At 43.3% G+C, this 72,089-nt stretch overlaps 1 protein-coding gene across 1 annotated transcript; it reads left to right on the top strand.

Moving 5' to 3' along the window:
* Positions 1-45,233: 45,233 nt before the first annotated feature.
* Positions 45,234-69,708, top strand: HELLS (helicase, lymphoid specific). The gene is made up of 22 exons (XM_088476025.1): positions 45,234-45,403; positions 48,072-48,169; positions 48,790-48,912; positions 49,404-49,463; positions 51,658-51,694; positions 51,851-51,912; positions 52,040-52,081; positions 52,167-52,388; positions 52,630-52,812; positions 58,457-58,600; positions 58,696-58,892; positions 60,002-60,098; positions 60,249-60,410; positions 60,484-60,629; positions 60,719-60,857; positions 61,753-61,836; positions 62,602-62,721; positions 62,963-63,079; positions 64,738-64,897; positions 67,497-67,593; positions 68,603-68,679; positions 69,332-69,708. Exons 1-22 carry the CDS (start codon positions 45,370-45,372, stop codon positions 69,418-69,420), a joined length of 2,490 nt encoding a protein of 829 aa, XP_088332151.1. The 5' UTR covers positions 45,234-45,369; the 3' UTR covers positions 69,421-69,708.
* The last annotated feature ends 2,381 nt before the right edge of the window (positions 69,709-72,089 follow it).

Below are 72,089 nucleotides of genomic sequence, written 5' to 3'. Positions count from 1 at the left end.
CAGTGCCCCTGATTAGTGTAGATATCGCTTCCTCATACAGTAGTATGGAGAGAGCATTTCACAGAAGGGGTCACCGTGGAGAAATCTCAGATCTGTCCAGCAGTGCCCCTGATTAGTGTAGATATCACTTCCTCATACAGTAGTATGGAGAGAGCGATTCACAGAAGGGGTCACCGTGGAGAAATCTGAGATCTGTCCAGCAGTGCCCCTGATTAGTGTAGATATCACTTCCTCATACAGTAGTATGGAGAGAGCGATTCACAGAAGGGGTCACCGTGTAGAAATCTGAGCTCTCTCCAGCAGTGCCCCTGATTAGTGTATATATCGCTTCCTCATACAGTAGTATGGAGAGAGCGATTCACAGAAGGAGTCACCGTGGAGAAATCTGAGATCTGTCCAGCAGTGCCCCTGATTAGTGTATATATTGCTTCCTCATACAGTAGTATGGAGAGAGCGATTCACAGAAGCATGGAAAGCTCAGCGTGCACAGACTAGTGAAGGGAAAAAAATGAACAGACCCGGAAAAAAAAAGAGAAGACTGGAGCTCGGCACCGGTATTTACCGCATTGCTTCTCCAAACAGATCAGGGTAAATTAATTTCTATTTATAAAGGCTATAGATCGAATCGAACTTATGCGATCTATAGTGATAACAAACAATTCTGTACCGCAGATCTACATGAATAGATCCCTAAGTTTTGACGTGACATGCAAAAGGGCCACGTAAAGTTGTCCATTAGAAAACAGTGTCCATATTCCGTGTCTATCCCTGTGCTTTATTTATTGTCAGACCAAAGCAGACTCTTATCGGGAATTGGAAGCAAAGAAAGCGCTCTGACGTCCACTTTTTCATGGACTTGCTTCACTAAAATCGTCACTGCTTCGCTCCCTTTTATCATACATTAATGTTTCGTACACCTAAACCTTCCTCGACAAATGCTCTATAGAATAGTAAAAAAGTGCATCAAAATCCAAGTGGTTCTCGAGATTAGTCCAAAAAGACAGACAGACAGACACATACCAGGGACTTTATTTTATACTATGTATAGCTACAGTAACAATTCATGTTAGGAGGATAATTCAATAAAAAAATAAATGATGAAAAAGTGGTGCCACTGAATGTGAATACCATAACCATATAATTTATATGATGATAATAAAGCAGCCTGTGACCTCATAAACAGATATATGATGAAGAATAAATGTTCTGTTAAATTTCGTTCACAATGGAGTAATCACTCATTTCAACAAGAGTAAATAGATAAATACCAGTCAGAAGGTCCAGTTATTGTTGGTATGTAAATGGACCAATTCCACCTGCAGTGTGCACATCCGTGTAAGTCTGTTATGCCCACCCAATCACTTTCTTCGGGGCCGGTGAAAGGGTCACATAGAGAGGAGTGCAAATTCTCTGACAGCGGGTGGTCATGCAGGTATCTGCTAGGCGGTGTATCTACTGGCAGGCTGCCTGTAGTGACCAATGTACTGTATGTACTGCTATAACGGAGTGTTGAGGCTGGAGATGGTTTAAAACCACTGGGAACACTTATCCTGTAGCCGCAGGTAGTACGATTCAGAGACGGCTGGTAATGCAGCCGCAGTCGCTCTTGTAATACCGGTTAGGGGAATATGCAAATGCTAATCTCAGTTTTCCTTTTGTGCGGGACAGTGCAATGGAGTGTACGAGCAGTGAGATGCCCACAGGCGCGTGGTCTGTGCATTTGTGATGTAAATTGTATACACTTCAACATTGGACGCACCATCGACATTTGCGTTACCATAAGGTCTACTCTAGCTAATCTTCTCTAATCCAACTAAACATGGCCACTATAGCATTGGATTTGCAATAGGGAATGCAGCAGCATTACCAGACACGCTTGTGACACTTTCACTGGTTCTAAAAATATGAGGAACAAAACAAGTAGGGGTCCCCTGTATTTTCAGAACCAGCACCGGGCTCCACTAGCAGGGGGGTAATGCCACAGCCAGGGGACACACTTGCCGGGGTTTCCCGGCCAAAGCATTCTCTATAGCTAGCCAGCCCAGGCCGAGGATTCTGGGGGAAGTGGGGACCCCCCCAATAAAAGGGTCCCTCCTCTCCAGGGCACCCAAGGCCAGGGCTGAAGCCCAGAACTATCCCAGGCACCCCTGGGCTGTGGGTGCCGAGTAGATAGTCCATTATTAAGTATAATATTGTCTTTTACCGGTGGAACTACAGGTCCCAGCAAGCCTCCCCCGCATGCTGGTATTTGGAGAACCACAAGCACCAGCAGGCGGGGCATTAAGGGCCTGCTGGTACCTATATCACCCCTGTAAAAGAAATAGTAAAATAAAATATATATAACACCGAATGTTTTAATAATTTTGCTGCACCTTCACCTGGGAAGTGGCGGCCTTTAAGCTCTTTTTCATGGCCAACTCCTCCACCAGGACTTCCACGGAATCTTCATCTGGAAGGCAGCAGCCTTTAAGCTCTTTTTCATGGCCTCCGGCCATCCAGGACTTTCCTGGCGAATATAAAAAATGGCGCCGCAATGCCGTTTTTGAAATAGGAAGCCGAGCTCTGAAAGGTAAGACATGTCCTGCTGCTGCCTCCCGCGCCACCACCGTCATGCCCTCCGACCACGCTTTCTGCCGCTATTCCCGCCGCAGTTGCGAACGGTGCAGGATCCCACCGGATCCCGCACCGCCGCCATGCTGATGGTGTGTTGGGCTGTCGGGACCGGAGATTGGTCGCCAGCTCCGGTCTCTGCAGCCTACACAGTACAACATTGGTTGCCTGGTCAGGTCTCCTAGTTTTTAAGCATGTTTAAAAACCAGGGGGTAAATTTACTAAAGTTCGATTTGAGATTCAGTTTTATGAATCTCTTAAATCTGAAATTGGACAGCAAAATCAATTAGCAAATCTCAAATTTTCTAAGATTGCATACGATTTTCAAATAGAATTTGATCTTGTTTCATTTTAAGAAGAGATCTAATGTTCGATTTTGCATGTTCATGTACAAATCAAACACCAAATCCCACTCCAAAACGAACTTCAAATCCCCAAATGAATAGACCTGCCTCATGCTTTAATTTTCAACATGAGCAATTCTATTTGACACAGATGCATGCATACATCAGTGAGATGCATGCATGTATCTTAGTGTGAACAGCTTGCTAAGTGTTAATTTCTAAAAAAAACATTATGTTGGGTCCCCCCCTAAAAGCACAACTAGCCCCGGACTACTGGTATACATAGCCACTCCTGGTTGTTTAAATACAGGGGAAAAATTGCGTTGGGTTCCCCTGTACTTAGCGCAACCTGCACCAGGCTCTGAGCCAGTCCTGGAATTGCAGGTTAAAAATGCGTAGGGTTCCCCTGTAATTTCCATAACCAGCACCGGACCCTTTCTAGCGGGGGGAAGGGGGTAATGCCACAGCCAGGGAAACCCTATCACCGAGTACCCTGGTTAAAACATCACCCCTGACCACTAGTCAGCCCTGGGTGGGGATCCCTGGGGAGTAGGGGACCCCCCCAATAATGGGGTCCCCCTCTCCAGGGCACCCCAGGCCTAGGCTTATAGGCACCCCTGGACGGTGGGTGCCGGGTTGATAGTGTAAAATGTGTGTACAAATAGAAGTGTAATCATTGTCTTAACCAGTAGAACAGCAGGTCCCAGCAAGCCTCCCCTGCATGCTAGTACTTGGAGAACCCAAGTGCTGGTGATGAAGCTCTTCTATTAATTTGGGAATATGCAGTTCGATTTTAAGTTTGTTTCACTTTCGGTTTCAAAATCGAATGTGAGTAAATGAAGGGATCCTATATTCTTCTATGGGAAAACATTGATGTTTTTCAGAAATTTGATTTTGAATGAAATTAATTTTTCTGTTCGATTTGATATTCGACTTGGGCTTTAGTAAATCCCCTCTTTAGTAAATCGAACCAAATTGAATGGCAAATGGAACAGAAAACAAAATCAAACCTTTGTAAATATACCCCAGGGAGACCCGATAGGCGACCAGGATCTGATCTGCAGCTCTGTCGGTGGCGGGTACACACTTGTCCAATGTCGGGCAGACCCGTCGGTCGGGAGTCACATCTCCCGAAGATTGGACAAGTGTGTACTCAGCTTAAAGGGTAATCAAATTGGAAGCTAGCATTGTGAGATGAAAAATAGTGTGTAAATTACACACTGTTTAGCCATGTACTGAATGCCAACCTTATACTGTCTTGGTAGACCATGGGCAGGTGTTTGTCCATAAACTGTAATGCACACTGGGCCTGATTCAGATATGTACTCTAATACAAATGCAACTGTGATCCCATACGCAGCGCTGTGCGAAAATATGCTAATGCGTGCGGCCACCTGGAAATTTATTAAGACGTCCACTAGCGGCAAATCCAAGCAAGTGCGTACAAACACGCAGTGGTGGTCGCAGATTCTTATACAAGTGACCAGCTGAGTAATCTAATGAACGTGCAGAAAGGCAGCTGGCACCATATTTTCTGCGTACAGGATCGCAGATGTAGGCAGATACACGTCCCGAAAACTGCCATGTCCTCCTTCTGTCAATCACTTGTGAATAAATTCTCACTACAACCGTAGTCATATTTTGATCGCAATTCAGTTGCCGCTTGTGTGTATTGCATCTAAAGACGCAATGCAAGTTGGCCGATAATCGCTCAACTGCATAAATATCGTCATTGGGTTTGCTTACATATCCACCAATGGGTGAGGAGTTAGAAAATGGGTATAATAAATTCACTATAGATAGGAAATTCTTTTTATCATAAGCATTGGGGGCACAAACATTACAAAATGTATACTGGAAACTAAGGATTTTAGTAACAAGAACGACCTGCTGGACAATCTAGTGTACAGCCTCCAGCAGAAGCCCCCTACATGTCAGAATGGTAACACCTTGGAATTTGGAGTTATAGGATCCAAAATCAACTACTTATCAGCATGGAAAGTTTGAGATGCTCAGAAGCAGTCAAATGAATCCAGGGGCGTATTAAGAGAGGAGGTGGCCCGTGTGCAGTCTCCGTCCGATGGTTGGCTGTGGGGTGACTGAGCACACACCACTGCATAGCAGAGCAGCGGGTGTGCAGCAGGAAAATAGATCTCGCGCACATGCGCGCGCCATCTATTCTCAGTGTAGGAGGAGCCTGGGGACAGCCCAGCATCTCCGAGAGATGCTAGTGCACGACACTACAGTGACGTGGATGGGGGTGCAGCGAGACTCCGCCCCATTTGCGATTGCTAGATGACATCACATCACTGGATTGATGTCGGAAGCCTGGCAACACGGGCTTCCGATGTCCATTCCTAGCACTGAGAGCAGCAGTAAACGTCTACTGCGCATGCACAGGTCACCGGGGAAATGGCGCGGCAGCCATTCTCCCGGCGATTTCCCTACTGCGCATGCGCAAAATGCCAGGAAAATGGCTACAGCAGCCACTTTTGAGGTATTTTGTTCAGCGCTGATACCGCCGATGCGGGACTCCAGAGAGGCAAGTATTAAAAATATGGGTCACGGAGTACGGTGTGGGCCCCTCTACGTCTCTTGAAGAAAGGTGACATCAGCACTGAATTTAATTATGAGATCATTTTGCACTGCTTTGCAGGACAATTAATACCCTGGGCATTCCTGGTGCAAGTTTTCAGAGTTCTCTTATGTAGGGAACTTCAGAGTTGTCTTATGTTAATTAAAACTAAGATAGGGAGGCTCTCAAGAGAACACTACATTCCACCGGCCAGAGCATTAATCAAGAAATAACACATATAAATCAGGGCCTGATTCACTACTGATCGCAACTGCGATTGCAATAGCGATTAGGCAGGCAGTTCAACTGCGATAGTATGCTAATCCATTGCAATCACTATGCCGTCGCAGCACTACATAAGGACGCCCACTTTACCTCACACACATCCGTAATGTTTAGCAAGACTGCAAAACCATCAGTACAACAGAGTACCATTGCAGCCTCACACACTTGCACAAGCTCTGACCTTACTCAGAAATTGCTAATTTCGTCGCACGCTTTGAGTCCTCAAGCTGCACACGCCATCGCAGTGGATAATTTATGTATGCCCCTGCAACGGCATTCTAACGCACTGGCACGCCTGCGTTTCGCCGACCCCCCCCCTCCCCGTCACCTCCCACAAACTGCACTTTCTGTCAATCACTCTGCGATGGGTCTGCGTAATCACTGCAGCGGCCGGTTCGAGCACGCATAGTGCGCAACAATCAGCCGATTACGTGCGCAGTTGCGATCGGTGAGTCAGGCCCTCAGTCCACTTCTGCAGAGCAGATGTACTGTAAAGTGGACGGGAGGGGAAAAATGCATGAGGAACAGTAATTTTAAGTACAGGGGATTTAACTGAAAGATATGATTGACAAGGTGCACACTAATCACACTAACACTGATAGTGATACTGTGTGTGCCTGTTCATCCCCCAAAGCCTCCTAGTACACACACTGGGCCTGATTCATTACAGATCGCTATTGCGATCGCAGCTACGTAATCTCACGCAGGTCTACTGCGAAAATATGCCAATGAATGCCGTCGCACTGCTAGCATAGACGCCCACTGCCTCCTGCTACCGCTATCTCACATCCGTAATACCGTGCAGTCCTGCATATACATCAGAAACATCAAGTACCATTGGCCCCTCACGCACAATTACAGCAGCCCTGACCTTCCTTAGAAATCACTAACCTTATTGCACGCAGTAAGTACTCAAGCTGTGTATGCGTCGCAGTGCCTAATTTAGGCACGTCCATGTAACGGCATTCAAACGGATAGGTATGCCTGCGTTTCTCCAACCACTCCCCCAAACGCTGACTACTTGTCACTCACTCTGCGATGGCTTACCGTGCTCTGTGTAATCGTAGTGTAGTCTTCAAGCACGCGTCCTGCGATGCATAAGCAGTACGCACCGATCGGCCAACTGCGTATGCTGTTGTAGTTGTGATCCATAATAAATCAGACCCACTGCTCTATGAGACGGTAAGCAACAGGGGTGGTGTTAAGAACCTTGCCTTCCAGTGCTGGGGCTGAAGTTCCATCATTGTTGATGGATAACCATTGCTAACCACAAATCAGCACGTGGTAATGAGCAGGATGCTGCCTGGACACTCCAATGTGTTTAGAACACAGTCTGAGCTAGGTATGGGCATTTGTGGTTTATCACCGATGGCAGAGATCTAATGGTTCTCTACCTTCGATGGCAGAGAGCACAGCAATGCTTTTTTCCACCCCTGACTCCAGGGGGTAAATTTACTAAGAATCGAGTTTGCGTGAGTTTAAACTAGCCGTGATTCGCATGAACTCGCTCGAGTTTTTCCCGACTGATTACGTTAATTTACTAAGATGCGAGTTTTGTGTTTTCGAGTTTGTCGATGGAGAATGGATTCGAGTTGTTTTTTTTAAGAAACTCACATGAGCCCAAAACTCGTGTGCAAATCTTCCTTGTTTTTAAATACACGTGCGAGTCAAAATAGTTTGCCAAACCAAAGTGAGTTTTTAAAACTCACGTGAAAATGCATGCGGTTTCATCCCAAAGTACTCTGATTGGTGGAATCAGTCACATGTCAAATACACACTGGCCAAGCATATAAAAACGCCCCAAACAGACACACCTTTGAGTCTTTTGGAAGGAGTTTACAGAGGTACGGTGAGGAGTGTGAGGAGTGTTGTGGTGGATTTAGGTGCATTTCAATTTGATTGTTGATTGGTGTGTGGCAGTTGCTTTGTGGTTATTTGTTGTCTTGTAAGGTATTTGTATTTGTTGTTTTTCAGTCTCCATTGTCTTTTTTTGGGGGTCCTGTCAGTGTTTTCTGTGCGTGTTTGTGTGTGGCGTGTGTGAGGGTAGTAGGAGAGGAGGTTTGTGTTTGTTAGTTGTTTTCTTTTTCTGTATTCTGGGTTTCTCGGCATGCTGGCCGGCAGGTAATACCTGTGAGGATGCTATGGCGAGGAGCTTCTGGCGGTGGCGCTGGTGTCTGGCGGGGTGCATTGGCTGCTCGTAGTCCTGTGCGGGCATACTGTTACTCTGATCTGGTTAGGCCTGGTGGTGTTTCCGTTCCGTTCTGGCATGGGCGCCGCCATCTTGCCTCCGGACATGTGACCTAGTTGCCCTATCCTGGTGTGTCACATGCTCTCTCTAGCCTGTCACAGTGCGGCACTGGGTATTTAAGGGAATGCAGAGCTTCCTTTCATTGCCAATGCAATGTGTTTCTCAGCGAGAGCTGAGAGAGAGTTCCTGTGCTTGTTCACCTGTCTGTTGGGATCATTACCTAGCCTGCTTCACCCTGCCTGTTGCAGCCCGCTGGATTCTCCTGCCTCCTCCATTACCTCTCCCTTGCCTGAGTACCTGTGTCAGCTGTTACCCTGCACCTTGCCTCCACTTGCATTCCTCTGGACATTATTTTCTTCAGCCTGCACTTTCATTTCAGTCTCACAAACCCTGGAATACTGGACTGCCTTCTGTTATCACTACTTGGACATTTTCCCATTGCCTCACTACAGTTCCCAAGTGCACTTTAGTGCTATACCTGGACTTTTGTTTTGCCACATTTATGTCTGTTAAGCTACTCATTAAAAACTCCACATTTATTTTTAAAGCTGCTTCAGTGTCTGCCCCTATTACCACTCCGGGCCCACAACAAAACCAGAATCTCACAGGGAGGTGTTTGGGATTATGGGCCTGATTCAGAGCCGGATGCTATTTGCTCTCGCTCGTTCAGAAAATAGGGGTGGCTATTCAAATGAACCGTTCGCTCTTTGCGGTCTGTTCACGCCTCTATGTCTGAACGAGCGAACAAAACTTGCGGTCGTTTTTTGAAAAAATACGCCCCCTGGCCGCTCGCATCCTACATCATGTCTGCTATTTATTAGATTAATCGAGTACATCGACCAGGGCATGAACTGCTCGCTATTCTTGTGGTTGGTTTTTGCTACCACAATTTTGCGAGCAGTTCTGGCTATAAAATAACCCAGTGACGTGGTCAATGACGCTGCTGTATTAATTATGCACACCCATAAAACGCCCGTTTTGACCTTTAAGCACGCCTGCGTTCTGATCTCCACTTCCCGTTTTCAAGCACCTTCCCCTGTTACCACCCACATACGCCTCATTCTGTCACTCAAAATAGCAGGCATTCGCTATTTTGCGAGCACACGATTTTCGGCCGCACTGACTGGTTCGCGCATGCGTATTACGATCCGTACGCATGCGCAGTTGGGCAAACATCGCTCGGAGCGAACGAGCGGCCGCTTACGAGCGGCTCTGAATCAGGCCCTATGTCCAGGCCAGAGGATAGGCAGGGAGAGAGTGAGGTGGAGGTGTTTGCTGCTCAAGCAGCCAGAGAGAGTAGTTCAGGCAGCAGTGATGAGGTGCCCAGGCAGAGGGGCAAGACCAAGACAGGGCGCAATGTAAAGTTTACGTTGGAGGAAAACATGGCCCTAGCTCAGGAAGTAATTAAACACCACCACCTGCTGTTTGGCCGTAAGGGGTGTCCTAGGGGTGGTTAATATGCATCCCTACAGCTCTTCTGGAACTACATATACCAGCATGCCATGCTACAATGTTGGAATGCCCTCATATGTTATCTGTTGTAGACCATGCTGGGTTGTGTAGTGCCACTGCAGCAGTTTTTTTTTTTAAAGTTAATTAATTGTGTTATTTTATGCGTACTGTTTTTTTCTTTTTTTTCCCGTCCAATATTTTTTTTTTTTGTGTGTTTTTTTTTTTTTTTTTTTTTTTTTTTGGGGGGGGGGGTTAAAGTGCACAATTTAGACTCGTCTTGTCATTTCACTTTTTAACTTCGAACAACACATTAAATCAGGGTTAATTTGCTAATCACGCTACACTTTATTTTTGTACACTTCACACCCCACTATGGCTTATTCTTATTTTGTTTGTCCAACATGTTAAAGTAGGTGTCTCACATGACTTCATTTTGAGTATGATCACCTACCTGCTCAATTATTACTCATATATTGAAATGTGTGCTCTATAGACTAATGTAAAGGTTCAGTGCTTGGTATGTGTTTATTTTTGTGTATGCTACTTAAATAATGTGGCTAATGTAAATGTTTTCCAACATACAATACAATTTTTAAAATACGTTTTTTGGCAACACTCAACAATACTAATGTACATTTGCCAAAAAAAAATTGTTTGAAAATGTATCAAAACAAAAAACTTTTAAAAATATGTTGTTTCAGCGAATTACTAAATCAGAGTGCATAAAAAAATACCAAACACAAAGTTTATTATCCTAATCAATTCATTTTTAAACAGGCAAAAAAACAGCAGCTAAAAAACGTTTAGGTAAGCCGGTAAATCAGAGCACAAAGTGCAGTACAAAAATAACAGGTAAAAAAACATAACTGCAATTCATTCAGGCACATCCAGATAACAGCAAACCCCAGCAGGAAGAAGGCTACGTAGCCAAGTGCGGGTCCCGGACACTTATACTGCAGGTAAATAATGTCTAACATTGCTGCCTCTGCTTTCACCATTTAGAAGTACCAATGTCAAATTTGAATTGTTTGTCATTAAGCTCAAGCCATCACGGACCAAAAGACACTGCAGACAACTTCAAGTTTTGGATTTGGCAGATGAAGGTAATTAAATTGAAACATTAATCGTCTACCTACAGACAAGATGTAAAAAGTTAAGATCAATGTTTGGTGGGGGGGGTTTTCAGGACCCTCCTTGCCTTCCACACAAATTTCACCCTCATCACACCTACAGCAAGGCACAGATCCAATAATGTCCTCTCTGAATCTGACTACTGGTCCGGGCAGTGGCGGATCCAGGAGGGGGCGATTGGAGCGATCGCCACCCCTAGCGTCCTTGCCTGTCTGCTCAGGCTATGGGACTCGGGAGTAACTGAAAACTCCCCCAGACACTGCGCAGCATCAGCTAGGCACGATCACAACTACGGCAGTGCTGAGGAGTGAGGACTGATGGGCTCCGCTCCTCCCCCTCCTGCTCCTGGCACAATGAATACATAGCACTCCTAATGCCAGAGCAGCAGCAATGTCAGAAGAGCAGCAGCATGACAGCAGCTCCTCCTTCCGCCCTGCCCCTTGTATCAGTACCCCGAGTGCCGCCAGTAGCGCAACCGAGTACTCAGAAACCCCCCTGAGAAACCAATTTTTTTTTTCCCACACGTTGCCACGCCCCCTTGCAGCATAATGCCGTGATTCGCGGGTCTATGGAGAGGGGGCGGAGCAAACTGCTTGGCCCCACCCCATTAACAGCCTGCTGCAGCATGCCAATGTAAGTGAAAGTGTCTGTGAATATATATGTATATGTGTGTGTGTTTGTATGTATATTCCTATATAATATATATATGTGCATGTGTGTGTTCCTATCTAATATATGTGTGTGCTATGTATTTATATGTGTGTGTGTGCATGTGTGTTTGTTCCTATGTAATATATGTGTGTGCTATATAATGTTTATTTGTGTGTGTGTATGTGCATGTGTGTTTGTTCCTATGTAATATGTGTGTGCTATATAATATTTATGTGTGTGTGCATATGTGTTTGTTCCTACGTAATATATGTGTGTGCTATATAATATTTATATGTGTGTCTATGCAAATGTGTTTTTTCCTTTGTAATATGTGTGTGCTATATAATATTTATAAGTGTGTGTGTATATGTTTGTTTCTATGTAATATATGTGTATGCTACTGTATATAATATATATTGTGATAGGATCATTGGTAAAGTGGTCTGTGGCAGGTACATTTGTCCCAGATTCCTGTCTTATGTGTTTTAAACCTCCAGGAGAAAGTGTAGTGTAGCAGGCTTGAGTCTCGGCTTTTTGAAAAGCCGGTTTGGGACCTGGGGGTTGTGGGTGAGAGGGGAGGGAGGGCTCCACCCACGGCCACTCCAGGTTTTGGTTCTCTTAGCCTGGTAACAGGCTTGTTAGGGTTTCCACCTGAGAGTGGCCAATATAAGCCTAGTGTGTTGAGGGCTGATTGTCTCACCTGGGAGAGCAGACAGGGAGTTTGCTCAGAGACACTTGAAAACCTAACTGTAAGTGTTGTGCTGTGCCCTTGTTGCTGGTGAGGGCATTAGGCCCTGCCAGGTTCTGGTAGTGAGGGAACTACCTGTGAAGTTAGTGCCCCGACAGGGCTAGGATTTATGTTTATGTTTTCTTTATGTTTGTTTCTGTCATTGTATAATAAAGACTGGCGCCGACCAGCTTGTACTTGCATCCAGTCTGGCGTACTGTTTCCCAGTTGCTGTGTGTGAAAGGAAAGAGTCCTCTACTCAGGAGAGGGACCCCCTAACCTAACTGTGTCACAATATGGTGGAGAATGCGGGCAACCACACACACTGAAGTTGCAGCAAGAGGAAAACTTTCCGTTTAAAAATTAAAGGGACAGTCACCCAGTTTGTGAGTGTGGAAATAACACTGTGTCCTTGGAGTCCAATAGAGGAGGCGTCAGCCAATGCTCAGAGAGGCAAGGTTCAGCTTCCAACCTACACCCCAGGACAAAATGGAGGACATGATTAAGGCCTTGCTCCAAGCTACAGCAGCTCAGCAGGAATCTACCAGAGCTCAGCAGGAGACGAACAAACTTCAGCAGGAATCTACCTGGGCACAGCAGGAATCCACCAGGGTGCAACTGTTGGCCTTGGAGACAGCCCAGAGGCAACAACAGGTCGCCATCGAGGAAACCTGCCATGCCATAAAAGAGGTGCTACAGCACCTAGTCGCCCGCCCCAGAGATGTTGCTACTGGTCCTCCCACCCCCATTCACTCCATACGAGCCAGTCACTTCCTTCAAAAGATGACTTCGGGCGATGATGTGGAGGCCTATCTCGCCACATTTGAAAGAACGGCCGAAAGGGAGAGTTGGCCCAAGGAGCAGTGGGCAAGTCTGGTGGCACCTTTTTTGTCTGGGGAGCCACAAAAAGCATATTTCGACTTATGCCTGGCTGATGCCAAGGACTATAAAAAACTAAAACAGGAGATCCTAACTCGCTTGGGAGTCACCACCTTTGTTCGTGCCCAACGGCTCCATCGCTGGGAGTTCCATAGGGACAAGCCTCCACGTTCACAGATGCATGACCTCGTCCATCTGTCCTCAAAATGGCTACAGCCCGAGACGCTGACGGGACCACAGATCGTGGAAAGGGTCGTGATGGACCGGTACCTGCGATCATTACCTGTGACTCTGCGCAAGTGGGTGAGCCATGCAGACCCTAAGTCCGCGGACCAGTTGGTCGAGCTGGTGGAGAGGTACGTGGCGGCTGAGGAGCTGATGAGTATGCCCCACCGAGCCCCGATGGCGCACCGGCGAACTCCCACAGACACTGGTAAGACTGTTCCAGGGGAGAAGGGTGCTGGGCGGTGGAATGTACCTAAGACTGAGGGTGTAGAACCTGGAGACAGGCCTGCCAGGCCAGGAAGGTTCTTGCCCCGTAAACGACTAGACATTAATATGACTCAGTGTTTCCGATGTGGTGGCTTCGGCCATATTGCCGCTAATTGTTCACTTACAACTGAACCTATGCAATGTGATACTGCTCATGTCTACCGCAGGGGGTCTTTCTTTGCACAGACAGCCTGTACGGCTGACCGGCAGGCTGAGACTGATAAGCACATGTGTGTACTCACTGTAGATGGCAACCGAGTAGAGGCACTGTTAGACTCTGGTAGCTTGGTGACACTTATAAAAGCTGAGCTGGTGAACCCCTTGAGGCATACAGGGAAAACTGTTGGTGTGAGCTGCATACATGGGGATACTCGATATTATGTTACGGCCGAGGTGAACATCGAGACACCATGTGGCTCTGCTATAGTTTCTGTGGGTTTGGTGCATGGTCTGGTGTACGATGTAATATTGGGGAGAGACTTTGCTCACTTCTGGAAGTTGTGGGAAAGCCGTTTTGTTCCAGAGGTGAACAACCCCGATCCATTTGAGAAGGTTGTCGATGTAGTGGAGGAGGGAGTTTCTTCTGAGTCAGAGTTATTCCCTTTTTCTACTATGGTTGGCGAACTAGAGAATGCGGAACGTGACGGTGGCCTGCCAAATGATGTGCCTACCATTGAGGTGGGAAGTGTTGTTGGGCCAGGTGATCGTCTGCCTGATTTAGAGGTCAGAAGAGAGGTCTTTGCCGTGGAGCAGTTGAATGACCATACTTTGGTAAAAGCCAGGGAGAATGTAAAAGTAGTTGATGGTAAACCCGTAGACCCTGATAGTCCTTTGTCCTATCCCCACATGGCAATGTGTCAGGATTTGTTATATCAGGTGACTAAGAAGGGGGAAGATATTGTGGAACAACTAATAGTTCCCAAAGCCTACAGAAGAACAGAGTTGGATCTGGCCCAAGGTCTTATAACGGCAGGCCATCTAGGGGTAGAGAAAACCATTGAGCGATTAATGCAGAGGTTTTTCTGGCCTGGGCTTCATAAAGAGGTGTCTGACTTTCGCGCATCCTGCCCTGAGTATCAGTATCAGGCTCCCAGGCCACATTTTAAGGGTCCACTAGTTCCATTGCCTATTATAGAGGTGCCGTTTGAAAGAATAGCGATGGATTTGGTTGGACCCTTAAGTCTGCCAGGGGACACCAGTATATTCTGGTCATAATGAATTACGCTACCAGGTACCCGGAAGCGATCCCATTGCGCAGTACGTCAACCAACACCATTGCCAGAGAGCTAGTTCATGTCTTTAGCAGGCTGGGTATACCCAAGGAGATACTAACTGACCAGGGTACACCGTTTATGTCAAAAGTCATGAAAGAGTTATGTCGCCTGTTCAAAATTGAACAGTTTAGAACTTCGGTTTATCACCCCCAAACCGATGGGCTGGTCGAGAGGTTTAACAAGACGTTAAAACACATGCTTAGGAAAGTGGTCGACAAGGATGGTAGGGATTGGGATTACTTATTGCCGTATTTATTGTTGGCCATAAGAGAAGTTCCCCAGTCCTCCACCGGGTTTTCACCCTTCGACTTGTTGTATGGGAGACACCCAAGGGGGTTACTAGACATTGCCAAAGAGACATGGGGGGCAGTCTAGTCCTTACAAAACCGTGATTGAGTATGTTTCTCAAATGCAGGAGAGAATTGCTGCGGTAGTGCCGATAGTGAGAGAGCACCTGGAACAGGCTCAACAGGCACAGCAGAGGGTATACAACCGCAATGCTCGGTTACGCAGCTTTGCTCCTGGGGACAGAGTGTTAGTATTGGTTCCCAAGGTGGAAAATAAACTTTTGGCTAAATGGCAAGGGCCCTTTGAAATCTTAGAAAGAGTGGGGCAGGTCAATTACAAAGTTTACCAGCCGGGGAAAAGAAAGCCGGAACAGATATACCATATAAATCTGTTAAAGCCCTGGAAAGATAGAACGGCACTGTCGGCCATCTGAGCCCCTCCAGTAAATCCAGGGCCCTTAGTTCCCGAAGTGACAGTGGCAAAAACCCTGTCGGCAATTCAACAACAAGAGGTCAAGGAGTTTCTGATCAGAAATAGGGTGCTGTTCTCTGACGTGGGAAAACCTCGGTCATTAAACATGACATCATCACTGACCCAGGGGTTAAAGTTAATCTAAAGCCCTATAGGTTGCCAGAAGCACAAAGAGAATCGGTGTCGAAAGAAATTAAAAATATGCTAGAGTTAGGGGTTATTGAAGAATCACATAGTGAATGGTCAAGTCCCATTGTGTTGATTCCAAAGCCCGACGGGAGTGTGCGTTTTTGCAATGACTTCCGAAAGTTGAACAGTGTTTCAAAATTCGATGCCTACCCGATGCCAAGAGTGGATGAACTGATTGAGAGACTAGGGACGGCAAGGTATTTAACCACTCTTGACCTAACCAAAGGGTATTGGCAAGTACCGTTAACCGAGAGCGCCAAACAAAAGACAGCTTTTTCAGCACCAGAGGGCTTGTTTCAGTACAAGATGTTGCCCTTCGGGCTACATGGGGCACCTGCTACCTTCCAAAGAATGATGGACAGGATTCTAAGGCCCCATAGACGGTATGCGGCTGCTTATCTGGATGACGTGGTCATTCATAGTCCTGAATGGCAGTCTCACTTACCCAGGGTACAAGCAGTTTTGGACTCCATCTATAAGGCAGGTTTGACAGCCAACCCAAAAAAGTGTTGTCTAGGCATGGAGGAAGTAAAATATCTGGGATACACCATTGGCAGAGGCCTGATAAAGCCTCAGCTCAATAAAGTTGATGCCATACAAAACTGGCCACGGCCTCTGAATAAGAAGCAGGTGAGAGCCTTCTTGGGAATTACGGGGTACTACAGGAGGTTTATACCCAACTTTGCCACCATGGCAGTCCCACTGACTGACCTGACCAAAGGCAAACAAAAAGTCATAGTAGAATGGAGTCCTGAGGCAGAGAAAGCTTTTCAGGAGTTGAAAGTAGCATTGTGTTCCCAACCAGTCCTGATGACTCCTAATTTTGACAGGGAATTCATAGTACAAACCGATGCATCAGAAGCAGGTATAGGAGCGGTCCTGTCCCAGAACAAGGAGGGTGAGGAACACCCTATTTTCTATCTAAGCAGAAAGTTGAATGTACATGAGTGAAACTATGCCACAGTGGAGAAGGAGGCGTTGGCCATAAAGTGGGCATTAGAGGCTCTCAGGTACTACTTGGTTGGAAGAAAGTTCAAATTGATCACTGACCATGCCCCTTTGAAGTGGATGTCCAAAAATAAAGACAGTAATGCGAGAATTACGAGATGGTTCTTGGCGTTACAAACTTTTAAATTTTCAGTGGAACACAGGCCAGGAAGCCAGCTGGCCAATGCTGACGCGTTGTCACGCGTTCATTGTTTGGGGGCTTCAGTTGTTCCGCCCCACAGGTCGAAACAAAGGTGGGGGATATGTGATAGGATCATTGGTAAAGTGGTCTGTGGCAGGTACATTTGTCCCAGATTCCTGTCTTATGTGTTTTAAACCTCCAGGAGAAAGTCTGCAGTGTAGCAGGCTTGAGTCTCGGCTTTTTGAAAAGCCGGTTTGGGACCTGGGGGTTGTGGGTGAGAGGAGAGGGAGGGCTCCACCCACGGCCACTCCAGGTTTTGGTTCTCTTAGCCTGGTAACAGGCTTGTTAGGGTTTCCACCAGAGAGTGGCCAATATAAGCCTAGTGTGTTGAGGGCTGATTGTCTCACCTGGGAGAGCAGACAGGGAGTTTGCTCAGAGACACTTGAAAACCTAACTGTAAGTGTTGTGCTGTGCCCTTGTTGCTGGTGAGGGCATTAGGCCCTGCCAGGTTCTGGTAGTGAGGGAACTACCTGTGAGGTTAGTGCCCCGACAGGGCTAGGATTTATGTTTATGTTTTCTTTATGTTTGTTTCTGACATTGTACAATAAAGACTGGCGCCGACCAGCTTGTACTTGCATCCAGTCTGGCGTACTGTTTCCCAGCTACTGTGTGTGAAAGGAAGGAGTCCTCTACCCAGGAGAGGGACCCACTAACCTGTGTCACAATATATATATATATATATATATATATATGAAATCGGTATGATATCTCGGCTGCCGCATGGCCGGGAGTTCGAATCGCTGTAAATCCCGATCGTGGTAAGGTAAGTATCAATTAATCTAACCTAACCCTCCTTAGGGGTGCCTAACCTTAACCTCCCCCCTGTGCCTAACCCTAATCCCCCCTCTAAGTGCCTAACCCTAACCCCCCCTTCCCCGCTCCCCGGGGGGGTGCCTAACCCTAAGTCCCCCCCGGGGGTGCCTAATCCTCCCTCCCCCAGCTTAACCCTAACCCTCCCGGGGGGGCCTAACGCTAAGTCCCCCCCGGGTGCCCTAAACCTAACCCTCCACCCCGCGACTGTCCGCTCGCGGTGCCCGGCATCCCTTCAATCTGGATGCCGGGCGCCTGTCTCTCGGCATCGGGGAAATGACAGGCGTCTAGATATAGACGCTGGTCATTTAACCCACGCCAGGATAAAGCAGTCGGGTATATATATATATCTAAAATACGTATGAATGTATTTAGACATTTCTGGATCAGAGAAAAACATTTATTTTTCTTCATGAAACATGAATATATATGAAGGGGAGACATTGCCCCCCATAGCACATCCGCTCCATTGTCTGTAAAACTTCCCATCAAATAAGATAGGAAGATAAGAAGTTCCTAGTAAGGGTAAGTTCTAGTAGCTTAAGGAACAACTCAAGGTCCACGACATTCATGTTTTCCTTCAACAGAAGATCCCTCATGGCTTCTATACCCTGTGTATGGGGGATACTGGTATATAAGATGCATATATCCAAAGTGCAGATTATGGTACCCTCCGGTACAGTCTTGATGTTCATTAGGCCTTTTAAAAAATCTGTGGTGTCCTTAATGAACCCTTTCTGTTTTAGGATTAAGGGTTGTATGATACTGTCCAGGAACACCGATACAGGTTGAAAAATCGAGTTGCGTGCAGAAATTATGGGTCTGCCAAGTGGTTTCACCGCATCTTTGTGAATTTTGGGCACAGTAAACAGCACTGGCACTACTGGAAAGTCCTGTTTTAAGGCCTGACATAATTTCTTGGGAATCACACCATTCTGGGTGGCTGCGTCCAGTATGGAGTCTAGTTCGATTTTATAGCCCACAGAGGGATCTAACTCCTATACCTCTATATATTTTTTCTTTCACGCAGCGTTGTTCCAGCGTCTGGATCACCGTGGTGACGTGATGCTGGGCACGCTGTAACGTCACTGTCGGGGACCGTGGCGGAAGTCAGTGACGGACTCCCCAGAACTCCGCAGTGATTGCACACTGAGAGGGCTTCTCCTCTACATAACGTTAGTAAATTTATATGTTCTTTGCACCTTTATTAAGGGACATGTGGGTCCCGAAACATTGGGCTATGTATTAATTGTAATATACACCATTTGAATCTGAACCAGGCTCTGAGTGCCGCTGCTTGTTCGTATTCCAGATATAGATGCTGTGGGTCCAGAGGGCACCGGAGCACATTGGAATTTTTTAACTGAGTGCCGATCCAATCACACACTCACTCTCTCTCTCTCTCTCTGTATATATATATATATATATATATATATATATATGTGTGTCCTATGTAATATATGAATGTGCTATACTATAACAGTAAGTGTGTGTGTGTGTATATATATATATATATAATATATATACATACACACACACATTTAAGGAAACCCTCTCCTACGATCCCTGCGTTTGCCCCTGGCCACACAGTGTGGAGGGGTTTGCATCTGGCTGTGTGTGAGGCACAGTAGGAGTCACCAAAGGGAGGAGTTGGGACCAAAAAGGGGTGGTGGATAAAAGAGAGGAGGAGTCAGGGTTATTATCATTAAACCGCCCTCCCTAAATGAAAAGTCTATGTCCGGTACTGGGTCCGGAATCCCCACTTCTGGAAGGTGAGTCTGTGATTACAGTAAAGAGAGAATTACACTGCACACTACAACATTTCTAGGTGACAAATAACGTTTCCTATACATATATTGTATTTATATTTCTTTTTAAAATGGCTTGTAATTGAGTGCTTCCAGTGCTTAAATCGTAAGGTTTTTGTTATATTTCTTTAAGGATGGGTACTGGTGTGGGCAAATAAGGTACTGTTCTAGGTGAGGGGACACACACCAGCATGGGCACACACCATCTTGTTGTGTGTATCTCATACATTAAACACCCATTACTTAGAATACCTTAAAAATGCTAAATATGTCCAAACTAAAATAAAAACATATCAATCTTCACAAACTTTAATTTCATCAAGTATCCAGTTAACATCCTACCTAGAATACATTTGGGTCAACATTACTGTCTAAAAGTGAATTATGTTTCTACGGTCCAATAGTCCATGCACATTTTCCAGCCAAATGTTACCTTTGGAAATGACGTGAGACACAGCTGTTGACCCTTTAAAACAACCAAAGGTAACTTAGATATTCATATATTTTTTTTAGGAAACAATAATTAAAAATATATTTGTAAAAACACATTTGTCAGGCTTACATCACCCCAAAAACTCCTCCTCTGATGGTCATTTCTAAGTGTTCAGATTACTTAATGATGGGGCATTCATTAATGTAACCATTAGGAACACAGTTTTTAACTTCATTTAGATGCACTTGTTTAGACTTGTTTTAGCTTGATCCAAAACCAACAGAAGAAAATAACAAGATGTTTGTCGATGTCTTGTCACCCAAAGTGGCTATTTTAAAATAGTGTTTTTATTGGCAAGTGAAGATGTTGCTCTTATTATGTCAAACATTTTGAACAGATCTCATGTATAAGTATGTTAAACAACGTCATAAATATAACTTTCATTTTTGGAAGTTAATAAAGCACACCTTAAAATAACAGACACTCTTACCCCAAAACCACAAAGTGTGTTTACATTTTTCTAAGTGTGTTATATAAATGACTGTGTTTGGCTAATTTAGCCACACCCCGTACTTTATGATGGATGTTGTTTTTTTGCATTATTGAATGTTTTATGTTAAATTTAACAGCATATTGATTCTTTACATGACTTCAAACATGTATTTATGTTTGGATGCTATAAGATATGTCTTAAAGCCTTATGTTTACTATCCAAATTAGGGATGTGCAGGCTCGGATAGGTTCGAGTATCCGAACTCAACGTGCAAACTCGAACCTATCCGAGCCTGCACATCCCTAATCCAGATATGTGTGTTCAAAAAAAAAACTTACCCAAAAATCTTTTAAAGGCTTGCATGACACACCAGTGGATCTGGAGGGAGACCTCAGCAATTTGGAACCTGCAGAAGATGATGACCACGTAACTCTAACCATGTTACCGGTGTCTCCAGCCACGACAGCACCCAGGATACCAGAGCCGTAACTAGACTTTTTGGTGCCCTGTGCCAGAAAGAGCATTGGCGCCCCCCTCATTTTTCAAAGGGACATAGGGCCTGATTCAGACCCACTCGCAAGCGGGCGAACGTATGTTAGGCGTACGTACAAAAATATTTAAATTCAAGGGCTCGCTCGTATTTTCGAACGCATCTAAAAATCCTCCCCAAACTCAGACGACCCCTCCTCTAACTGACGAGCGTGCGAAATAGCGAGCGTACATCCCCAAAATGTCTTGAAGGGAACGCACGCACAAGTATAAACCGGAAGTGGCCTTGTCAGATGTCGATTACCTGCTCCTTTATTCTGCCTACCTCCATCATCTATCATGCCAATCAATGTATCAATTAGCTTAATTGTTTTTTTTTTTTCAACACAATGCAAGAAACTTTACTCTTGTCCGTGTTTGTGTTTTCCCGCAGAATACGTACGGCTTAAACATTCGCTTTTATTGCTCAAAAAACATGTTACCCACAATTAAACAATTGTTCTATTGCTTTGGATCCCCGCATATTTCCCGGGGTTCATTTCTTTATTTAAATTTGCTTACGCATGTCACTGCATCAAGCCTATCATAACTCTCCAGAGATTTCTGGCCCTGTCGAAGACATGACTCATACATTAACCAATAGAATAGCTCCTGTTAATTTCCCAAATACATTAGCCAATCAGAAATTTTTTGGCCACTTTATCAAAATGAATTTTAGGAAAAACAACATTGCCATCATGAGAGCCTCCGCATTCACCAAGCGCGAGCTGCTGGTGCTAACGGAGGTGATAGATAGGCGTATCACCAGCCAGCCTCCACCCATCACCAACCGGCAGAAGCGTTCCGCATATGCGGAGGCACGGGCCCGCCTGCGCTCCTACGGCTCACGCGGCAACATCGGCCAGCTGGAGCGCAGGTGGTCGGACCTGCAACGGCGAACGCCCCGCTTGCTGGCATGCTTTCGCATGCAGATTTCAGAAAGTAAGTTTTATGTATTTTGTTTTTCATGTTTGTCTTTGTGGCCCAAACTGCGTGTGCATGTTTTCATGTCTGTCCTATTTATTCATTCTCCTCATATTTGCCTGGCCATGTTTTCCCTCTATTTCATAATTATTCCTTCTCCTCATATTTGCATGGCCATGTTTTCCCTCTATTTCATAATTATTCCTTCTCCTCATATTTGCATGGCCATGTTTTCCCTCTATTTCATAATTATTCATTCTACTCATATTTGCATGTTTTTGTTGGTGGGGGGTGATTTTAAATTGTTTTTTGGCCAGGATTTGTGCTGAAACTAACCACAATTTGTTTGACATCTTTTAGGGGGACAGCCAAGACTACGCCGTCACCGTCCGGCCAGACGGCGGTCACGCCCACTCTCCCCAACCCCCAGCCAACACTCCACCCCCAATAATTCCCCTATTCCACACTCCTCCCCAGCCTTCCAAGACCCTCTCCCGGAAATGTCGGGCCTCCTTCCCCTCCGTCCCACTTCCCCCTCTCCTCCAACCACCCCTCTTCCAATTACCCCCTCCCCGGAGTCCGTAATAACCCCGCCCCGATCTTTGGGGAATGGAGGGTCCTCCGAGGAGGACGATGGTGGGACTTCCGGAGCTGCCGTTTTGTCAACCGGTATGTTTTTCTTTCGCCTTTTTTTTAAGCACAAACTGTTTGTATGTAATCATGTGTCGTTCCTTTATTCAGGGTTTTTGGGTCGACTTTTGTGGATTTAGCAGATTGCCTTTACCTGTTACTGCTGATTTCAACATACACATATCACACCTGGGGGAATTTGTACATAGGCCTTGTATTTTTTGCAGCCCCCATTTTTTTTTTTTTGTGTTTTTTTTCTTTTTTGGAGTGATTTCGTTTTTTTTTTACATTTTTAATGTGGTTTCCCTATTGTTGTATTAATCCACACACTTTTCTCACCCACAGAGGAACAGAGGCGTCGTCAAGAAGTACAAGACTGTGTGGCCCAGATGCGCCAACATATAATTGGGGTGCTCGTGGCCCTTGACCGTCTGTCTGGCATCCTTCGCCAATAGTTTTATTTTTGGTTGTTTTTTTTCAAAATAAATTGTATTTTTCAAACATACGTTCCGGCTAATTCGTTTTTTCAAACCCAAAGATTGTTTACCCTGACATAAGTAGACTGTTCCTGCAAGGATTTCCATTTTTTTAAAGTAAGATTGTGTTTTGTATTTGTATGTAAAACAGCCACAAGAAACACATAACAGTCACAATGTCATTTCCCTTTTTGGGTGTAGTGTCAATTAGATATTTCTACATTTTACAGGTTCCTAGTTGGTGTGCAAGCTGCTTAGGCCAATCTTACAAAGCCAAATGATTGTACAGGCTTCCTTTTGGTGTGGGTTTTGAACCTGAAAACATATTTCATTTTAGCTCAACTGGCGACAGTACTGGATTACCCCTTAGTCAAATGTACCGTGTGTGAACCTGGTTACACTTGCTGGTAACGTCCAAAAAAAGGAAGAACATTTCACTCTACAAACATTTATTCACAACATAACTGATAAATCAAAGTGGTCACTCACAAAAAAAACACACAGTGATAATCTCAAATACAACACATACCAAACAAAAACAAACCAAAAACAACAAATCAAGAACTGGTTGACGAAGGACCATGCCAACATGATTCCACAAACATGGCGTTGCGATATGGGTTCCATAATATATTCCCAAAATGTCCAGATCCAGGTTTGGTAAGGGTAGCAGGAAGTAGTGAGCGTTGGAGTGCCAAAGATTATGTGAACAAACAGAAGATGGTGAAAAAAACAACAAAAAATTAGAGGTTCGCAAACAAACCCAAACACATTAGGTATAAACACTGCTGTTTTGTAAAAACTTACCTAAAAAATCTGGCCACCACATCATCGCGTATGGCCCCCCCACATACTGACCTCCGACCAACCTCGGGGGGGCCATCCTCAGGTAAGGCATCCTCTGGCTGCATTGGGACACCACTCCTTATGGCGATGTTGTGAAATATCCCACACAGGACCACAATTTTCGACACCATATCCGGCAAATACATGAGCTCGCCACCAGAGCGGTGGAGGCATCGGAATCGGCCTTTTAAAAGGCCGATACAGCGCTCCACCACTTGCCTGGTGGCTGTAAGTGCGGAATTATACGCACTTTGTGGGCCTGGTGTGGGAGCCAAATAAGGAGTGAGCAGCCAGGACATGCAAGGATATCCACTGTCTCCTGTGAAAAAGAATAGACAACATCAGGAACACTGTGTATCAAGCTTAACATTGTTATGTACTAAAGGTCTCCACTTACCCAGAAGCCACGTATCACCAGCTTCTAGGTTGTTTAATTTGTGCCATATCCCTGATTGCCGGATGACGAAGGAGTCATGTGCACTTCCGGGTAATTTAGCATTCAGGGACAGGATCTGGAGGGAGGCATCACATACCACCATTACATTCAGGGAGTGATAGTGTTTCCTGTTTCGAAATATGGCCTCCAGCCGTGCTGGAGGCTGAAGTGGTATGTGAGTACCATCCACAACCCCTATGATGTGTGGGAAGCCAGCTATTTGGTAAAAATTGGCCTTGGCCACACTAAGGGCACCCATATCCAAAGGCATTTGAATAAAATGATGGAGGTGCTTGAAAAGTGCCTCCATCACTGCCCTCAGGATCCCGGAAAAGGAGGATTGGGAGATGCCCGCCACTATTCCCACCGTTGTTTGAAACGATCCTGAGGCACAGAAATGTAACACCGCCATAAATTGCGTAAGTGGTGGTATTGCTGTTGGACTGTCAATTTGCCGCTCAAGATCACTTTCTATTAATGAGAGAGTGTCTATGATGATTTTGGGAGGTAGACGGTAGCGTCTTAAAACCTCATCATCGGGCATTCCAAAAAGGGTGACACGTGTTCGAAATATCTGGCGAAATATCTGGGGCCTTGCATGCCTATGATGCCTACGCCTGGGACGAGATTGAGGTTGGTCGGCTTCCGGGAGCATGGCCAGAACAATCCGCCCCAGATCTACCTGAAATTCAAAGATTTCAATGTAAGGCTTTTGACCCACCCCAAAAGTAAATTAAAACAACTTAGCTTGATGATACCATCCATTGCTGCTTACATGCCGGGGTATTGTCATGATACGTCCAAACTGAAATTAAACACAAAAATTATTTGACACATTTCACTCTGTGCATTTTTGTTTCTAAATTTTGTGCTAGACCAAACTTAAAATATGCGAAACACACATTTGGCAAAACAGCAAAACGACATTTCACACAGTACATCAAAATGGGTTGAAATGTTTGCACAAAAAGCGAAAGGGAAACCGCAAAAAAGTTAAAATGATTATTAAGCATTTAAAAATGCGCTAATTAGTTCGCAAATACAAGTCACAAGAGTAAGTAGTAAAAATGCGCTAATTAGTTCGCAAATAGAAGTCACAAGAGTAAGTAGTAAAAATGCGCTAATTAGTTCGCAAATACAAGTCACAAGAGTAAGTAGTAAATATGCGCTAATTAGTTCGCAAATACAAGTCACAAGAGTAAGTAGTAAAAATGCGCTAATTAGTTCGCAAATACAAGATAAAAAATGGACTTACCAAGAGCAAATATATAAGAGTCCAAATCAAAAGGTCTTTTGGTTCGAAAATAATCAAAAACTAAAATAGAAGAAATTATGGATCCAAAATTTTAAAAAAAGAAGAAACACAATGAAACAACAATTGATCAAAAGTTAGACTTCACAAAACTTACCAAATCAAGAAACGAGGTCCCAAAAATATAAACCAACAAAGAGAACGGAAAATAAAAACGCAAATCTAACCAACAAAAGAATCTCCAACCGCCAACTCCTTTATACGCAATCAATAAACTCCAGCCAAGGTAACCTCCAACAATCCAAAAACGCCACCTCGACTCGAGACACACCAAGCCATAAATAGTGTTTTGTTTCCCGCACAAATTAAGGAGGGATCATAGGGACGCACAATCAATGATGCGGCCGCAAAATAAGGACGCATGTATAAATACGTCACGAAAACACATTAAAATTCTGGTGTATTTCTTGTTTGGACCTCAGACATGGCGACAGACCAGGGAAACAATGCCCAAGAGTCAGGCGGTAAGTCTTTCATGCATTTTGTATCAATGATTAATTTGAAACATAAGATTGGGCAAGTTGTGATTTTGTGAATTCTGAAAATTTACACAAATAGGTGAGGAGGATGACATGGAAGAGGCTGCTGGGCCGAGTATTCCGGCCAAAGCGGCCAAAAAAAAAAGGCAGCCACATTTCACAAGAAAGGAGATGGAGGTTTTGATACAGAAGTGTGTGGACATCCTGCCACAGGCAGACAGGAATATGAGTCTAAGCCAGAAGTGGAGAATGTGGGAAGAGGTAGCCGTTGCTGTCAATAGGGTGGGTGATTATGTCCGTCTAGCCCGGGATGTCAAACGGCGGTAAGTAAACCCTTGCCCCCCCTAAAAACAAACACCATTTTAAACCAAAGGATAATGGCTTCCATTTTTTCCCACAGATGGGGCGACTTCAAGTATCGCCTAAAGCAAAAACTCATGGACAGGGCTAGGCATGCAAGGGGGACAGGTGGGGGTCCCACCCCTGTGTCATTGGAGTTGACGGATTTAGAAGAGCTGGCACAGGGGTGTGTGCAGCCTGTGGAGGTGTTTGGCGTGTCCAACATGGATACGGACAAGCCAGACTTTGCGGCTCCTCATGTTGTCCCAGGTAAATCTTTTGATGTCATCAACTCAGAAATGTTAGTGTGCCAATATGTAGATTTTAATGTGAGGCTTTTCTCTTTTTTCCTAACAGAGACACAGGCGGATGAGTCTGCTCCAGAGGGGAGCCTTGGCCGCCGAATTTCTGCTGGCTCGGCAGGGGAGGAACCAGTACATCCGGCTGAGGACGCTGCAGAAGCCAGTCCAGGGCAATCCCCCTCGCAGGCAGTGGGCCTCCTCACAGAACTCAATTTCAAATCGGATTTCCATACGGAGATTCTGCAGAGGATGGACGCCAGTCTGCTACGGGTGGCTGAGGCCCTGGAGCAAAATGCTGCGGCCAACGTGACCATTGGTCAGGCCCTGACGGAAAATACCAGGGCCAACATCCGCATCGCCATTGCCCTGGAGCAGCTCGTTCGCCAGCACATGGTGGAGCCAACCTCCCTTCCTGCCGGATCATCAGGATCCTCCACCTCTGGCACAACATCAGCCAATCCTCCAAATGTGCATAGCCCTGTGCCTAGTCCAGAGGCCACAACATCTGCCTCTGGACAGGCCAGCCCGATGATATCCCGGACCCGGTCTGGCACCCTCCCTCCCCCATCCAAACGGGTGAAAAAACGGTGACAGCAATGGTGACTTTTCCCACAATCCTTCTGTGCTTGGCTCATATTCCTTTCTGGTCAAAACTTCCCTCTCCTTTCTTGTGAAATGTTTTTTTTTTTTTTTTGTATGTTTATGTCAACAGTTATGTTGGGCCAATTTGTTTGATTTTGGAACATATCTTTGGCCAAAAAAGATGTCCCCAATATTTTATTTTTTATTGTTTTTGTTTGAGCAATAAATTGAAACAAAAAATCTGACATTGGATTGTGAAATTATTGTACAAATGGGTTACATTTAATCCTGGACCAAAAGGCAAAAACTGGCCCAATAAAAAAAAAAAAAAAAAAAATGGGCTCTTTAAGGAACGTTTAAAAATTCATATAACGAGGAAAATTCAAGAGGCACAAATAAAATGGTGCGAAAATTAAAACATGATGACATTATTGTTACAATAGGCCCTAACCACCAAATTGAGGGCAAAATAAACCCCCACAAATGTACGCAAATTGATTGTGTCATCCTGACATTAGCAGCTCTGAGTTCCACCTGCGTACGGTTTTGTGCTATCCCAAAAAACTGATTTCAAAACACATACCAAGCCGGTTCTCAATAAAACACTAATTGCTTTTCTGCCCTCCCGCGATTAATCGCAACAACATCGTGGAGTCCCGGGACGGAGAAGGCCATCGCCAATGTGGTCGAGTAATCCAGACCCTAAGCTGCGCGAGCATTTTGAAGTGAAAGAGGATCATCCAGTGACGTATGAGTCGGTCCGAACACATTTTACGCTCGCATCTGCTAATGTATGTACGCCCCAAAAACGCCTCGCCACGCCTGCGTTTTTCCATCTCCACCCCCGTCAACACCCTAAAACGCCCTGTTCTGTCAATCACATTTGACATGTCACTTCCTGTACGCTATTTTAGGAACGAGTCAAAAAAAGCTCGCAATCTGCCGTACGCACATGCGCAGTGTAACACCGACGCATGCGCGGTTAGTCAACATCGGAACGCAACGAGCGTACTGCTGTTAACGAGCGGCTCTGAATGAGGGCCATAATGCACCCAAAAAAGGGGAATGACCTCATGGGGAAGGGCCAGAGAAGAGATAAGGGAGGCCAGGAGATGCTGGGGATAAAATAAGAGGAAGCTACAAGTGAGAATGATAATAAACAGAAATTTGACAAATTTCAAACAGCGCCCCCTGTGCGATGGCACCGGCCGCACTACCCTAGCTACGGCCCTGCAGCATACAGAACATCAAACCACACCAGAACAACAGGCAACCCCTATTCCTCCTCCTCCTCCTCCTGGTCAGCCTGACATGTCCTATTACCAAGCTATGTTAGAGTATCAAAAGCAGCAGCTCAATCTTCTCACCACACAAATTTGTCAAATTAATCTGTTAAACAAACATTCACACAGGCGTAATAGGTCTGTGTCGGGACAAACCGTACAACACACACATTTGGCCAACTGCCTTGAACAAATTAGAGAGGGCAATAGTAGGTTCCAAAATAAATTTTTATTGATGCATGAAAATCACGAAAGATATCAGGAAGCTAATAACCGCTTTCATGCCACTTTCTTGCGTCTACTTGAGAACCAGAACACTGCTCTACATGACATAAATGCCACAATGGTTAATTTTAGTACCCAGATCTTAGGGCGCTTACCCGACCCAAGCGTAAGTACTTCTGGAGCCTGCACTTCCCAGACAAATACACCAGCAAGCACACCACCAAGACGGACATCACGCACTAGAGGTGGAATGCAAGTGACACGGGGTGGCAAAGTCCCACCTAGGGGTAGGTTTTAAGTGCAAAATGTTAGGCACAAACAGAAAACATTCATCGTCTGTGTAAGTTGTCCATGTTGGTTGAAATGTTTTTTTTTTAAACAATATGGAAATGTCCAGTTGTGGTGGGCTTACAAGTTAATACCAATTTTACATCAATACAAAACATATATAAACAGTGTTAAGTGTGTTGTTTCCATAAAGTGTTAATATAGCTGCATATATACACACAACGATTTTGTTATGAACAATTTTATGAACGATTTTCTGTCAGATTATCTGTCAGATTTCTTAAAGTGTAATGAATGATTTTTTTGAACTACAAACGATTTTTGCATATTCCCTTACTGAAAATCGTTCAGTTAACAAGTCTGACTGAACTACAAACTACAAATGTGAACAAGCATGAACGATAATTGTTCATCATTTGACTCAGAAAGTGAACGATTTTTTCAAACGATTATCATTAAACGATATCGTTTAACGATAATAGTTCAAAAAATCGTTGTGTGGGTATGCATTTTTATTAACCCACATTTCACTGTTTTATTGTACAAATGTAGCAACATTATGGAAAGTAAAGGTTGTGTGGGTATACGTATGTGTTTTACATACCGTAAACGAATATGCAAGTGTTTTTTTCATATATGTTGGAAAGAATACTCACTTTTTGGTATAATAAACAAATGCAAAATATGTGTACATTTACATTACATTTTATTGATTAAACACAATGTTGATTGAGAAACACATTTGAGCCACAAAGGGGACTGTGCATATAAAACATGTGTCCACTACTGACAACATTAAATGACAAATTACAAAGGTGAGTTGATATTTTAAAGGCGAAAACAGGGGCAGGTAACTACACACAAACCAAACAAAAAACTTACCCTGGAAATGCTGAGTGATGAGCTGGAGCCTGATCTGCCTCCCACTCTCTGTGCTCAAATTGTCACCAGATACAACAGAGGGCCTGATTCAGACCCGCTTGCGAGCGCTGGCAAGCGGGTCGATGTTGGCCAAGTGCGCATGCGCACGATGGAGCCGGCTCCGTCGTGCGCATGCGCGAGACCCGAATAACGACGGCCAAGCCACCGCTATGGGTCTCGCACCAAAGGGGGCATGCTGTCGATGGTGATTGACAGCACGCCCCCTTTGGTGGGCGTGGCTGCCCAGACGGAGGCGTTCCCATGGGAACGCCTACCGTCTGGGGCCGGCCCCACTGACATCACTAGTGATGTCAGTGGGAGTGCTTTTGGCTCTGATAGAGCCAAAAGCACTCCAGGGCTTGCGGAAACGAAACCCTACCGCAAGGGTCTCGTCGCAAGCCCGACGGTCGCGATGGTCTTGACCATCGCGACCATCATTTTGGCCGCTCGCTATAGCTGTGGGTGGTCACCCACAGCAATGCGAGCGGCCAAGAGGCCGCTCTTAAATTCAGAGGGACGGCCCTGATTCAGAGCGAGCGCTCTGTCAGAGCGTCCGGCTCTGAATCAGGGCCTGAGTCCCCTGCTAGCTCACTGTCTAAGGCCCTCATTCAGAGCCGGACGCTCTGAGCAGAGCGCTCGCTCTGAATGAGGGCCGTCCTCCATAAAAATGGAGCGTCCTTCTGGACACTCATATAGCTGTGGGTCACCACCCACAGCACATACGAGCGTGCAGGATGATGGTCGCGATGGTCTTGACCATCGCGACCATCGCCAGTGCGACCAGAAGCCTGTGGTCGGGTTTTTCGACCACAAGCCCTGGAGTGATTTTGGCTCTATCAGAGCCAAAATCACTCCCACTGACATCACTAGTGATGTCAGTGGGGCCGGCTTCTGACGGTAGGCGTTCCCTTGGGAACGCCTCTGTCTGGCAGGCACGCCCCCGGCACGCCCACCAAAGGGGGCGTGCTGTCAATCAACATCGACAGCACGCCCCCTTTGATCAGACACAACGAGCGAAGGAAAGTCCTTCGCTCGTCGCGTCTGGCGCATGCGCACGACGGAGCTCCCTCCGTCGTGCGCATGCGCAGTGCACACCATTGACCCACTTGCGAGCGGACAGCCGCTTGCGAGTGGGTCTGAATGAGGCCCTAAAGCATAATCAGCAGGAATCGGCTGCTGCAAACACAAATTATGCAGAATACAGCAGCTGAGCACAATATCCGACACTTTTAAACAAGAATATAACAAAAGGCCACCCGATTTATCAAGACATCGGAATCGAGATTTCAACAGGCCAAATGTCCGCTCTATCACAGATCGAGTGGACTTATGTGCACCATTATAATTATGCTCAGCAGGAGAATCTGGAAGTGACAACTGAGTCAGAAGCCAACTCAAACACCTATACCCACCATTACCTGAAAGTAAAAAAAGAGTAAACACATTTTAGTTTTTAACAAACATATACATTTTCAGAAAAGTAACCATGACAAAGGTACTGACCCAGCAACCATCCCTCTGGCATTTGTCCGGCCTCAAAACGTGCATGAAGGGATGATTGTCTGAGGATAAAGGCATCATGACATGAGCCAGGGTAGCCGACTACAACACTCATGATTTTCATTTTGCATCACAAACCACCTGCACATTTGTGGAATGGGAATGATGCCTAGTAAATGTGCGCACGGTCTCTAGGTGGTCTCAACTCAATGTGTGTGCAGTCAATAGCGCCCAAGACATTTGGCATGCATGCCATGTTATAAAAAGCTACCCTGACTGCATGCCACTGTGTGTCGTGGCTAGGGTAGCAGATACAGGAATCAATTAGTGGTTGGAATGCCACCATACCTGGTTGAGGTATCTTGAAAATGTGGACTGGGATATACCGAGAACTCTACCAGTGACAGACTGAAAATTCCCAGTAGCCAAAAAGTGCAGCACAGCCAGAATCTTATGCAGGCCTGAGACTGAGTGGGAACGTGCTGTATCAGGGTCTAGGTCCTGTTTGACTTGGTCATACAGATGGAATATGTTGTTACGATTCAACCGGAACATCTGTATGACCTCGACATCGGCCAATGCGTTCAGGTTCAAACGCCTCCTAAAAAACGTGGCCTGCGCAGCCTTTCTGGTACCTGCATTACCTCCTGAGCCTTCTCAGTTTCTTGCTCCTGGTTGCTTTCAGCCTGCTGATAGAGCCTCTGAAATCCCTGCCACATGAAGTCGCAAGCAGTGGAACTAAACTCTGCCATTTCTGCTGCACACAAAGAAAGGCAGCAATTTGGGATCCTTTTATTTGCATCATCAATGTGTGTCCAGTGATTGTAAGTTGAAACACATTGTCGAAGCACAGGCTTGGACTGGGCTGCCAGGGATTCGGGGAAATCCCCGGTGGGCCCCACTGCCTCATAGCCATGCCCTCTTCCATCGGGGGCGGGGTCAAATTGTATCAGATCTACAGTCAGGGAGACAGCGAGCACTTCCCTGTACTTCTGTCCTGGCCGTCGAGAACATCAGGGAGGAGTCAGATAGCACCACCCATTGCTGTCATCAATGTGAGGAGCAGGACAGTTCAGGCTGTGAAGTTAGTTGCACACACGGTGAGGAGTCAGTGCCGCTGTCTGTCATGGTCACAGACAGTCACTGGGGGATCTGGAGAAGTCAGACTGCGTGGCTGTAGTCATGTAGTGTATGACACAGCTGAGTGGGTGGAGCAGGAGTGGAGTAAGAAGAGGAGCCTGGAGGAGTGAGAACTAGACCAGAGCTGGAAGTGTAGCACCAAGCATGTCAAGGTTAGTAATCAGCTGTCTCCCACTACCGCATAACATACGCTGCCTTTAACACTTGTTTCTTATCAGAGAACACCAGTGATTTACAGCCTTCTGTTTACGTGGATAAACTTCTCTCCCACCACACAACGGTTACCCTGCATTCACAACCTTCTCTACACACACTGGGCCTGATTCAGACCCGGTCACCAGCGATGAGCGCTCGCAACCGAGTCGATGGTGGCCCAGAGCGCATGCGCACGACAGAGCCGGGCAAGCCGTTGCTCCGGGTCTCGCACCAAAGGGGGCGTGCTGTCGATGTTGAGTGACTGGAATAATCACCCACAGCTATGCGAGCAGCCAGGAGGCCGCTCTAAAATTCAGAGTGACGGCCCTGATTCAGAGCGAGCGGCAAAGAGGCGGGAAGAGGCGGCAAAAAAACACAGGCATACACATTCTCAGCTGCGGTAGGGATGGGTACAGGATGCCAGCGCTCGGACACCTGTTAGTCGGTATCCTAACCCTCTCCCTAACCCTATCCCTCCCTCCCCAGTGCCTAACCCTAAACTTAGGGCACTTAGCGGGGTTAGCATTAGGTTTTGGGGGGGGAGAGGTTAGGGTCAGGCATCCCTAGGGGGGAGGGTTAGGTTTAGGGAGCGGTAAGGGGGGGTTAGGCACCCACGCGGGAAGGGTAGGGTTAGGCACTAGGGGGGGAGGTAAGGGTTAGGCACCACTAAGTGAGGGTTAGGGGAGGACAGGGGAAGTTAGGGTACTTACCTGCCTCTGTCTGGGTTTTCATCCTGTTGGGCAGCCGCTGTCAGGATTTGTTGTGATACCCCGTTTGTACATGCCATGTATACGTAATATTTGTGAATACCCCTTAAAAACGGGTGTTTTGGGGGGATATCCTGCAAATATACATTCCCCCAGCTAAAATTTGCTGGCATTCATTGACGTTATTTATGACATATTTGTTTTCCCTCCCAATACAGTATCTCACCATACTAATCAATTAGTACCCCCAAGCTTATTGTTAGAAGGTATAGATTCATTGCTGTGGTTCTTTAAATTATTATACTTTATTTATTTTTATTTTTATGTCTCTCATAACAACTAGCCCCTAGGCAGCACTTAACGTGGATTTCTGCTGTTATCGTATGGAGTTACGAACATGAATCAGCGTTACGTTGCAGTTGGGTCATTAATTCAATAGCTCCACACACTTTACTGAGGCCACACTGTAAACCCTGCGGTTATGTGAATTCCTTCCTATGTAAATGTAAATGCCAGAGAGAGAGAAAGATTGAATGAAGATAGCTATGTCTCTCTGGTAGTTGGTCACCACAACACTTTTTGTGACTGAGCACGCCCCTTTGTGGGCCCTTATTATTGCATTTCCCCTATGGGCCCTGCATGCCCCAGTCCGCCACTGTCGAAGCCGGATGATTGGCTGAGACCAGATCTCAAGTTAATATCGGGCGACGCCATTTTATGTAGCCCCTGACGCCACCTTGCGTCGTCAGCATGAAACCATTGTGTGCGATGCTAATATGCTATTATTAGCATCGTGCGACTGCATTGCTACTGCATATTGTTAAAAGTCCTACCATACCCCATATGCACAATCATACATATAATATACAAGAGGTACAGTTGCGCTGTTTATTAAAACACTCTGCACATAAAACACACCACGCATATTAGCAACTACACGCAATATCCTTACACTTACACATACCAAAATTTATAAAAAGGTTCCCTAAGCATTAAGATTAATATTAGAGGTTTTATATGTTATCAAGTCTATTGTGAAATACATATATTTGGTATCTAAGGTTTAGTACATGATAAGCAGACCATGTTTGGTGCCATTCTAAACCACTGTTTATTTGCAGACTTCCGGTTCCATCGGCAAGGAAATCGCAACATGCGTCTGCGAATTATGGATCATAGAGAGATAGGCATTGAAATGTACTCTGTGACAAAATGTTTATTAGTCAGTTTAGACTTGAAAACGCACACAAAGAGCTATTGGAGGGCTAAACTATTACAATACAAACTGACCTATGGACTGCATCGTTACAGAAGAACCAAGCGGAAGAACCAATGGGATCATGACAACTCGTTCTATTGTATTGCTTATCTCTGCAAGAGTACATATGCAGGAACTATAGATCTGGTAGTCAGTCATCTATCTTTCTGTTGGCGGAGGTTTCATAGTTGATGCCAGGAAATCTGGATCCAGAGCACATGCATATGTATCGACTGTACCTTGTAATTTGTATAACCTTTGCGCTAATTGTGTTATAGATCAAGGCGTGTAACTATATGCTTTTATGTGAATAATAACTTTTGTGCTTTGGAACCACACTCAAAGTCTGGAAAGCGATTATTTCATATGCATACGCAACGCTAAACAGCGACTTTAGGGTATAGAGGTTAATAGGAATTCATAACATGTGAACAGTTTCAAACACATCCAAACTCACGCAAACACTCACCTTAGGAGGTCGTCTATTGGAAAAGTCCATTTTGGAGTGAGTTTGAGAAATTCCCGTGCGAGTTGCAAAACTCGAATCTTGGTAAATGTGTGAGTTGTATTAGTTTCAATGGGAAGTACTTGCGAGATCGTGTATTTTGGCGAGTTTTGAAAACTCATGCGAGGTTTTATGTCTGTTTAGTGCGAGTTCACTTGTGTTTGACCTTAGTAAATTTGCGAGGCGGAAAAAAAGGCTAAACTCGCATGAGAATGCAAACTCGATTCTTAATAAATTTACCCCCAGAACTCTGAAATGCGAATTCCCGCCCTCTTCCATAATTGGCTAGTGAGTCCCACGTCCAGCCCAGGGATATGAATATCAGTATCCAATGGTTAGCAACCATTGATGTTTCCCAACCTATGGAAATGATTTTTCCATCGAATTGTGAATGCCCATCCGATGGCTGACAGGCTTGTATGCAGCTGCGGACACTCTTAAATGGAGTCCACAACTCAGCTTATGGGCCTGATACAGAGTTGTATGTAAACTCGATGAACTATGCACTACTCTGATGTTTAATGATCGGTGCATGCGCAGGATCTGAACTGCGAATGTGCTGATCACTTACTGCAACAGCGGTGGCAATCCCCCCTAAGCCGTAGCATGTTTGACATGCTGCAGCCATTTGAGGGCAAGGACAGGGCGACACTTCTTATGTTTCCAGAAAATGAGTGTGTGTCGGTAACGTTTTCTGGGAGTGCTGAGGCCATTCACACAAAGAGGGGACTCTATACTGTTAAGGAGCAATACTCTTAGTAACAATTAATAATGGATGAGAAGTATCTAGGGGCGCCTCAGAGATTGCTGCTGCCAAAAGGGGAGCTGACCCTCTAAAATGGAAACAAACAAAGGTACAAAAAAGGAGCACTATCTCTATGTGACAGCCCCAACAAGATCAATAAATTAAATGAAGGTCCTGTTTAGACCACTCAATCATGAAGGGTAAATATAAAAAACAGATTTATTAAATCTTGATAAAACAAAATAATTAAATAAATACAATAAACAATAGGTAAAGGTACGAATAATCAATAAAAATACACAGATTACAGAAATTATAAAAACTCAATTAAGCAGAAATATACATATATAGATAAAAAAAAAGACATAATAAAACACTAGCAAATTTAAGGACAACATTCAGCCATGTTAGGTCTCTATATCAGATCCGTGCTGATATGCAACAATGTTGCCAAATCTCATCAAAGTATCAACCAGTGTTACCAGTCCTTGCTTTAAGGTGTTTCTTATATAAAAGGAATGAGATTAATAAACTCCTTCGTTGAAAAACATCAATCCTGGACTTCAGGATATTACATAGATTTGTAAGTGTGCACTGGCCAGTGATATAGGATAAAAGAGGTGTCAGTCCTTCAGCAGATCGACCTCTCTGTTAGTATTCAATCTCAGAAATATATATACAGGTTGAGTCTCCCATATCCAAAATGCTTGAGACCAGGGGTGTGCACAGTCAATAAAGTTGATGGGATCTCTTCTTGTGTAAAGATAATTTTCCAGGGAATAAACTCAGACTTGCTTGAGCCTAGTCTGAAAATGCCGGTAATATGAGAGTCAGCTTGGAGCTAATTTGAATTAAACGTGCTGTGAACAGATCTCATAAATGATTGGAAACATGTGTACTAATACATCGGTGGGTGGTAGCAGTGCCAGATTAATGTCCACATGGGCCTGGAGCTGAAATTTATGATGGGCCTATTGTGTGCCACTGCAGGGGGTGTGACAAGTGCCGTAGCAGTGTGACTGGTAATGTGGGGTCATGCCCAGTGCGGTGTGGTTGGGGTTTACATGGGGGTGTAGCCTGTGCAGCGTTCTCTTAGAACGCTCAATGCAGTGCTGCATTTCCAGGTGCCAGTGGTCTTAGTACTTTTGCGCAACAGCATGACGTCATGCACTTAAGAGGCACAGGGCGCTCCGGAGCCAGTCCTGCTACGCCGATGTGTATGTGTAGGCCGGCTCTCTTGTGCAAAGTATAGTGCTATGGTGTCTGGTGCCCTCCTAATTACCTCTGCCTGTATAAAACACACTAAAAATCCATTTAAGTTATCTACAATAAAGAACTTGTATTCGTCCATTCAGCAATCCTGATGAAAGAATGAATACAAGTTTTGAAGCATTGATAACTTAAACAGATTTTACTGTTTTATACAAGCTATTCAGAGTGCCGTCCATTTGACTGCTATATATCTATCTATCTATCTATCTATCTATCTATCTATCTATATATATATATACACATATACATACATACACACCCACACACATACACGTAAATTTGGCGGGTACAGGAGCTTAATGCACACTTAAGGGGACCGAAGCAGGTGTGGTTTGATATGTTGACAGTCATAATGTCAACATTCATCATGTTAACATGAAAATGTCGACATTAGGGTTAGGCTACGCAGGGGGGTTAGGCACTAGGGGAAGCTTAGGGTTAGGCTACGGGTGGAGGAGGTTAGGAATCGGCTACATGAGGGGTTAGGCACTAGGTAAAGGTTACAGTTAAGGCGCATATCCACTGCACAATAAATTGGATGATTTGAACGATATCATTATCGTTCATCGTCCGCAATATCGCGCAGTAGATATTTCATCAAAGACGGGGATGATGGAGAGTGACGTCACTGAACAATATATCGTTCAGTGTGGGTGCTCAATGTCTTTAATGACATTGAGCACATCACTGCCGGGGAATTAGGCCACCGCGTCCCGGAATCAACCAGCCAGACACATGGTCAGGCATAATAGGTCCGCCCAGAGGGAGAAACTCGCTGCAAAGGGGCCAATGCCAGCGTGTCTCCTGGGGGCTGGACACGTTGCAACGTGATCATGGCCGTCAAACAAGGACTAATAGCTAGAAGCACGTGACTCACATACATCACGTTTGTTTCAGCCAATGGAATATCAGTGTTATAGGTGCCATAGTAAACAACATAGGTAAACATAGACAAGATCTAACAGTGTGAGTGTCTGACAGGCACCAAAACCCCGGGAAACAGACAAAAACACATAAGACAAAGATATTAAGCACCAAGATACACAGATGGCCCAATCGCCATATTAAATAAATGTGAATATATAATATGCTACACTCAACGAAAACTCCAAAAGAGAAGAGAAAATAATGACAGTAATAAAACTAATAATAGTGAAAAAAATGATTAATATTTTTTTTTTTATATAATATATATACACATATGTATACTGCATATAGATATGTGTATCCTATACACACTGACCTGTATAAACGGACATGCTGGGCTGAGCTTCCTTTCCCCTTCAGCTAGGTGATCGGGTGAGCAGGATGGTTCATGGGGCGGGGCCTCTGCAACGTGGGGTGGAGCTTCGGCAGACCAACGGTGGGCGGGGCTTCATCTGCATGGTTTCGGCTGTGCGGGGGTGGGGGTTCAGCCTGGCCGGTCGGATCATCCAAGAGGAGGGGGTCAAAATGGACTAATCAAGCTGTTCTGACGGCCGTTAGGTGAGTGGTCTGGGCTGTTAGTTGGTAGTGTCAGGAAAGAAAAGCAAAATTTTTTTTTTCCTGCCTGCACTGCAATGCATTCTGTGTGGGCCTATTTGCAATGGGAGGCCTGGAGCTGTAGCTCCACCCGCCCCATTGGTAATCCAGCCCTGGGTGGTAGTACAGTACCTTGTGCTCCAAAATGGTTCGTCTTGCGGGGGTGATGGTCCGATCGAGTGCACTCGTGGACAAAAGTGTTAAACCCCTAGCGCTTCCGACTGGTGAAACAATCTCTCTCTGCAGCGTGAGCCGGCCAAATGAAGCAGTGATCGGAGAGCAGTATATTCCCCAGAAGACTTCAGTCGGAGCTTTAAACAGCATGAACCGGCAATCAGACTGTGTAATGTGGTGCACAAGTGATGATTCTCAGAGGTCTCTTGATGTGCAGCAAGAAAACATGTGGGGCAGGCTTGATGCGTTTCTCGGCACTTGCCGTTTCCTCAAAAGCAGTCTCCCCAGTTGCAAGTCCATTTACTATAAATACCTCATGTGTCTAATCAAATTTGGTTAGACACATCTATAACAAATTTTCTTGAACACATTAACTTCATTAGAACTTGTAACATTTGAGTGGCTAGTATAATTATATAAAAAGAAAAGGAAACTTAAATCATAGTGTTACTATTCATAGGGATAATACCTCATATGGATAATCACTGATTAAATAAACAAATCTCATAAAACTTTTTAACATTACCGCAATTGGATGTATAAAAAATAATAATTAATATAATTATATACATCCATAGAGAAGAACCAATGATACATTCAAATATAAATGAAAAAATACAAAATTGAGAATATCTATAGATCTTCTAAATGAATTTGTTCTGCTGAAATAGGTATATTGTTTTTCTACACCAGAGCTAGCACTAGTTTTAGTTTAATCATAAATAAATTAAATTCATTAGTCATCATGGACAAAAGAGGAACAACAGAATAAATATTAATAAAAACAAAACTCCACCTACACATATAACAGCATTTGTTAAATATAATTGACACATATTAATATTATTACTTTTACATAAAATGAATCATGCTAGTAATAATGGTTATAGACCTTCGGTCATAACACAACACACATGTGCTCCATCATCTGCATTTAAAGTTCTCCATTCATTATTAGCAATAAGTACCTTCAAAATTGAAAAACAGCTTCTAGGAACATAAATGTCTAAATAAACTCCATAATGAAAATGATATCATTAGTTGTGGAGTAATCTAGAGGAAGGGGACTCCAAACAAGAACAAGTACAATACATGACTGATAGTGTGATAATGGAAAGATCCGACCTAACTAAAGACTACCTACAGGGACCTGTAATCTAATCTAAATGATCGGGAAAACCATTGAGAAACGTGAGTGGATGAAAGGGGGGGGGGGGGGGGGATTCATATTGGATATAATGATAGGACAGGGAATTACTATTGAATATGTATTCAAATATTATTAAGTTCTATGGTGTCATTTAAGCCATTCGGGGGTTGATGTATTTAATTTACAAATCCAAAAGGCCACTTTTCTGCAAAGATGTTTAAATCTATCGCCTTTCCTATTTGTGTTTTTAATCTGCTCTGTGGCTGAAACTTTCAAATTATCAATACCGCCTTCAGGGCAGGAGGAAAAATGTCTAGGTACATTATGATTAGTGAGGTTCTTAATAATGCCACGCCTATATTCTAGAAATCGTGAATTGAGTGCCTGTGTGGTCCGCCCAACATACTGTATTCCACAGCCACATTGTAGGACGTAGATCACAAAGCAAGATTTGCAGTTTAAAAAACCATCAATATTAAAATCCTCTCCACTAAAAAAGGAAGTCACTGTCATGTCTCCATGTTTAGCATGTTTGCAGGTTAAGCATCTAGTTGCATTACATTTATAAAAACTGTTTTTTTTTTAATCTATATACAGGTTGAGTCTCCCATATCCAAATATTCCGAAATACGGAATATTCCAAAATACAGATTTTTTTTGGCTTAACTGAGATAATGAAACTTTTGATTTTTGATGTTTCAATGTACACAAACTTTGTCTAAGTCACAAAGTATTAAAAATATTGTATAAAATTACCTTCAGGCTCTGTGTATAAGGTGTATATGAAACAAAAATACATTTAATGTACACAAACTTTGTTTGAGCCACAAAATTATTGAAAATATTATATAAAATTACCTACAGGCTGTGTGTATAAGGTGTATATAACACATAAACACATTCTGTGTGTATATTTGGGTCCCATTCCCAAGATATTTCATTATGGTATGCAATTATTCCAAAATACGGAATATTCCGTTATCCAAAATATCCCTAGTCCCAAACATTTTGGATATCGGAGACTCAACCTGTATGTATATTTCTGCTTGAGTTTTTATCATTTCTGTAATCTGTGTATTTTTATTGCTTATTCGTACCTTTACCTATTGTTTATTGTATTTATTTATTTTGGTTTATCAAGATTGTAATAAGTCTGTTTTTTATATTTACCCTTCATGATTGAGTGGTCTCAACAGGACCTTTATTTAATTTATTGATCTTGTTGGGGCTGTCACATAGAGATAGCGCTCCTTTTTTGTACCTTTGTGCCGAGGCCAGTGTCTGCATCTTCTAAAGCAGATTTACTGGCCTCACAATCGTTTACTCTTTACGGTTTTCTCAGATAGACAATGCGGCAAACATCACGGCAGATGGTCACGATGTTGATCCGATCCTGATCTTTAGATGTAGGCATCAGGACTGAGATGCCAGTAGGAGGCGTCTTTTTTCTTTAGATACCATCTCCAGGCATTAGCATATTTTTAGCATATGTACCCGGTACATCGATGTGCAGCCACCTGATATCACATAATTAGCATGGTGCAGTTTCTCTGACTCTCTTTGGCTGTTAACGCAGCCACTTTCACTGACACAACCACGCACTCCCATTACACGCCCATGAAATGGACAATTTTTGCATCCACATCTAACCACCTCCCAGCAGCTTCATACATACTCTGTAAAAAATATGCGATAGGAATTTCTCTAGATTTTCAGGCATGTGCAGTTGCAAAATATCAATCAACTACGAGAACATATGCATTGCGTGTGACTTATGCTGGCTACACACTGGCAGATATATTGGCAGATCAATGCCAATATATTGGCAGATCAACTGGCCAAATATATTGTGTACCCGTCAGCCAATGTGTACCAGCAATGTCTGTGAATGACGTCGTTCAGACACATTGCGTCGGCTGTACTGCACAGCCGATGGCATATATATCTGCTCATCGTGCTATGTGTACGAACAGTCAGCCGACCTCCCGTACACTTGCAGCAGAGGCCAAGGGGAGGGGGATACGAAGCGACCCCTGGCTATCAGGACCCGTGGCCAGATGATGGTTGTTCACTGTGAATGAACAACCATCATCTGCAAATCTGCTCAATGTGTGTGACTGAGGATCAGGTCCGATGTCTCCTAATGGTTCATCGATGGGTTAGCTACCATCTATGTTGGGTTAGCTACCATCTATGACTGTTTCCACCACCGAAGAACAGTCGATGGTGAATCACAAATGTTTTGCACATACAAACCATCAATGGCTTCTGTACAATGGTTTAAAGCCATTGATGGTCAACACTAATGACTCCTTGTATTAGCGGAAAAATACATAATTCCTGACCACATAAATGTCAATTAATTCACCATCAAATGAAGGATTGACATCGAAAACTGATGGTTAGCAGCAGAGCCGTAACTAGACTTTTTGGTGCCCTGTGCCAGAGAGAGTATTGGCGCCACCCTCATTTATCAAAGGGACATAATGCACCCAAAAAAGGGCCATGACTACAAAGGGAAGGGCCAGGGAAGAGATAGGAGAGGCCAGGAGATGCTGGGGATGAAATAAGAGGAAGCTACAAGCAAGAATGATAATAAACAGAAATTTGACAGGCCCAAACAGCGCCCCCTTACCTGTGGTGCTCTGTGCGATGGCAGTGGCCGCACTACCCTAGCTACGGGCCTGGTTAGCAGCCATCAATGTTCCTGAGTCGACAAAACTATTTTTTCCATCGAACACCTGGTTTGTGATGGTTGCCATTGATCGGATGCTGGTTTCAAATGCTGGACTGTTTGAATTCAGCTGCAGACACCAGTAAGTGGTGTCCACAGCTTAGTTTATGAGGGGTATTCAATTAGCCGGGGAGTTTACCCCACGACTGATTGCCAGGCAAAATCCCCACGGCGTGGGGAAAGGCTATTGCATGAAATGCTTTTTTCCTGCTTGTGGGAGCCTGATAGATTTTTCCTGCAGACTTTACCTTGCACCTCCATGAATCCGTTCTAAAGAGACTATTAGCCTGATTCAATTAGAGGCGAAGTTTTCGCCTGTCCGACTGTTCGCTTTATTCGCCTGTTTCAGAGGCTAATTTATTCTGTGCTCATCCCCGCTTTTCGCCTAATTCAATTGCAAAACAGGCGAAAACGGAAATAGGCGAATGCGGAACAGGTGCAAAGTACTGAAAGAATTATGGAAATCAGTCTGTACCCCAGAAAAAGATGCTCTAACATAGGGAATCAATATAGATGTGTACTAATAGCCTTAATAAGACTATTTTGGGTACTTAAGTTGTGTAAATTGCTTGCTATTAGCATTTTTGTAAAAGTGGTGAAGAATGGCATAAAGCTGTATTTTTTTAAAATAAGTAGTACTGTCAAATTTGGGGTGCTTGAAAATGGGTGCAAGCATGTTTTTATGTTTCTAAAGTGAACTTTTAAAAAACGTGAAAAATCCACCTGCTGCATGCACCTGCAATCCCAAAAACACCTGACCTATACTTGTTGACCCCCAAGAAGTCTTTTTCGTTACTTTTAATGTTTATCCCCCCACTTTTTAAATTTTCACCTCAAAAATGACATGTCTTTTTTGGGGTGTTCTTAGGTTTTAGTTTTTTTTTTTTTGCGTATTTGTCCTTTGGGGGCTGTCCCAAGGGGTCTGAGTTGTTTCCCCATGTTTGCACCTCAAAATAAAGATTTTGCATTTCTTTTCACCAGCTATTGATTGGAGAATCATTTTTGGAGAATTGTTTCCACTTAGGCGAAATTGTCCTGGAATTGAATTTGTCTAATTTTTTTTTTAGGCAAATTTTTCACAAAAAAACAGGCGAATAGATGACAAGTTACGGTCACATATGAGGCCCCCATAGTAATTAGCAACCAGTAATGTTCAATTTATGGGGGTGCAGCCCTATTCCAACCAAGACTATATTAAACAAAAAAGGCTAGGGGTTAGAGATGGGCGCAGATGCATAAAATAAATACTCCAAAACTTGACTTTTATTAGTTATTGTACTAAAAAATCCATTCACCTCCATGAATCCGACTGCAGGGACTCACGCACGGGGTAATCCCCGCTAATAGTTCCGGTGCAGCAATTGAATACCCCCCATGTGCAAAAAGTCCAGCTGCTTCTGTACACAGTATAAACATCAATGGTTATACCATCATAAGGGTATAATACAATGGCTAGCAGCCATCACATTTTGATTTTGGAAGCCAGAATTACAATATTCATCCCTACAGATCGGATCTCACCACCCTGCCCCTCATAACGAATGTGATTCTGTACTACCTGCCTCAGCACATTCTGCATGTACACACAATCACATTGGAGAATTCATGTATTTTGCACATTAAACACAGGGCAGTAGCTAGGGTAGTGCGGCGGATGCCATGGCACGGGGCACCACAGGTCAGGGGGTGCTGTTTGGGCCTGTCACATTTCTGTTTATTATCATTCTTGTTTGCAGCTTCCTCTTATTTTATCCCCAGCATCTCCTGGCCTCTCCTATCTCTTCCCTGGCCCTTCCCCATGAAGCTATGGCCCTTTTTTTGGGTGCATTATGTCCCTTTGAAAAATGAGAGGGGCGCCAATGCTCTTTCTAGCACAGGGCACCAAAAAGTCTAGTTAAGGCTCTGATTAAACACAATATTGGTCGCTGTGTGTTAGTACTGTGTATCGGAGCACTATACAACAGGCTGTAGAGGAGATCAGTAAAGAAGCGCACGGGGTCTACATATACATGAATATATATATATATATATATATGTATATATATATATATATATTTTTTTTTTCTTTTTATTTATGGAGGCTCCGTAAACCATGCGACGGATTGCTGGCATCAAGCTGACTGGAACGTACCACCGTTGTACGCCGGAGCCCGGTAGCCCCCCACCTCTCCAGCGAGACCCGGCAGGAGACAGCCGGTCCTACGTGTCCCCTCCCCTCACAGCGCGGACGTATACACACACTACTGCCGCATAACAAATAGGCGATGCTACAGGTTACAGAGAGCGCCGCGCGCCGATTTTTTTTTTTTTTTTTTTTTTTATGTGATCTCGCGATGTTTTCTCCCAGTCCCAGCTCTCGCGGGATTTGCTGCCTGTGACAGACAGGACGCGGGGAAATATCAAAGTGCCGGGGGCTAAGGGGCGTGGCCTGCAGCGCGCGAGTTTGAGACTCGCGTGCAGATTTGGCGCCAGTTTATTCCTTGCTTTGCTGCACTCTGGACCGGGAGTGAGTGGTGCTACCCTCCGCCTGCCGCTATACAGCCCAGCCATGCCTGTGGAGCAGCCGCTGTCCTCCGGCCCGGGTAAGTGACACTCAGTTATTCTCTGCCAGCTTTGCCCTATCTGTATACTTACTGCTCTTCCTGTCATGCAGTGTGTATATGTAGCTGTGAGGATCTCTATGTGGGTACAGGGATAGGAGTAGCCAGCCTGGGTGTTGTGTTTATGCTTATAGAGATGTGTAGTGGGCTCAGCGTGTCCAGCTCTTGTACTAGGCAGGACTCATCAGGGTCCATCTGTATTTGCCATGTAGGTTACTGACATTGCATTATGTCACATGGTGGTGTGTTAGTGTGATGGCACCACAGCAGTGCAAAATAAATTACCACTGCACTTCACAATGTTGACCTGAGAGGTGTGCTAATGGCTTCCCTTCACGAAAGCCCTTGCTGTGTGTAATGCCCTGGTGATGTGCAGTTAGTAAGCATGCATCTGTGCCTCTGTCTACCCATATTATGGGGGCTCAGTCCCAGATGCTGTCATACTCATTTCCTGAGTCTCCTATACTGTACACCCAATGTGCAGCACTACTTCCTTCACCCCTTCTGACTAGACTTACTATACAGCCTTGCAGCACATGCACCCTCTAGTGTGACTTGTGTGAAGTGAGCCACCAGGTCCTCCTGTGCAACTCTGCTAGTGTTGTTTTTTTTTTTTTTTCGAAAATTCGTCTTAAATTGCAGTGTGATGCGACTAGGACCCATCAGATTGTGCTGATTAATTTGATATGACACTTGCAGACATGTATGTGCACATGTAAAAAGCTGTGGCTGTTATGTAGTAGCACTCTGTGTACAGATTCAGAGACTCGGTTGCACACAGCTATATACTCGCACATCAATTTAATCAGCACAGTCTGCTGATGTGTCCTATATATCCCATGGTTTGAATGGTCATTCTATTTAAAACACTTTATTTACAGATGGTAACTTATTTAGCTTTACTGGGAATAAAATGTTTGCCTTCCCTAAAGTAAACTTGTTTTGATATGCTGTAGTGTGATGATCTTTGCATGTGGCTGTCTGACTTATGTAACTGTTATTAAACCTGTTATGAAAAGCATCTTCCTGTGCTTTTAACCCATTGGTAGATGAGGATTAAATCAATAATCAGAGCAGAGTGCACACACAAAGGGAGATACTGTTTGCCAGGAATAGAATTAGGGCAGAGGACTTTTATATTGAATGTTTTATTTAAGGATTACTTTTTCAGCCCAAGAAATGAGATAAAAAAATCCACTTTCTATGTGGAGGACATGCTATTTAATTAACATATTAATTCTGTTATTACTATAAGGGGGTGAGTCAGTAGTGTTGGGTGTCTATATGAATAGGCACACGACGGAGCAATTCAATTGTTTCTCAGTTTGGCAGCCCATTGGTATTTAATTTGCCTAAAAGCACCAGCTTTAGCCACGCAAGATGGCTAAACCTGTCTAAAGAAGTGGTTAGGGCGCCCAAGCAAGGGACTTTGCAGACATTCTTCCCACACCTCAGGAGGCTGTGAGAAGAAATGTCACGCCACCACGAGTTTAGGCATCTGAACAGAGCAACAATTGAATTGATGAATACACAAGTGGTCTCTGCACTGCACTTCACCCCCTAGGGAATGACTATTATTAAAATGTCTTAATCGTACAGTCTTTCCCTGATCTACTAGTGGATGGGCACCTTTAGAAAAGAAGTTGGCCAGCGTCCAAGCAGACTATAGCTTGTTAGCTTAGGACCACAATTCAGCAGGGATATAAGAGGGCTGGACTGCCTATCGCAGCAAGGATCTTTGCTCATTCCACTCGTTTGGAACTTCGTGCACAACATGGTGTGGAGCTTCCATGAAAACACTTATGTTCTTGGTTCATACATTCATCAAACTTTTATAGATTTCATGACTTTGCTTCCAGGGTGGCTTTCTTTGGACATTAAATATTTAGTTTAGCCAAGACTAAATATATCTTCCCTTAGGAGCACCTTTTGTACATCCCCATGTTCAAGAGTGTCCCCCAGGTGGAGGAAGGAGAAAATAAGAATTTTGGTTATTACCGTTACATATTTCTCAAAGTTCATCTGGGGGACATGAAGATTCTTCCCTTATTGGGCTGTGTGTGAGAGAAGGATGCAAACTGTCCTTATTTATTCAGCCTATCCTTAGGGCTTAAGTCCAAAGTGAGAAAAAGGTTCAAGAGGTTGTTACTCCAAAAAAATTAAAAAGAAAAAGTTCACCTATTAAGTTCTAGCTCCTTAACCTTCACTACACCCCGTGGTCAAGTGTGTCCCCAAGATGGACTTAGAGAGTACCAAAAATCTTTTTTTTTTTTTTGCTATCATTTTATCACATTGAGATTTAAATGACAATAAAAACTGGAATAATGGGGGTCTTTTTAAAACCTTTGACTGGTATTACACTGCATATATTTTGAACTAATGCAATAAGTGCCAGAAATAATTTCCTGACCCCTAGTAATTTTGACCTAAATTTTGACCCTAGTAATTTCCCCAAAGTAATTTTGACATTGGATGTCCCCTGAAGGTGGCACATTCAAATGAGCGAGACCACCATAATTTATTTTGTTAATCCAGAAGTGTGGACTACACAATATGGCCATTAATAAACAGCCTATAGGTAAAAAGCATTTACACTGGGTTTTTTTCCGCTGTCTTTTGTGGTGTTTAAAGAACATTTATGTGTTTACAGTGTCATCAGAAGCAGAGATGATCACTCCAGCTATGATCAAGGAGGAAGAGAAACTTGAGAAAGCTGCTGAGGCAGAGGAACGAAAAATGATGGAAAAGGTGCTGCTTGCATTTGGGTCTCTAAATCTACTTGTTTGGTGTACTTAAGCGTATATTAAGGAATCCTGAAGCTCAAGCTAAAATATTTTAATAAAATCATACTACCTAGCTCTCTGCGCCTGTTTTTCCTCCTCAACTTGACACACTTCGCAAAAACTTGTGTAGCAACATGGCCTAGCAGGTCATAACACAATTGAAATTGTTCCTCTCTGCATTAAAACATCTTTCCCTAAAGCTGGGTACACACCTACACACCTGACAGATATATCTGCAGATGATTATTGTTCATACCCGCTGAATGACCATCATCTGGCCGTGGGTCCCGCTGGCTGGAGGGCGTGATGCACCCCCCTTCATGGCCTCTGCTGCAAGTGTACGGCACACAGCACGATGAACAGATATATAATTTATATGCCATTGGCTGTGCACACTGGCTGGTACACACTGGCTGACGGGCACCCGATATATTGGCCAATTAATCGATCAATATATCTTCCAGCATACGAGTGTTATCCTTCCAGTCCAAATTACAACAAGATAGATAGATATATAGATCTAATTTATTTTTTTTATACCCTTCACAAGCTAGTGTCATGATTTCTGATATTACTTCCACACAGGCTCGGATGTCATGGGATAGAGATTCCAATGAAATGCGCTATAAAAGACTTCAGCACTTACTTGACAAAAGCAACATTTATTCCAAGTTTCTCTTAACTAAAATGGAACAACAACGACTTGAGGTATTATACTTAGACTTGTCGGTAACACTAAAGGGAGATATATATGAGAAATGTGCTGTGATCCTATCATTGGTTTTCAGATGTCTGGTGCAGGCTCAGTCAGAGAGGCTATTATTTTTGGTAGTATAAATCTTGTGATTTTTCTTTTTTTGCACTTATGACCTTTCTGTTAAGTGCAAATTGAAACTATTATTGGCAGCAGTAATTAGTTAGATAATTGGAAATGCCTTTTTTCCCCTATTGCAGCCACAGGTTTTTTTTTTTTAAAGTTCTGTAAAGTTACGGAGGTGGGTTTAGCATGGCTTTTGTGTGCATTTCTTTACTGAATGAGAGGAAGCTGCTTATGCATATTGCTAATAGTATGTAATTTCTACACTTCCGTTTACCTTGAGGTAGCAATGGAGTACATAAAATATTGTTTCATTGTTCCCAAGTCTTCATACTTATATTTTTTTTCTTGGGCTTAAATGCATAATTGTTTTATGATTTAGGAAATTAAAAGAAAAGAAAGACTTGAAAAGAAGAATCAGAAATTAGATGATACAGTGAAGGTATGGTGAAACTATTATGAATATGTTCACTCAAGTTTCTGTACAGCATAAAATTGGTAAACAAGTGGTTTGTCTCATTTTGAAGGTATCAGTGTTGCGGTTCTACATGGACTGTATAAAACTAGGGCTACTGTGTCTACCAGGGCTGTAACTAGGGTGGTGCGACATGTGCCTTGGCACAGGGCAGGGGGTGCTGTTTGGGCCTGTCAATTTTCTGTTTATAGCCATTCTCACTTGTAGCTTTTTTTTTTTTCCCCCCCAGAAACTCCTGGCCTCTCCTATCTTCTCCCTGGGCGAATCCCCCGCCGGGATGTAGTCTGGAACCCGACTAAATACCTACCGCCGGCTTCCAGACTGCTTTATCCCAACTAGGGCCGAATGACAGGCGTCTAAATGTCGACGCCTGTAATTTGCCCGTTGTCGGGAGACCGGTGCCCGGCATCTCGGTCAAGCGGATGCCGGGCGCTGCAGCGGTCAGACGCGGGGGGAGGGTTAGGTTTAGGGCTCCCGGGGGGGGGACTTAGGGTTAGGCACCCTCTCGGGAGGTTAGGGTTAGGCTAGGGGGATGGAGGATTAGGGTTAGGCACCCCCCCCCCGGGGGACTTAGGTTTAGAAAGCGGGGAAGGGAGGCTCTGTATTATCGCTAAGTGGATGCGTGCCTTAAGTGTCTGCTCTGGGTATTAGTGTTTTCACAGGGTGCAGTTTATTTTTGCACTCCTTTTTGTTCTCTTCGCTCTCATTTTGGATTTGTCTTGTTCTTATGTTCCTGCTTGTTTTGATTTTCTCACCATTTGGTGCCTTTTCTCCCAGTCATTGGCGAGTCATATCTCTCTAACCTTTTAGAATTCTGTCTATTCATGAGTTGAGTGTAATCTTTTGCTGCCTTCCTCTTACTCTCCTCAAGGTTGACTTCTCAAATTCATCTTTCTCTAGATTAGGGCCTGATTTAGAGATGGAAGCAAACCCTGATGCGACTGCGATTTCCTTACACTGCGGACTTGCTCTTCCTTCGTCTTGTGCACGGAGACGCCCACCTGACAACCACTGCTCATGCACAAGTGTCATAACATTGGACATTTCTTTAGTCTGAGTAAGCCTATGCTGTCTGACAGAGCAGCTCTCCCAAGACAGTGGTGCAGCTGCGAATGAATTCTCAGAAACTCACTAGAGTTCGCCCAGAATGCTCTCTCCTGACACGCCTGCGTTCTTCTCCCCCCACCCCTCCCTTTACCTTCCTCAAATGCAGACTATCTTGTCACTTTGAGAGAGCGAAACCTCTGCAACTGCCGTAGCTAATCCATCGCCACGTGGCTTTGACGCATGTGCAGTGTCAAAAAAAATCACTCCACTGCATTCAACATCGAAATTGCGTCCCATCTTTGAATCAGGCCCTGAATCCAGTAGATTTATCCCATAGCTGAAGCACCTATTCCATTGGGATTACGGCCTGGGCTATACATAGAGACATTGGCAGACAAAAAAGGATAGCGCTAATAGACAATAACCATTTAATAAGCACACATGACATAAAAACATAGCAATGAGTTTAATACTGTCAACCTGCCAGAATGATATATAGAATGTAACTTAAAGCGACATGATTGTAGTGGCTGAGAGTCTCTCAAAGGAACCAGTCCAGAGTAATCAAGGGTCCCAGATTAAATGTAAATCTCCCCTCTTGGCTGTGAGGTCCAATACAAATAGCCGTTAGCAAAAGTATCCTCCAAATCCTGTGTCTTAGGCTGTGCGGTATAACAGACTGACCGCTATGGTCAGGTCTTCTAGTAGGCTGATATGGCTGCGTGAGTAGGAGCCTTCGGTCAGCCGTAGGGTGTTCCCGCTGGAGATGTGAGCGCTCAGCAGGTAGCTGATATAGTTCATGGGAGCACTCGGCTAATGGTGTTACATCATAAGAGGTCTGGGAACCAAGTTGGACTGGCTCTTAGAGGCTATGATGTTAAATCAGGCGGTCGCAGATGCAGCTACACACATTGGCAGACTGTCTGCAAAACATCTGGTTCTCCCTGCATAACTTTATTAAAATTTTACTAGGTAAATCTATAAACTAGCCTATATATTGTCCTTTTACATTTCTTGTCTGACCTAGTCATACTTTATGTTCACTTTTACATAGTGTTCAATGTTAAAGTATTGTGGCTGCCCTACAAATTTTTAATGTTTCTTTCTTTTATAGGTAGAAAAACAAACTTCAACTAAAACTGCCAAAAAAGGTGAATTGTTTTAAAGTTCTAATCTTGTCTGTGAATGGCTTTGTTGGGGCACCCATGCTATAAAGTGCCTTTCTTATAGGCAATTTACTGTAACTGATTATTAGTTATAGACTGCTTTTCCTTTTGGTTGGGATTATATTTTCTTTTTCCCTCCAGCACAAACAAAGAAAAGGCAACGGGATGAAAGCTACAGTATTTCAGATGTTATGTCCAAAGAAGTAAGCCCTATTCTTAGTGTTTTGCCTGTTTAATTACAATAATTGGCACAGGTCAGTAGTTGAACCCATATTGTGATCTATGCGTGTAGTCAAAGTAACCCGTTTGTTTGTTGTTTTTTTTTTTAAGGACATTTTATCTGCATCCAAGAAAAGCAAACAGAATTCCCAGGTATGTATATTCAGAGCAGATCTAATAAATCACTGGGTCCATTGTTACCATACTTATTTTCTTCCCCTTCTTTCAACACTTATAGGATGACCACTCTAGCAAACTAACTACTGACGAGATTGAGAGTAACAGTGATTCTAACACTGTTATTAAAGATCGTTTATCTCAAGCTTTAAGGCACAGCGCTAAACATCTTCTCGATCCACTGAGGAAAGTGGATGGTCAACCAGTTCCTTATCAGCAGCCAAAATACTTTACCGGTGGTATAATGCGGTGGTACCAGGTGGAAGGCATGGAGTGGCTCAGAGTAGGTTTTTTGCAGTTAATCCAAATTAGTCTAGCCTTGCTGTGCATATTAGAGAATAGTTATCCCAACTCTTATGCATTTCTTCAGCGGATTTTAACCGTCTAAATGTATGTCAGCACTGACCTTGGTTACTCATGATTACATGTAAATAGTTTTGTAGGTGGTACAAGCCAGGTGATGTGTAATTGTTTACAATAATGCTATATTGCACAAAAGTTCATTTTCTGCCTTTCTTGTCCAGATGCTGTGGGAGAATGGTATAAATGGCATATTGGCTGATGAAATGGGTCTAGGAAAGACTGTGCAATGTATTGCTACCATATCCATGATGGTTGAAAGAGGCGTACCTGGGCCATTTTTCGTCTGTGGCCCCTTATCTACCCTCCCTAACTGGATGTCTGAATTTAAACGGTTTTCTCCAGAGGTAATTTTATATATTTATTTTGAACTGTGATATGTTATTGGTTTAAATTTTCAGGGTAGCCAGAAACCGCCCATTGGGTCTTTGGAATATAAAGGGTTGGGGGGGGATTCTAAAGGACCCAACTGTCGAGCATCAAAATTCAAAGCACATTAAGCTATGCGGTGACATTAGACAGAAAAACTGTTGAGGCTCAAAAGATTAGAAGTAGCATGTTAGTGTCAAACGGCTGTACTTCTGCATGATTGAATACCATGGTTCTCGCGCATGAAGTATAAAAAATGCTAATTTATTGGTACTAAGGCTTTCTCTGGAATAAAGCTAAATACAGTGGTCTTGGGCATTTGTCCCTGAAATATTGGTTGAAAACTGGTAATATAATCTGATTATGGGGTTAATGGATGAATGCACAGGTAAATGATCTGTGTTCAGCCATCATTTAGCATAAGATCTAGTCTGTTTTATGTAACATGCTGGTGAGCATAGAATGTTCTTAGCCAGGGGCTTACAACCCCTTTTTGTCAGAAAAAATATAACTGTGCTGGTAACCTCAAAACAGCTAGAAACTCATAAGTTACAATATATAAACTCTAGTTTATTGCTATCAATCAAATGATGCTAATACTACATTGGATAAACACTATCAGTAATGTTGCTAAAAAGAATCAAATGGATTAGCAGCATAAAACCAACTTGTAAAAAAATTAGGCATATCAACTAATAGCCAGAGCAATAAATTAAACACCGATATTAATGGTGCGTACACACTGGGCGATAAAGTGGACGACTGAACGATAACTATATCGTTATCGTGCAGTCGTCCACTTTAGCGTCCATTTTTAACCCCAAAACGATGAACGATAACCACGACGCGCGTTCCCGCTGGTCTTCCGTCCCGTCATCGTTCAACGGGCTGACATGCAGGCCAACCTGACTATCTCGTCAGGTTGGGGAATGGGGGAGAGAGCCCGGCGCTGAACGATATCGTTAATATCGTTCAGCGGCTGTGCTCAATGTCATGAACGACATTGAGCACAGCCTTCCGGGGACACACTACACAATATCGCTCAGGGAGCATATTGTGTAGTGTGTACGCACCATAAGTCTCATTAAGATGTTAGGAATTCTCAGTTTATTTGCACATTCAGAACAGGAATAAGGAGAAAATGTTACTCCCTATATATTTTAGGGGGGACCATATCTGTTTGTCAGTAGTTTGGAAAACATGTTGGGTTACCTGCTCCTTAGTGTTCCAAAGCTTAGATAGCTGACAGTGGGGAAACAGCTGAGCACTTAATCATGCGATATAGTAATGTTGCACTAGGTCCGGACTTCAGTGCAGTAAATCCACTGCTGTCACAAGTTCTAGCCGCTCTGGTTCCCGGTCTTTGTGCGGTGTGCTGAGGTTGCAGTACTCACTGTCTTTAGAATGCAGTGAATCAGCGGCTGTCACAAATTTTGTCGCTCTGGCTTCCGGTCCCTATGCAGTGTGCTCAGGCTGCAGGACCTGCCAGCTTCAAAGTAATCAAACTGGTATTCCGATCTTTAAGATCTTGGAAGATTCCCAATACCATGTCCGATTCAGTCTGGACAAATTAGCAATTTCAGGGTCTAGCTTTTTTGTGCTGGTGATTACTTTGTGTGTAAGATAATCATAGTGATTATGGCTGCTCTTGTGTCAAGGAGTGGGGGTGACTATTAATTATGTGGATAGTCCATTTTTCAAGGCAAGGTCCTTGACTTCACTCCAATGTTTTAGGCCTCCTGTACATGGGCCGATTTAAACTACTAAAAATCCAAATTAATACCTGCCCAGCTAATTTTGCGAAGCCTGCTGTTCAACACCTGGCTACAGACTATGTCCTTGCCAGGAGACAGGTTTCTCTCATTAGCTATTTGCACTCAGATGGACGTCTGTTTTGTTTTGCAAGAAAGTCTTAAACATGGGCTCGACATTCTTCAATGTGGAGCAATTTGCGTTTATCCATTTGTGAGTACTTCAGATCAAACTCCTTGAAATATAACTCTTTACAGCATTACATAACTAGCTAATTTGTCAGACTATTTCTAAGGACATGTCGGTTGCTGCTCTGATGGCTCAGAATTGACCATTAACAGTGGTCATCCCTTGACCATTTTGACCTGAATAATCTTAACTGTTGGCAGTCTTCAGGTCCTTCAGCCATGGAATGAGTCAAAAGCTCTCCATAAACATAACACTGAGCTGTTTTAAATGCTCTAATCAGAGGACCGCTGCTATTACTAGGAAAGGGCATACGTCAGTTCACAAACTTTTTTTTTTTTTTTTATCACGGCGCCCCTAAATTTAAGTTTATTGAGATTCAGAAAAAATGTAGTAAAGTGTAGTAAATTGTGCTTACCTGTCATTCTTAGGTTCAGTTATGTGGTTGTGGACAGTTTTGTGCTTCTGTTTGTCCACATTTACATTACATTGACCATAAATAATTTGATTTGGTGATGGACCACCAACCTGAGGCACCCCTGAAAGTGTCCCACACAGTTTGGGAACCACTGGCATACATAAGAGACCAGCATGATGATGAACTTAGTGGAACAAAATGTTCTGGAGATCTCTAGTGTTCATGCCATGGGTGGAAATTTTTGAAGCAGGTTTTCTCAGCAGGAATGCCCTATACCCTGAAGATTGTTTTCTTAATTTAAACCCATTTTTTCCAAAAAGGTTATTTTCTTGGAACACCTCCAAACAGATGTCTTACGATGGCATCTTTGTTCAATCACAAGGTGTCATGCTTCTGTTCAAGGACAAAGCAAAAGGGGTTTTCATTTGTTAATAGTTTGCTCTAGTAGCAATTCTTCCAGTTTCTAATGAAGATAAAATTATATGTTAAAGTGCTTTATAGTGGCACTAAACTGGACAAGAAAGTTGTGCTCCATGGTCATTCTTCTAAGACTGCATGTATTAACTCGGGCACAGTTTCATCTTGCTCTAGCAGCCGGGGCTGTTGGAGCTATGATTCTTACAGTACAGGGCTTCTCTGGCAGTGTGTTCAAGCTTAAATGTGCATTTCCTGGAGTGAACAAGATTTCCTGCTTCCATTAGCCAGTTTTCTTTTACAGGACTGCTTGGAAGATGGTTTCAGACTTGGTTTTTAAAGTACCGATCCCAGCTTTTATATTTTTGTGGGTCTCCATAGAAGCTGGCACATTTAGTCTGCAAGCTCCATATATTGCTCATAGTTCCTTGGGATTTTAACTTAGCAGCTGTACAGCAACCTCCTTTTGAACACTTCTCTTTTGAGCGTGAATTTCCTATATTAAAAACCTTTCAAACAATTAGGAAGGTTTGCAGATCTAATTTTTTATGAAAAGTAGGTTTTGTCTTATGGGCAAATCAGTTATCAGCCTATGCTAGTAACCAGATTTCACTTAAACCCCGATGATCTAGCTCAGTCGACCTTCAGAAGAGAGGTTCAATCTCTTGTTGGATGTCTCCATGGTGCTAAAGACCTATGTTTGTCAAGCCAAACATTTCCTTATTTGCTTTCTGTGATGACCACAAGAGGCGTTGGCCTGGTGTGTAAGACTATTGATTACTTCAGAAAGTAAGCAGTATTACTTTGGTACAGAACAGGGCATATGTTACCACTTTGGTTCATGCTTCCTCGGCTGCGTAAAGCTTTGGCACAGCTCCCTTGACTACTGTCCATAAGTTTTGTATAGAAGGTATTGCGCACTGCAACATCTTGGCGTACCCAGTGCAGTAACCACCCTCAATCCTCCAACCTCTCCCAAAAGAAGTTGAAAGAGAATACTTATTATTCTCTTTTCAAATGTTTCTCTAAAGATTGTAAACCCAGTGTCTCCCAATGAATTCACTCTAGTTATCCTTAAGTTACATACAGTACCAGTCAAAAGTTTGGACACGCCTTCTCATTCAGTGGTTTTTGTTTATTTAAATTATTTTCAACATACATCAAAACTAGGAAAGAACACATATGGAATTATGTTTTAAACAAATCAAAATGTTTTATGTTTTAGATTCCTCAAAGTAGCCCCCTTTTGCTTGGATGACAACTTTGAGAGAATGACAAGAGTGTGCTATCAGCTTCATTCCATTCCTGGAATGGTTTTCCAACAGTCTTGAAGGAGTTCCCAGAGGTGCTGAGCACTTGTTGGCTACTTTTCCTTCACTCTGCGGTCCAACTCATCCCAAACCAGCTCAAATGGGTTTAGGTCGGGTGATTGTGGAGGCCAGTTCATCTGACACAGCACTCACTTTCCTGCTTGGTCAAGTAGCCCGGTGTGTTTGGGGTCATTGTCTTGTTGAAAGCGCAAACCAGATGGGATGGGATGGCATGGCGCTGCAAAATGCTGTGGTAGCCATGATGGTTAAGTGTGCCTTGAATTTTGAATAAATCACCAACAGTGGCACCAGCAAAGCACCTCCATGCTTCAGTGGGAACCACATGCAGAAACCATATGCTCACTTTCTCTGCGTCTCGCAAAAACACGACGGTTGGAACCAAAAATCTAAAATTTGGACTCATTAGACCAAAGTACAGATTTCACTGGTTTTAATGTCCATTCCTTGTGTTTCTTGGCCCAAACAATTCTCCTCTTGTTGTTCATCCTCAGTGGCTTCTTCGCAGCAATACGACCATGAAGGCCTGATTCACAGTGTCCTCTGAACAGTTGATGTTGAGATTTGTCTGCTACTTGATCTCTGAAGACTTTGTGGTCTCTAATCTGAGGTGCTGTTTAGTAGTTTCTGAGGCTGGTAACTCTAATGAACTTATCCTCTGCAGCAGAGGTAACTCTTGGTCGTCTTTTCCTGGGGCGGTCCTCATGAGAGCCAGTTTCATCATAGCATTTGATGGTTTTTGCAACTGCACTTGAGGATACATTCAAAGATCTTGAAATTTTCCGTATTGACTGACCATGTCTTAAAGTAATGATGGACTGTCGTTTCTCTTTACTAAGTTGAGTGGTTGGTGCCATAATATGGATTACAACAATAGTCAAATAGTGGTGTCCACTGTGTACGAACCCTACCTCTGCACTACACAACTGATGGTCTCAAACACATTAAGGCGGCAAGTAAATCCACAGATTAACTCTTGACAAGGCACACCTGTTAATTCAAAACCATTCCAGGAGACTACCTCATGAAGCTGATTGAGAGAATGCCAAGATGTGCAAAGCTGTCATCCAAACAAAAGGTGGCTACTTTGAGGAATCTAAAATATAAAACATTGATTTGTTTAACACTTTTTATTGTTTACAACATAATTCTATATGTGATGTTTCATAGTTTATTTAAATTTTCAACATAGTAGATTAATAAACAAAAACCATTGAATGTGAAGGTGTCAACTTTTGACTGGTACTGTAATTGTTCTATCTTGTAAGTCTTTATTGGGATAACAGACTTCTTGGCAGCCTGAGTTGTACAAAATCCTTGGTAAGCCACTATACCCCAAGGTCCCATTGTCTTTCAGTGGATTCAAAGAAGGATTTAATGTAGTACAAATAGTATGTGTGAATACGTACATGAGAGTGAAACTAGAAATGTCATGTTGATGTCCTTTATATTCATGTTCCAGTCTCCATACTACTTTTCTAATGAGGTGATTATATTACAGTGTGAAGTGTTAATGTTTTGTAGATTCCTGTACTTCTCTACCATGGAAATCAACAGGAGCGCCGTCATTTGGCCCAAAAAATACATAAACGTGATGGACATTTGCAGGTTTACCCTGTTGTCATTACTTCTTTTGAAATTGCAATGAGAGATCGTCCTGTTTTACAGGTACTTTAATGTTCATACATGCTTTGTGACTGTAACAATGGTGTTTCAGGTGCTCTTAATTACATATTCATTTTATAAAATATTTTTCTTCCCAGCATAGATCCTGGAAGTACATGATTTTAGATGAAGGGCATAGGATAAAAAATATGAACTGTCGTCTAGTGAGAGAACTGAAACTGTTCAAGTCGGACAACAAGTTGCTTCTTACCGGGACGCCCCTACAGAACAACCTGGCAGAACTGTGGTCTCTACTGCATTTCCTACTACCTGATGTATTTGATGATCTTAAAAGGTAAGTGTTAGATTTGGGTAACTTTTTTTTTTTTTTTTTTGTCTGTACGGTTAAATTCAAGAGAATAACTGCTTAGAAAACACTTCATGTAAATTACCGTAGGTTAAAGTGATTCCATTGCACAATTCAAAATAGTATTTGTCATCCATATTAGGGGGCACAGCTGTACCTTGAAGTATAGAGTAAGTGGGGCACAACTACAGGACTTGTTGGTCACTAACTCCTCCCCCTCTATGCACCTCCCCTGGGAAGACTTCAGTTTTTAATTGTGTATGGAATTAGGGCAGTGTTTTGTTTTTTTTTCTGTGTAGATTTGTTTTTTTCACTTCGTTAGGGTCTAATGGTGTTCAACTGAACGCCTGCAATGAGTGTGGGCACCAACTCTGGCTGACGTTCTGCCTCTCCTAGCTCTTCATCAGTGGGCTCTCGACAGTTTAGGTCACCCAGGCCCATGAAGTGAACTGGGACTTGGAGACCTGTGGTGTGTTAACAGCACCTGGCCATGCGGGCCTGCACTAAATGACCTAAGTCCAAGGCCCTTCTTCCCATCAGGACTAGACCTGTCTATATTTAACAGCATGGCTATTGAGGCCATGATTTTGCAATCAAAAGGGTTGCTAGAGCAGGTCATTCAGACTGCATTATGTAGTCTTGTAAACTAACCTTTATATCTCCACTGCGTACAGAAGGCGTATGTTGTATTGCGTGTAAATTAGGGAGTTCCTGTTCCTGGGGTGTGAGTCAGAGAACAAGTCTGTAGAGCAGTTGTGCTGTGTTCCAGCACTAGTGCCTTTTTTAATCCAAGGTACAGCAGTGCCCCCCCCCAAAAAAAAAAGAATTCAGAGATTTTATAGGAAGTACAAAAACAGTTTTCCTACCCTAAATTCCCCTTAAAAAAAAAAAAATCGGCAATCTTAAATTCATTGAGTGTCATAAACTCCAGGGTACACCGTTACACCACATCAGCTGCTACAATGGGTCATTGACAGCCAGCCATTGAAAACAGCTCATGCAGCTTAGCCATTCAATTTAATGCTGTTGTCTTTCTCCAGCGTATCTGTTTCCTTGTCCTTCGATGCCATAAACATTTGTTTCTCTTCCCACCTTAGCTTTGAGTCTTGGTTTGACATAGCTGGCATATCACAGAATGCTGAAGACATTGTGGCCAAGGAACGTGAACAAAACATTCTACATATGTTGCACCAGGTGAAGACAGACCTCATTAATGTAATGAGTTTTTCTAGTGATAAAACATGTTTAAGATGGTCACCTCACATATGGACCACCAGATTATAGTAGGAAATGTTTAACGTTTTGAAATGTATTTACTTTTTTTTTTTTTTTCATTCCGTTTAGATTTTAACACCCTTTCTGTTGCGAAGACTGAAAAGTGATGTGACACTGGAGGTACCTCCAAAGCGGGAAGTTGTCGTTTATGCACCTTTGACAAAGAAACAAGAGACTTTTTACACAGCTATAGTAAACCGGACAATTCAGAACATTCTGGGGCAGGATAAGGTATGAGATTAACATTTTGTTACTTCAAGCAGCACCTGTGCTTCCTTACAGTACTTAAATAGCCTGTTTTTAGCCCACAGATCTAATAGTTTGCACTAGTGGAAGAGGAAAGAGAAAAAGTCGCAAAGTGGTTAATTACAATGAGCAGGCAGAGGACACTCCGGGTGAGCTTGAGAAGTTACTTAATCTGCTTAAGCAGCAAGAAGTGGAACAGGAAAGGTATTTGCTCTAAAACATAGATGGTTAGCATTACTGGGAGCTGTTCTAGTAACTGTTGAGGACACTGACTTATTACGTTCCTCTCCCAGACCTGAAGTAGAGAGTGACCTTCCGGTGGATGCAGAAATAAATCTAAAAATGAGCAACGTTATGATGGTGCTGAGAAAATGCTGCAATCATCCATATTTGATTGAATATCCTCTGGATCCATTTACTCAGGAGTTTAAGGTAAGATCTGAAAAGTTGACGGCCTTGAAAAGGTTTAATCTAAATGTGCAACTGACAAATTATACTGCCCCTTATTAGGAAAGGCAGGCTGACGTTATTTCTACAACATCTAAATTTAAATGGAGCAAACATTTTTACTCTACTGTAATACAGATGTTAAAGAGCCACTAAAACAATAGATTTTTAAAATTTAAAGGCAACTTGGATATGAGTCATCTGAATAAAGTAGTGTTGCCTTGTATGTTAATGTAAAACATTGTGCACATTCAGTGTGTTTTCATGAACGGGTTTAGTGTACTGTATGCAATAATTCAATTTGTCAGTGTCATTGGGTATTTCCTTTTCACTTTTTCTATTCCCAATTCCAGTCCTTCGCCCACTCCTGTCTATTTCATAGCTGGAGTATGCAAGGGTTATACTCTTGCTCTCCTTCCATGCTACCAAAATACTTGACTTGCGCCATCCTCTGATGGCTTGCATCATTCCTGCTGCTAACCACCTCAATCCTGCCTTGGTTGCAGCTTACTCTCTGATCCCCCCCCCACCCCCTACTCAACACGCACCCACCACTCCAACCTCTTCCCTTTTTAGAATGTGGGCTCTCATGAGCAGGACATACTTCCTTATTTCACTCCTCTTCTTCCTCCTCCTGTCCTTCAGCTCCCTTGTCTCCTTTTTTACAGCCTTCTGTACATCTTCATCTTGTTGCCCTCTTGTTCTAATTTTCATTATCTTTTTGTATTTCCAAAGATTTTTATGCTGCATTATTTAGTTATGGCTGCTGGTTACCCTTGTTTTTCTATGCATACCCTGTTTGTATTACTGCTCTGTAGTCCACTGTGGAACTTTTGTTGCACCCTATAAATGCTGCTGTTCTATCTATTTTACACTATAGATAGATCAAGAACTGATAACTGCTTCTGGAAAATTTTTACTCCTGGATCGAATGTTGCCAGAACTTAGAAAGAGAGGACATAAGGTATCTCCAGACTACACTTTTTTACCTCTGATTACGACAACTTTGTCTACCTTTGCAACTTTTAGATCATTTTTGCCAGACAGAAGAAATGGTAAGGTAGAACAGTGGTTAGCATTGCTGCCTTACAACTTTCTGTTCTCAATTACCGTCCCCTTACCTGTATATGGAGTTTGTTCTCACCGATTTGTGTGGGTTTCCTCCCTAATTAAAAAAAAACACTTTGGATTTTCACTAAATTAGCCCTTAGTGTGTTGTGCACTTGCCTCCTAGATGAGTCTCCTAGATAATTGACAATGTAAAATAAAGTATCATTGTCAATTATCTAGTGCATTCCCCAGATACTTTATTTTACATTGTCAATTATCAGGTTAATAAGTCTAAAAAATAAACACGTTGTTAAATAGCATAAAGATAAAAAAAATAACTTGTCCTATCGTTTCTGACACACTGCCTGAGGAAACAGAGGTCCTCCTTCAATGTGGGTGAAAAATGTTTGTTTGGGTTTTTTAGCCTTATTGCGAATTAAAAGAGTCTGATCAGTGCTGCATGAAATTGTGGCACTATATAAATAAACTAATACCAATTAATTTGCAAGTATCTTTCCAGACATTAACAGGGAGAGTCCTCAATAGCCAGCTTGTTTGAACTCTCTCAAACCATGACTTTTACTAGTTACTATTAAATAAGACTTCGTGCATGATGATTTTCTTAGCCCTATGTTCTAAATGTTCTACATAGAGCTTAGTTACTTTTTTATTTTTGCAGGTGTTGATGTTTTCACAGATGACCTTGATGTTGGATATATTAATGGATTACTGCTATTTCAGAGGTTTTAACTTCTCCAGGTTGGATGGATCTATGAGTTATGCAGAAAGAGAAGAAAATGTAAACCTCATTCCTTGCTACTTTCACATAATCTGTGCAGAAGAATAATGGGCAGATTTTTTTTCTTTGAAGTTTATAGATTTAAATAAAGCAAAAACAATGGCATATTATAGATTGTCGGCTGTTACATTACTTTATCATTACATATATAAACTTAGTAGGTGTGACCATAACAAAACTTTATTGTGGCAAAAACAATGAATGGAATTGGTTTATAGTCAACCTTTTTTTGCTTTTACAGATGCGGAGTTTTAATACAGACCCCGATGTGTTCCTCTTCCTGGTTAGCACACGTGCAGGAGGACTGGGAATCAATTTGACTGCAGCAGATACTGTAATAATTTATGACAGTGACTGGGTAAATCAGCCATTCCATTTATTTTTGAACTCCACTAAGAATTGGCAATAATCTTTGTGCCACAGAAGTCTGGGGCATGTAATCTTTCCCACGGTTTTGATTTAAAGTCGAATATACAGTCAAAAGGAGATGCTATGACTTTAACCAGTTAACTAATTTCCATAATTTTTGAACTTTATAAATAACCATTTTAAATCTGATTCAGTATAGGTTTATTAACAAGTATGCATAATTTTATTAAAGTTATACTAAATAAGGGTTAGGTATTAACATAATTTATTTTAATTTTTTTAATCAATTTTGGGAGCATTTTTGGAAAACTGCTTATACCAGTGACTCCCAACCTCAGTCCTCAAGGCACACCAACAGTCCTGGTTTTAGTGATCTCTATGCTTGAGCACAAATGGTTAAATCAAAATACTATTTAAGGTACTAATTAAGACACGTGCTCAAGTATGGCTACCCTTAAACCTGGACTGTTGGTGTGCTTTGAGGACTGTAGTTGGGAACCCCCTGGCTATTACCATTAAAAAAAAATACAGAGAGATAAACATACAAAATATTTTATTTTTAACAGGCAAAATTTTGTTCCATTTTCTGCAGGAAGAGCAGCCAACAGAAGGGGGCAATCCTAAGGATAACCCATGACTACTGGCTGGGAGGGGGAGAGGGCAGTTACTGTAGACAGGGGAGAAAAGGGAAGCTGCATCTTCCCTGATCCTGCTGAGCTCTGGATGCAGGAAGACTCCGTTCCTGCAGCCACGGGGTGGGTGACCCATTTAGCCTCCTTTCTGAAGCCCAGCTGGAGGGGTCTGAGGAGAGGTTGCAGCAGCAACAGAGGAGCTGGACTGATCCTCTGACATTCTCGCATCTGATGCGACTGTCAGTGAAAGCCCAGCCTGGTGTGGTCTCATCACAAAACAAGTGGTTAATGGCATAAAATGTAATTTGGGAATTTGTCATTTGTAAATTAAATGTAGACTAGCCAGAAACCTGTGTAGGTGGGCTCATGGCAACTTTGTTCAATTATTATTTGAAGGCCGACAGAGCATATATTTGAAGCCAAAAAAGGGGTACAAGGCGTAAAGTCTGTTCTACAGGGCTGTATGTATATGTATGTGTGTATATATTATATATATATATATATATATATATATATATAATATATATATATATATATAAAAATGTTTTCCCTTTTAACTTAATCAGTTTATGCAAATTCTGTACAGAATACCACCTCTGCTGTGTTGAATTTGCAATTTATTTTGATCTCTTTATGCTGCTCTTGGATCCATTTAAGCATATTAATCCTCTTACCTTTTTATTGTACAGCATACTTTACCATATTGCAAAGCTAATGTGTGGAATAAAGTGCTATGCTTAACATTTTTAAATAGTTTACATAAAAAGAACATATTTGTAAATAGTTTATAGGATAAATTGGGAAAAATTGCAGCGTTCCCAATCAGGATCACAGCGGCTTTATTTCGGTCTTTTGGGTAAATACGTCATTTTATTAAAATCTGGTTTAGAATATGGCTTTTGTGTTGAGGTTGTAGACCTTTTTGTGAAAATTTTTTTTTTTTCCCTTAACTAGGATTTATGGATGGGTTTCTGTGGATGTTTTTATTCTTATAATTTTGTTTGTTCTTCCCCAGAACCCACAGAATGACCTACAGGCCCAGGACAGATGTCACCGAATTGGTCAGACAAAACCAGTTGTGGTGTATCGTTTGGTGACTGCAAATACTATTGATCAAGCAATTGTGGAAAGAGCTGCAGCTAAAAGGAAACTTGAAAAGTTGGTGATTCACAAAAGTATGTATTCAACCAACTGCCGAATCATCTTACAAAATAGTTGATTAGCTTTACCCAACAAAGCAATGGCACTAAAACAATTGGACACAACCCGTAAGTGCATGCTGCCATGACTAGTGACCCCCTCCTCAGTCTCCTTAATGCTGTGTCCGGTCCTAACACAATTGTCCACCTGAGATTGAAGGAGGAGAATCTTGCTACAGCCAGAGTTCAGTTTCAGTGTAGCTGCGGCTTTGCACACATTTCTCAACACTGACTGTTAGGTGATCCTAATGAGCTCACCCACCAGCCTGGGCTCACTGCAGTCTGCTTCCACCCTCCCATCCTTTCCAGGCAACAGTGATGGGTGATCCTCAGGAATGAGCAATGGGCTGATCATCTTGAAGAGTATTTAGGATCGGGAAAGCAAAGATCTGATTTGATCACATTAATGGAGCATATTGGTGAATCTGTTTAATAAGGTGAAGCAGCTAATTACACTGCTCTAGTGTCTTCTAGAATATTGGTATCCATATTGCAGCTCGTTGGACCCTGTGGATGTGCTACGGGCAGGATGAGACTACTCTCGAAGTCCTTAGAATACCTTCCCATTGAGGTCCTCTCTGGACTAGAGTATTTGAAAAGGTTTATAGCTTCAGCTGTGGTAACTAAAAGTTCCTTTTCTCTTTTTGGTCTGCCAAAGAGGCCTAACCTCTGCACCTTGTGGAAGCAAGTCGAGAGTTAAACAGATCTGGCTATGCAAACCTTAGCCTCCCAAGTCTGCAGAGAAGCCGCTGCTTGATGGGATTATCTTCCACTCAAAGGACCCTGCACTGAGAGCCCATCTGCTGACATTCAGGGGCAGGTGGTTCCTAGCCATATCAGATGTGTGGGTAAGAGGAATTCTCACCAGAATATACGTTGTTGACCTTGGCCCCTCCTCCCCGATCTTCACTAACTGTGAAGATTAAAAAAAGAAATCCGTTATGAACAGCATGGAAAAGGAGGAACTTTTGGTATAGAGATGCCTACCTCTGTTTTCCCATCTGGCAGTGTCACCAAAGCCAGCTCAGGTTTGCAAAATACACTCTAATTCAAAGCCCTTCCTTTTACACTTTCCGTGGCACCTTAAGTATTTATTTTTACTTCTTAGGAGTGCTGTCATAACATCCATCTATTTGTAATCTGTTTATCTAGATCAGGGGTTCCCAACCATGGTCCTCAAGGCACACTAACACAGGGCCTGCTCTAGGGGTGTTTGACCAGTGCGGTCGCACAGGGGCGCCACCTGTAGAGGGTGCACCCCCTCCCCAGCATCCCGATTTCAGCAGGACAGTACTGTCGCGCTGTTCCACCCGCGGTCAGAAGTGCCCGCGGGTGGTCAAATCGGGAGGCTGGGGACCCCCACCGCTGCAGCTGTGCAGCAGTGCTGAACCCTGGAGTGTGAATGGATGATGCGCGCGGCAACCATTCACTGACTGGAGAGGGCTGGGGGAAGCCCAGCCAGTGACAGTGCTGGGCTTTACCTCCAGCCTGACGTTTGAGGCGTGCCATGCGGGCACGCTTCCAAATGTCACGTAGGGGGTGTGGCCTATGGTAATTAGGCCACTCTCCCAAATTTGGTCGTTCTGTAATGAACTTGACATAATCCCTGTTTAAAGTGGTGTCTGCATGCATGAGAATTCTGGCCAAGATAGTATCCACTTTCAAAGTGGTGCAGTTTGTCCAGCTCTACTCTGCTGTTCCAGATAGAAATTCTGGCCAAGTTGCACAAGTCTCGCATCAGTTGTATGACTCCTGTGGTGGTTTTGTTCCACTCTGCATGGGCAGGCCACTCACTATCTGTGATAGTCTCTCAACAGTACCCCATTTGAGTTTGTCGTCCTTGTGAATTTTATCCTTTCACTGGTTTCCAGGAAACTCCAAAGAACCAGCCGCACTCGACCCTTTCCATTTAGAGGAGGTGGACTAGATCACAACATACTATTGCCAGCACTACCTTCAGACTGTTCTGACCCACTCTTGTGTGCCCTCGCACACTGATTGTGTCAGTAGCCAGCTTATAGTATATAATACTGTTGTGAGAGCCTCCTACATTACAGCCAGTTCAAAGGTCTTTCCAAAATAATCCCTGCTTTCCAGATTTCCAGTCTATGGGCAATCTGTGTACTTGGGTTAATACAGTTCAAAACTAATCATTAACACTATGAAACCTTGGCTATGATCTCAAGTACATTCTTCAATCTTGTTCTAGCAGTCTTGACGAGAGGAGACTTCTGCAGCATGGAGATCCTGTTTCCTAACTGTCTGCACATTCCACACAGCTAGCGGTCATTGCCTCCTCACGTACAGCCCACCTGAAAATGAATGTTTTTGTATGTTATCAAAAAGTTGTGTCCTGGAAAAGCAGCATTGCTATATATAGATGCACTAATGAAGAGGTTTCCAGTGTGGCTAATGTATTCCGTAAAAGGGAAATGTCACTAGGATAAATTCTCTGTACACTATCCAACATGATTTGGCCAATGCATGAATGACCTCAACAGTAATATATTGCATTAAATCTGCTTTTGCTAATGGCCAGTGTATTAAGTTCAACTTGAATTCTTGTTCTTTACAGATAAATTTAAAGGTGGCCAAACAGGGATACATCAGTCTAAGAGCTGCTTAGATCCAAAGGAATTGCTGGAGTTACTTCAATCCCGGGATCATGAGAGGTAGGCAAAGAAATTAGTGAGTGGCCCTGAAAAATACTATTCATGGTATTGTATCAAGGTAGAGATTGTGATGTGCTGCCCCTGGTTGAAGCTGCTTTACACCGTACATCTTAATCAAATACACACTATTCACCAGGATATAGATATATGGATGGAAACACCTGATTATTATAGACAATGTTGTTTTTCTACCTGTGTCAAGACACAGAAAAATTGTGTATAGAACTACTGGTACCTCAACAGGAATGGTCTAAAAAATCAATAAAGATCTATTCATCTGAACCTTAATTATCACAAAGAAGGCACAAGGAATTAGACTCTTCATGGTCTTTTCTAAACTCAAATATGCTTTCCCCATTGCATAACTTTGTTTATTATGCAACACAGGCCTTGCATAGCTCTCACTTTAGTGCTCATCAAAAATATATTCTCCAGATGTACGGTTTCTGCTCGCTTCATATTTGAATTCTTATCTGAAGTTCTTCTGTTTTCACTTCATGCTGTAGGGCAGTTTCCCAATCTCCACCTCCTTGTAACAGGATAAATACAATTTTAATGATGGCAATTTGTCTGATAAGAGGATAGGTCTTGTTACAGGAGGCAGTTTGTTAAATGTGATTCCCAAACTCTGTCCTCAAGGCAACATAACAGTCCAGGTTTTAAGGATATTCATGCTTGAGTCCATATGGTTAAATCAAATTGACTGAGGTACTAAAGTCCCCTGTGTTCAAGCATGAATATCCTTGAAACCTGGATTGTAATGTAGAGTTTGGATTACCTTTTATTTGTGTGGCCATCCTGTTCCCATTTTATATATATTTTTTATTTATTTTTATTTTGCATGTGTTTTAGTAGTGTAAGGCCCACACACTAGTATAGTTTTATATATTTCCCCTCTTTGGGGAAATCTTGGTATATTCTAGTAAAGGAGGTTGTCCTTTAGGCCTGACAGATTACTCAATGCACAAACTCTGGTAATTCTACTGGGTATACATTGTTTTTCTTTCAGAGAAGTGAAAGGATCAAATGGAAAAGTTATTAGTGATGAAGAGCTTGAGCTGCTGCTGGACAGAAGTGACCTTATTGGTAGGTAGATCTTTAGTGAGCCATAATGAGTAGAAGAAAAATATTCTTAAGTCTGTTTTTGTGTAAAGCCGGGTACACACTAGACAATGCCGTCCAATTCGGTGGATCGGCAGACTTAGCGGGTACACACTTGCCAATGTGTACCCGCTATGTCACTATGTGCGCTCCCACGCATCGGCAACATTACCAGTCAACGTCTTTGCCCGTCTGGCCTGCATGCAGGTCTGTTGGGCAATATAGTCAGCGGGGGTCATTCTGCCGAGTACAGCTTGGCCCCCGCAGTCGTACCGTCGCGGTGTGTATACACTTGCCGAGGCCAGGTCCCGCTGTGAACGACATCGTCCTGGGAATAGTTTAGTGTGTACCCAACATAAGTGTTTGCTCGCTACTAATTTTGTCTCCTTGTTGTGGTTCGTGGCATTATAAATGTAGGACAGACATACAGTAGACACTTTTTTACAGTTTTTGTCACAGCCCCCAAGGCATGAAATGAAAGTCTAAATCTGCTATGAGCTTTGACACTTCAGGACATGCCTTTTTTTCTTTGCATGTCCTAAAGTATCCGATTACTAAAGACCTATTTTTCAGTTGTGGCAAATAATGCTGGATACTTTATTCCCAGCGGCTAATTTTTCTTTTGCTTGTTTTCTAGCACAAATGAAGAAAAATCTGGCTTGTTCAGCAAACAAAGAACAAAAAGTGTTTACCGTTATAGATGAAACAGAAGATGCTACAGTCTGACACTTGGTCTCTTCTGTCTTTCAGAACAATTTCTTTGACTGTAGGCTGAATTAAGAGACCCAAATAACTCACACTTGAGGTTAATTTAGAGCTTATAGGTTTCCCAGTGTGCAACATTGCTTTATATAATGGCTGTTAATTTAGGATTTATTCTTATTGCACTTTTCCTTCAAGATTCCAATCATGAACAATGTTCCTGTGGAAGCATTGTGTTTTCTCCCCCCTCCCCTTTTATATCTGTCTGTTCCTGTTAACATTGATAATAAAAGATTGTTTTATTAAACCAAATTGCTTGCCTATAGCACAGTATTAAATTTACATATGACTCAATCCATAGACATGTTCTTGTTGAGGCATTCTGAAGTACATGGGTTAGTGGCTTGTATAAACATGCAGAAATGATTCATGGCTGTCACTGTGACTGACTCTCCATAAATCAATTGTCTGTATGTGTTAATCTGGCCATCTGTTATGGTCCTGCTGCTCGCCCTGAGAAAGGAACAAAGATATCGGACCAACCTTTGGGTGTTGGAATGGAGAAGATGCTGGTCGGCACTTGAGCCATGCTGCCTGCTTCCTTGTGATGTCATTAGGGTTTTTGTGCAAACTGAATCTGACTACATAATAATAGGCCAATAATTTCCATCATACAGCTATTAACTCCATGTGTTTTTAAAGATCCTATCAAATGTCAGTAAATGTGGTGCCTCATGGGTGCCTAATATGATACATATTGTATTTTCTAGGCCAGTGGTTCTCAAACTCTTTACTCAGGACCCTACACAGGTCACATTTTCCATGTTACCCAACAGGTGCACAGGTGTAGTCATTACTCACTGACACATTTTAAAAGATCCACAGCTAATTATTTCAGTTGTGATTCTGTGAGGAGACCTGGAAAACATGCACCTGAGGGCCGAGTTTGAGAACCTGTGTTCTAGACCAATAGTCTAAAGCTGGACATCCACTACACAATTTTCTGTCATATCTGTCCAATCTGGCTAGTTGGAATGAAAGCCTGGTAATGTATGGGAGCAAATGACACTCGTCCATTTGCTCACAAACACTGGTAAATAGACAAAAATGGTTGTTCAGACAAATTGGTTAAAACACACAAATTTAACCAATTTGAACAATTTTTTTTTTTTGTCCTTTTTTCAGTGTTTAAAACCAAATGATCGACTGTCAGTTGCTCCCCTACATTACCAGGTTTTCATTCCAACCAGCCAGATTGAACAGGTATCAGACAGAAAATTGTATAGTGGATGTCCAGCTTTACTGGTAAAAAAAAAAATGGTTTAAAAAAATTGTCCAGAGAATAGAAATGTTACCCCAGTGTTCTGTCTTAAGACTGATTACATTTTCGTTATTTACAACTAGCTGATGTGTCTGGTTTCACCCAGATAGACCAAGGATTTCTTCAGGGTCCATAGGGATCCACAGGGATACCATGGAGATATTATGGTTAGCGAGATCCAGGCATCAAATGTTTAAAGCTTCAGCTCCAAGGATGCCTCCTGTCCTCCATATATGCCCCGCTCCTAGCCATAGGCCTTCAGTTTGTTTGGTGCGGCAGGGTTAGACGCACTTTTGTAACGGGACTGCTCAGGCAGTGCTAAGCTTTTATTTTATTTCTCTATTTCTTCAGGGTCTATAGGGCTCCACAGGGAGACCTTGGGGTGTAGGTGGTGGTTGAGGAATCCGAGCACCATGCAGTTAAAGCTTTCAACTACCAGGATGCACAGGTCCACACTCTCTATACACCGCCCCCAAGCCAGAGGCCCGTCAGTTTCATTGGTGCCCAGCCGGAGTCGGGTCACCATTATGCAGGGGGCTGCTATTTTGTTCCTTGTACTTTCTTTCTATTAACAGCACGCAGCAGCAGACTGTCCATAGGACGTCTGCGCTGCCATTCTGTCACCCCTTCGGCACCGCAACGCCAGTTCCGACTGGTGATCTCTGCAGGTATCCTGGGGTACTTGCTAGCCGCCCCCGTGGATGGACCTAGACTGCAAGCCGGACGCTAGGGGACAGGTAAGGCGTGTCATCGCTTTCGTTGACCCGCGCTTTAGTCATACCTCTGGTCTCAGGAGATAGACCGGAGGTTCTGAGTGTGGACACAGGCTCCAGCTACCGTGATCCACTAGATTACCAGGGTACATATGGTGCGGGAACCAGCATCCCAGTGGATAAACAATCTGCAAGGGGAGGTCAGCTTCTCCGTTAAAGCGGCCCCTCAGGGTGCCATTCCACTGAGGTCTCACTTCCCTAAACTGTTCTCCGACCACACCCCCTCTGAGTTCTCCGGCGGCCTTTTTCTTTCGAGGCACAGCCATAGCAGTCAGGGATACGCGCAGGGTCCAGTCCCCCTATATACCTCTCACTGGAGTTCAGTGTATCTAGTGCTATAGTCTATCAGACACTGAGTTTGTGTAGTTGATTGTAGTGCAGTTTTGTTTCTGCATTGTATGTAACTTATGCTAGCGCTGCCTGTCTTTCTCTCCTACTGTCAGCATATATTTTTCCCTTTATTCTCATCTATTGCCCTAACATACAGGTGTATTCAGGGGTTTTCCTGTGCCTCACCTCTATACAACTAAGTATTTGTGAGGTTTGTCACATAGTTTGTTACACTGTGCCATATTTGGGCTGTGCTCCTGCTGCTCCCA

This window comes from Taudactylus pleione, unplaced genomic scaffold, assembly GCF_031769625.1.
Source record: "Taudactylus pleione unplaced genomic scaffold, aTauple2 ptg000016l, whole genome shotgun sequence".
In the NCBI taxonomy this organism is placed as follows: Eukaryota; Metazoa; Chordata; class Amphibia; order Anura; family Myobatrachidae; genus Taudactylus; species Taudactylus pleione.
This window is presented reverse-complemented; position numbering and strand designations above follow the sequence as displayed.

Excerpts from the sequence above, each read along its gene's own strand:
- HELLS (XM_088476025.1), top strand. The coding sequence starts at position 45,370 with ATGCCTGTGGAGCAGCCGCTGTCCTCCGGCCCGG. Across the intron at positions 48,170-48,789 it reads AACGAAAAATGATGGAAAAG|GCTCGGATGTCATGGGATAG; the intron begins GTGCTGCTTGCA and ends ACTTCCACACAG. Across the intron at positions 48,913-49,403 it reads TGGAACAACAACGACTTGAG|GAAATTAAAAGAAAAGAAAG; the intron begins GTATTATACTTA and ends TTTATGATTTAG.